General features: G+C 44.2%; 2 protein-coding genes across 10 annotated transcripts in view; one reads left to right on the forward strand and one right to left on the reverse strand.

The window, feature by feature from the left end:
* Nucleotides 1-1,675: 1,675 nt before the first annotated feature.
* Nucleotides 1,676-40,876, forward strand: LOC116942338 (complement factor H-like). 9 transcript variants are annotated; one of them, XM_032954109.2, is made up of 15 exons: nucleotides 1,676-1,855; nucleotides 13,143-13,222; nucleotides 14,287-14,469; nucleotides 15,037-15,127; nucleotides 15,757-15,839; nucleotides 16,449-16,625; nucleotides 19,095-19,274; nucleotides 22,330-22,506; nucleotides 26,730-26,909; nucleotides 27,590-27,631; nucleotides 28,806-28,979; nucleotides 31,319-31,345; nucleotides 32,656-32,746; nucleotides 33,979-34,072; nucleotides 35,296-38,812. In XM_032954109.2, exons 2-14 carry the CDS (start codon nucleotides 13,144-13,146, stop codon nucleotides 34,049-34,051), a joined length of 1,557 nt encoding a protein of 518 aa, XP_032810000.2. In that variant the 5' UTR covers nucleotides 1,676-1,855; nucleotide 13,143; the 3' UTR covers nucleotides 34,052-34,072; nucleotides 35,296-38,812. The 9 variants fall into 9 exon arrangements, with proteins under 9 accessions (XP_032810000.2, XP_075923187.1, XP_075923188.1 ...); XM_076067072.1 differs by lacking the exons at nucleotides 1,676-1,855; nucleotides 35,296-38,812 and adding exons at nucleotides 2,118-2,238; nucleotides 40,537-40,876; XM_076067069.1 differs by lacking the exon at nucleotides 1,676-1,855 and adding an exon at nucleotides 2,119-2,238.
* A 7,274-nt stretch (nucleotides 40,877-48,150) lies between these two features.
* The window catches only part of LOC116942337 (parapinopsin-like), a 25,727-nt gene continuing 1,788 nt past the window's right edge, over nucleotides 48,151-72,089 (reverse strand). Inside the window, exons 2-6 of the mRNA XM_032954108.2 lie at nucleotides 58,555-58,739; nucleotides 57,423-57,566; nucleotides 51,941-52,084; nucleotides 50,270-50,359; nucleotides 48,151-48,957 (exon numbers count right to left, since the gene is read on the reverse strand). Coding sequence (XP_032809999.1) covers nucleotides 48,835-48,957; nucleotides 50,270-50,359; nucleotides 51,941-52,084; nucleotides 57,423-57,566; nucleotides 58,555-58,739 — 686 coding nt within the window. The 3' untranslated portion in view covers nucleotides 48,151-48,834. The remainder of the gene's footprint in view (nucleotides 48,958-50,269; nucleotides 50,360-51,940; nucleotides 52,085-57,422; nucleotides 57,567-58,554; nucleotides 58,740-72,089) is intronic.

Below are 72,089 nucleotides of genomic sequence, written 5' to 3' on the forward strand. Positions count from 1 at the left end.
CACCTGTCCCTTCTATCACTTGACCACAGCCCCTATTTTCGATCCTTCTCGTAGACCCTAGATCGTTCCCCTATCTGCACCCTTAACATGTCATTACCCCCTGTGGCCCCTAGTCTCTTCCTTTGCTAATTCCCTGTCATTACCCTCTGTGACCGCTAGTCCGCTGCACTGTATTTACATATCTAATCCATCGGCTTTCCTCGACCAATACAGTTTTATGATTCATAAATGATAATTGATTTTAATTCAAGAAAACCAAACTGCCGATTAGTCACATATCACGATCAGACCCAAAATATAATAATTGTGCCTCATTATTATTGAAACTGCGTTGTTTCGTATAATCTGCACAACGACAACTAGTTTATTTGTATGTTTAAGTGATTTGTTTACCTTTCCTATACTTTGCACTCCTATCGTGTTTTTTCCGTATTGTTTTTTTGTTGTTGTAACGTTTTGGCGCCTACTAGGCATCTGTCACAAGAGAGCATGATAAATAACGATTCAGATTCTTTAGATTTCAGAATGCGTAAACTGCTTTCCCGCAAAATGGGTCCTCTGGTTTTCCCTCCACATTTGGAAACATGTATTGAAATGGCTGAGATTATTTTGGTGCTATAAATGTCCAAATGATGATGGGTCACTTTGTTGAGCTATCATTTGTGGCCAGGTCGCTTCTGAAAAAAGCTAACACCTCAGTGGGCTTTGCCTGGTAGGATGGTGATGGTTTAGTGTTTTATTTATGTGTTTGGGTGATTTGTTTACCTTTCTTGCACTTTGCACTACTATCATGGTGTTGTTCTGTTTGTTGTTTTAACGTTCTTACCCCCATGCCTCCAACTGGACATGAGAAGAAAAATATCTTAACAGCTCATCGGATTCTATCTGCAGCACAGCTGTCAACCCATACGGTTTACCCCGTATTCTTGTACAGGGAAATTGAGTTTTCAGGTCCATACGATGTACAGCCGTTTCAATACGGGCAACAAAAACATTTGTCCATTTGCTTGTGTTTCTCCCTTGTGATAGGACTTTGTAGGAACTTTGAGATTTATAAGGGGCACGGGATGACCAATAATGTCTGAATTGGTCTGTAATAAGGTAGGGCACTGATAAGGGGTTGACAGGTTTGCTATTTGTTTGTGTTTCTCCCTTGTGATTGGGACTTTGTAAGATGAACGTTGAAATTTGTAAGAGGCACGGGATGACCAATAAGGTCTGAATTGGTCTGCAGTAAGGCAGGCACTGATAAGGGGTTGACAGGTTTGCTATTTGTTTTGCGTTTCTCCCTTGTGATGGCACTTTGTAGGATGAACGTTGAGATTCATAAGGGGCACGGGATGACCAATAAGGTCTGAATTGATCTGTAATAAGATAGCGCACTGGTAAAGGGTTGAAAGGTTTGCTGCAGTATAAATAAATACAGTATTATAATTCTGATGCCCGCCCCCCCCCGTCAAAGTGTCACGTGCTCCCCGAGACGCGCGCTGATTGGCTCTCTTGCTAACCCATTTATCGCCATTGGGTGGCGACCACTTCCGTTGTTGTCGTGACCTGGAGTCACCCCGCCCGACGCGCTCGCTGTTCATGCGGACTACCATTTCCGATCGCGCGCTCGCCGTCGTTAATGCGGACTATCACATCTGATCGCTGTCGCCGTTGTAAATGCTAGTGCGGACAGGCCCCACTCGCCGCGGAGTGACGTCACTTTCCGGGCTGTCGCAAGCGCGAACGACGCCGCTTGAGGGGCGTTGGCTCGCCCCTACAAAACGCGCGCGGGTCCATCCGTCGGCATCGGTCGCGATAGGGCGACGAAGCGGCCTACAAACGCGTCCACATCGGCGACAACCGTGAGGTGAGCGATGCGAGGAGGGGGTGGCGGACGCGAGATGCGAGACGCCAGGGGTTGTGGTGGGTTGAGGCCTAATGGTGCCGCAGCTAAGGTCGCAAGTTGTCAGCGTTTTAGTACCTGTTATGATGTTGTGTTGACATTACGATGTTGACACGCGTGTATTTACCAAATATTTTTTCAAGAAAGTACCAATAAAATGCTGCGATATTTGACATCCCCGGCACGTCTGCTTTGAACATCTGTCCAATTATTTTTTTTCCTTCCCAAATTTGACCCAAATTCAGTGGTTTGAATTCGTTCGCAGCAGATCATTCTAATACGATCGCATCCGAGCAGTGTGTGTACACTCGAGGAGATGGAGCGATGGAATCGCTTCGTGCCTACAGGTATTTGGTGGGTTGTTACATCCCGGGATTCAGAGGGGGTGGCTGCGGCCCGGGGGGGCATCGGGAGAGACTTTAATCCAGGAGGTCTAATGATGATTTCATCCAGCAGTTAATAGCCCATGGCTGCTGTTGCTGCTGCTGCTGGTGTACAATGTGCAGTCCGTTTGTCAATCCACTGCTAGATGAGGGCCTCCCCACCTTGTGCGGGTCGCGTGGTTTACTTCACCAAGTCTCACGTTGCTCGCAGTGTGGATTAAACGCGCGGGGGAGTGTACACAAACGACTATAGATGTTCTCTCTGCTACCCACACTGACGCGCCTTCGTGTGGATGGAGAGCAACGGCTGCAGTATTGTATAGTATCATGATTTGTACTTTTTTTTTGCTTTAACGGTGGACTAATTATCGTGTGCAGTATGATGCCATTATTGTGATAAGCGTGGTGTGTGATTTTGTAATATATGGCCCAATACGTATGTATGATGAACTTCTTTCGCACCGTACGTAGCCAACCGTGCTTATCGGAGTTGCGAAGTGCTGCCAACGCTCAATATCCGTGGTGGATGTACACAATATATGAAGTTTCAAGGGATGAAATGGGGGTCCCCTAGCCCCCCTTCGTCCGGTCACGTGCCCTGCCCGGTTCACCCGGGGTGTCGCGGCCTGCCTCGACCTGGGTGACACCCCGACCCTGCCCTCTAGTGAGGCATGTTGTGCCTTGCTCACGCTGGTGTCATAGAGAGTCACCCCATCTACAGTACCCGTCATCACCTGGTACTGTCTCAACACACTAGTGACATAATTTATGTCGCTACAGATGTCATTTGTAGAGACTAAGAAATCCACTCCGGTGTCAGTCAAACATGCATTCACTTGGCTGTAATGATTTTGTATACGTCTGCGGGGTTCTCCTTTTACAACTCATCGAGACCAACTTATGTCCCAATTTGTTTTTCTTAATTCTGGCTTTAGTTCGGCACCGTGTTTGGTTTCGGCTGCACTCGCATTTCTAGATTTGAAGCTCTCGTGACTGCAAGGATTCATACTCTTTGGTTTTATTCGGCGAAGTCGCGTAGATAATATAAAAGAAAATAAAAGAAAACAATTAAATCACGACGTTTCGGAGGCAACACAAGCTTCCATCTTCAGGTGGAATAGCGCAGAATATCTGTGTCAGGAGCACAGTTCAGAGACGACCGGGATTATATACAGGTTAAGGGGGGGGGAGGAGTCGGTAAGGGGGCGTGGGTGGGTAGGAGGGCTGGGTTAAGCAGCCTTTTGATAGGCTGCTGTGGGCAACAACCACTTCGCACTGCACGAGAGTGGGTAAAACCCACCTTTTGCAAACCTACCGGTTATTAGAGATTTGTCCACGAGGCCATCCAGATTTACAAACACAGACACAACTTCAACCGAGAGGATGGTTTCAAATTGAGCAATCACTGGAAAGATGTTATAAATCAAGTCAAACGTTAGCTGCCTTTCAATTTTTTGTACAGCCATTTCCTTTTTTCAGAGGTTGTATATCAAACTTTAGCTACCTTATAATTGAACAGTCGATTGCCGCCTCTTTCAAAATCCTCCCCCCGACCCCCCACTCAGCATAACAAAAGGTGGGTTTTACCCACTCTCGTGCAATGCGAAGTGGTTGTTGTCCGCAGCAGTCTATCAAAAGGCTGCTTAACCCAGCCCTCCCACCTACCCACGCCCCCTTACTGACTCCTCCCCCCCCTTAATTTGTATATAATCCCGGTCGTCTCTGAACTGTGCTCCTGACACAGATATTCTGCGTTGACTATGCCACTTGAAGACGGAAGCTTGTGTTGCCTCCGAAACGTCGTGATTTAATTGTTTTATTTTATTTTGTTTTATTTTATCTACGTGACTTTACCGAATAAAACCAGAGTATGCACTTGCATTGTTTGGAAACGTGACCATGTCACCACACTGATCGGTGTGGGTTGGTGAAGGAATGCACTGCCTATTTGATTGGCCTTATTAATGCCTTGTATAATTACTATTAATAAATAATTTACTATTGCTTTAAGAGTAGTTACAACAGTTAAGTACTTGGTTACTACTGACAGCAGAGTGGTAGCAAAGGAATGTTCATCAAATAATCCGAACTGAAGTTGAACTGAAACTAAAGCCAGTGACAGAGACAACCTGTCATGTTTTACAATAAACAAGTCCAGCATGCAGATGCGTCTGTATGCTCACTTATACAGGGTGATCCCACTACAATACCTTAATAGGGAGAAATGCGAGAACTCGGGTTTGTAATTTAAAGCCTTTACAGCTCTCCAAACTAGCTCATCACACTTATTGAGTCAACACTTTCCGGATACAATTGCCCAACATAGACGGTGTGATTTGTTTGCATCATTCAATGATAACTGAGAAAAAAAACTAAGAGGGTCATTGTAAACGAGTGCAGTGTCTGCTTAAATGGCTCACCTTGGTGAGACTGCATTATGATATAACCACGATTACTTCAGTTATCAAAATTACGGCAATTTAACCTATAAAAGGCATTTTTGGTCTGTCCGTCTTTGTATGGATGCAACTTGCGACAGATTTAACTCGCAAACCGTGGGGTTTACTTTTCAAAAAAGTATCCAGATACCACGCGATAAGCCCCGTGGTGAGCCAGCGCTATTCGTATTTCACATCCGTCAACTTTAAAGTAGTTAAACTAACAATTTAGTGTTATTAATTATTATATTACTACGCTGAGGGCACGCCAAAGCACGCATCTGCACGCATCTGCGCATGCGCGAAATGCTGACCGGTGGTTGCCTCCTAGTAACGCACATACGTGATCAGTGGGGAGAGAGGGAGATTTTAATTTGCGTAAAACATACACACGACGCTGAGGTAAATTCTTCACAGTGTGATGTCCTCTTCTCCCCCTCCACCTCAATGTGTGCACTTAGTACTGTAGGGTCGGTAGATAATACTGTAGAGTTTGTAGTTACTGCTATGGTAGAGCGGGTGGTGGGGGGGGCGGTGTAGCAGCCCAGCCTGCCAAGGTGCCACCTCGGCTGGCTGGGAAATTAGGCGAGGCCGGGGGCTCTGCACGGGACTAGGCCTCATCACGGCACTATGTTAAGTTAGTAGTTAACTGTTATAACTACTACCTTAACATAGTTCCCAGACGACCTGCTTGTCAGTTTTGATGTGGTTTCCTTATTCACCGAAGTTCCGGTGACACCATCGCAATCAATTCTAGATTTAAAGCTTTCGTGACTGCTAAGATCCATACTCTTTGGTTCTATTTGGTAAAGTCACGTAGGTGAAAATAAAATAACAAAAAATCACGACGTGTTGTGGCCGAAACGTCGTGATTTTTTGTTATTTTATTTTCACCTACGTGACTTTACCCAATAGAACCAAAGAGTACCATCGCAATCATTGAAGAATTGGTTCATCAAGGACTGCATACTGATGTACCCCCCCTGGTGAGACACTGCTTAACCAACACATACTTCACCTGGAATGGAACTTTCTACAAATAAACTGAGGGCACCCCAATGGGCTCCAACCTATCTCCGGTTGTAGCCAACGTGTTCATGGAAAAATTTGAAACTGACGCAATCCAGACTGCCACTCTACACCAGACCTTATGGAAGAGGTACGTGGATGACACTTTTGTCATCTGGCCACATGGCCGGCCTGCTCTAGACCAATTCCTCGACCACATCAATTCCACACACCCAGCCATCAGATTTACCATGGAGGTTGAAAAAAATGGCAAACTACCCTTTTTGAATGTCTTAATTAAAAGGAGACCTGATGGTTCAATGAGCCACTCTGTCTACAGGAAAGCTACCCATACGGATGCTTACTTAAAATCAGATTCCCACCACCATCCATCCCAGAAGAACTCCCTCATCAACACTCTATACCATAGAGCCCAATGCATTTCCGACCAGGAACACATTGCCAGTGAACTCAAGCACGTACACCAAGCTCTCAAGGCTAATGGTTACTCTGACTACACAATCCGCAAAGCCATCACTCCAGTCATGAAGAAGGATCCTCTTGAGGAGCCATTCAAAACCATCACCTTACCCTACATTGCGGGGGTCACAAAAAAGATCTCCAAAATCCTGAATAAACACAAGATCCAATTACGATTCAACACGGTACATAAAATCCGTGATCTGGTTCCGTCTGTAAAAGATGTCGTTTTAGACATACAGTACCCGGGCGTTTACAAACTAAGTTGCCTCTGTGGTAGCAGTTACATTGGAGAAACCAAACTACATGTCTCGGACCGCATCCGTGAACATGAAGCAGACTTGAAACACGGTAGGACGAACTCCTCAGCCATGGCAGATCACTGTTATCATTCAGTGGGCTCACATGACATTGACTTCTCCAAGACGGAGGTTCTCTGCAAGCCATCCGGCTACCATGAGAGATTCGTTCATGAGGCCATCCAGATATACAAACACAGAGACAATTTCAACCGAGAAGATGGATTCTGGCTTGGTAACCACTGGAAAGATGTTATAAACCATTTCGGTTCTTAATTGATTGTATTTTATGGTGACCTTCAGACCGCAGTCCATTTGCTGGCACTGCCTCTTAATACCATTCACACGACGGTCAATGGTATGGTTTATAGCATGTATAATAATAAATAATATAACATTGTAATGTTTAACATAATTCATAAGGCAATATATAGTATCGTAATTGTATAGTGAATATACAGCAGTGTGATATATAGGGTTGATAGAATGAGACATAGTGTACTACTGTTACAAGCCTAATATTTTATAGTCTAAAGTATAGTGTAGTGTATAGTAACGCATTGTATAATTCAAAGGTGGAATTTTGGCTATGGATATGATATTATACCATGTAGTTTAGATTGGAAGTTATATATTGTATTGTATAGTAGTCCAGTTTATAGCATAGTTATAACGCAACACAGGACAGAGCAGCGCACCTTGGCTGTTCCCTTATTTCCTTTTCTGTGTGCTCGGTCACCACCCTCCTTCGATCCGGTGGCGGTGCTGGGTAACATGCTAATTCATATGTTAATTCCGCCCACACAGCTTAAAAAGACGCGGTCCTTGCTTGGCAGTGTTCACTCAAGCGCTGTCTTCTGGACAGTCCTGTTTATTCACCTGAAGAAGGCTACTTGTGTTGTGGCCGAAACGTCGTGAGACTCTTATGTTATTATTTTTATTATTTTATTTCCTTTCTACGTGACTTTACCGAAAGAACCAAGAAGAGGAGCCTAGATACTATTATAGAGTCGGTAGATACAACTATAGAGTCGGTAGAAACTACTGTAGAGTCGGTAAATGTCACTGTAAAGGCAGTAGATGCTACTGTAAAGGCAGTAGATGCTACTGTAAAGGCGGTAGATGTCACTGTAAAGGCGGTAGATGTCACTGTAGAGTCGGTAGATGTCACTGTAAAGGCGGTAGATGCCACTGTAAAGGGGGTAGATGCTACTGTAAAGGCGGTAGATGCTACTGTAAAGGCGGTAGATGCTACTGTAAAGGCGGTAGATGCCACTGTAAAGGCGGTAGATGTCACTGTAAAGGCGGTAGATGCCACTGTAAAGGCGGTAAATGTCACTGTAAAGGCGGTAGATGGCACTGTAAAGGCGGTAGATGCTACTGTAAAGGCGGTAGATGTCACTGTAAAGGCGGTAGATGCTACTGTAAAGGCGGTAGATGCCACTGTAAAGGCGGTAGATGTCACTGTAAAGGCGGTAGATGTCACTGTAAAGGCGGTAGATGTCACTGTAAAGGCGGTAGATGTCACTGTAAAGGCGGTAGATGTCACTGTAAAGGCGGTAGATGCCACTGTAAAGGCGGTAGATGTCACTGTAAAGGCGGTAGATGTCACTGTAAAGGCGGTAGATGCCACTGTAAAGGCGGTAGATGCCACTGTAAAGGCGGTAGATGCCACTGTAAAGGCGGTAGATGTCACTGTAAAGGCGGTAGATGTCACTGTAAAGGCGGTAGATGTCACTGTAAAGGCGGTAGATGCTACTGTAAAGGCGGTAGATGCTACTGTAAAGTCGGTAGATGTCACTGTAAAGTCGGTAGATGCCACTGTAAAGGCGGTAGATGCCACTGTAAAGGCGGTAGATGCCACTGTAAAGGCGGTAGATGCCACCGTAAAGGCGGTAGATGTCACCGTAAAGGCGGTAGATGTCACTGTAAAGGCGGTAGATGTCACTGTAAAGGCGGTCGATGTCACTGTAAAGGCGGTCGATGTCACTGTAAAGGCGGTAGATGTCACTGTAAAGGCGGTAGATGCCACTGTAAAGGCGGTAGATGTCACTGTAAAGGCGGTAGATGTCACTGTAAAGGCGGTAGATGTCACTGTAAAGGCGGTAGATGCCACTGTAAAGGCGGTAGATGCCACTGTAAAGGCGGTAGATGTCACTGTAAAGGCGGTAGATGTCACTGTAAAGGCGGTAGATGTCACTGTAAAGGCGGTAGATGTCACTGTAAAGGCGGTAGATGTCACTGTAAAGGCGGTAGATGTCACTGTAAAGGTGGTAGATGCTACTGTAAAGGCGGTAGATGTCACTGTAAAGGCGGTAGATGTCACTGTAAAGGCGGTAGATGTCACTGTAAAGGCGGTAGATGTCACTGTAAAGGCGGTAGATGTCACTGTAAAGGCGGTAGATGTCACTGTAAAGGCGGTAGATGTCACTGTAAAGGCGGTAGATGTCACTGTAAAGGCGGTAGATGTCACTGTAAAGGCGGTAGATGTCACTGTAAAGGCGGTAGATGCTACTGTAAAGGCGGTAGATGCTACTGTAAAGGCGGTAGATGTCACTGTAAAGGCGGTAGATGTCACTGTAAAGGCGGTAGATGTCACTGTAAAGGCGGTAGATGCCACTGTAAAGGTGGTAGATGCTACTGTAAAGGCGGTAGATGTCACTGTAAAGGCGGTAGATGTCACTGTAAAGGCGGTAGATGTCACTGTAAAGGCGGTAGATGTCACTGTAAAGGCGGTAGATGTCACTGTAAAGGCGGTAGATGTCACTGTAAAGGCGGTAAATGTCACTGTAAAGGCGGTAGATGCTACTGTAAAGGCGGTAGATGCAACTGTAAAGTCGGTAGATGTCACTGTAAAGTCGGTAGATGCCACTGTAAAGGCGGTAGATGCCACTAAAGGCGGTAGATGCCACCGTAAAGGCGGTAGATGTCACCGTAAAGGCGGTAGATGTCACCGTAAAGGCGGTAGATGGCACTGTAAAGGCGGTAGATGCTACTGTAAAGGCGGTAGATGTCACTGTAAAGGCGGTAGATGCTACTGTAAAGGCGGTAGATGCCACTGTAAAGGCGGTAGAAGTCACTGTAAAGGCGGTAGATGTCACTGTAAAGGCGGTAGATGTCACTGTAAAGGCGGTAGATGTCACTGTAAAGGCGGTAGATGCCACTGTAAAGGCGGTAGATGTCACTGTAAAGGCGGTAGATGCCACTGTAAAGGCGGTAGATGTCACTGTAAAGGCGGTAGATGTCACTGTAAAGGCGGTAGATGCCACTGTAAAGGCGGTAGATGTCACTGTAAAGGCGGTAGATGTCACTGTAAAGGCGGTAGATGCCACTGTAAAGGCGGTAGATGCCACTGTAAAGGCGGTAGATGCCACTGTAAAGGCGGTAGATGCTACTGTAAAGTCGGTAGATGTCACTGTAAAGGCGGTAGATGTCACTGTAAAGGCGGTAGATGTCACTGTAAAGGCGGTAGATGTCACTGTAAAGGCGGTAGATGTCACTGTAAAGGCGGTAGATGTCACTGTAAAGGCGGTAGATGTCACTGTAAAGGCGGTAGATGCCACTGTAAAGGCGGTAGATGTCACTGTAAAGGCGGTAGATGTCACTGTAAAGGCGGTAGATGCCACTGTAAAGGCGGTAGATGCCACTGTAAAGGCGGTAGATGCCACTGTAAAGGCGGTAGATGCCACTGTAAAGTCGGTAGATGTCACTGTAAAGGCGGTAGATGTCACTGTAAAGGCGGTAGATGTCACTGTAAAGGCGGTAGATGTCACTGTAAAGGCGGTAGATGTCACTGTAAAGGCGGTAGATGCCACTGTAAAGGTGGTAGATGTCACTGTAAAGGCGGTAGATGTCACTGTAAAGGCGGTAGATGCCACTGTAAAGGCGGTAGATGCCACTGTAAAGGCGGTAGATGCCACTGTAAAGGCGGTAGATGCTACTGTAAAGTCGGTAGATGTCACTGTAAAGGCGGTAGATGCCACTGTAAAGGCGGTAGATGCCACTGTAAAGGCGGTAGATGCCACTGTAAAGGCGGTAGATGCCACTGTAAAGGCGGTAGATGCCACTGTAAAGGCGGTAGATGCCACTGTAAAGGCGGTAGTTGTCACTAAAGGCGGTAGATGCCACTGTAAAGGCGGTAGATGCCACTGTAACGGCGGTAGATGCCACTGTAAAGGCGGTAGATGTCACTGTAAAGGCGGTAGATGCCACTGTAAAGGCGGTAGATGTCACTGTAAAGGCGGTAGATGCCACTGTAAAGGCGGTAGATGCCACTGTAAAGGCGGTAGATGCCACTGTAAAGGCGGTAGATGCTACTGTAAAGTTTTTCGTTACTGCTACTGTAGAGCAGGCGGTAGTGGGGGGCGGTATAGCAGCCTCGCCCCAGCCTGCCAATGTGCCACTGCTCGCAGTATGTAGTTTCTTTGTCAGCTGATATATATTTGTTATGTACAAATATCGCCCTCAGAGTTTAGTATTTCAAATTACTGTTTGCTTTGCTTGTGGAGTTTTTGGTGACTGAGCTGAGATACAACAGGATGCTGTTCTCATGAGGTGGTCTGGATTGAAACATCAACTCTCAAGTAGGCGTTAGCTGGGTGCAGAGCTGTGGACATGAGTCACCTGAGCAAGCCGTCCGCTTTCATAATGAGAGGCGTCCATTTCCACTAATCCGCTATGCACTCATGCACATGAATTTGCATTGCTTGGTGAGTCTATCGACCCCATGTTTGCCTGGTTTAACACAGCTTGAGTACATGCTTGGCTGCTTGCCCATGAAAAGCCTATCATAGCTTGGCATCATTGTGTGGATTTTAGTACGGTTTCCTGCCTCTGACTCACTGCCGATGGCATGTGGATGGAAATCTCTGGACAATAGTGCGATGTAATAATAGGGTTTTCCCTTCTTTTCTGGCAACAAAACTGAAACCTTTTACAAGGATTCATGTGTGCATTTACCAAAATACTTGTGGTCAAAATGCAAAAAACATACTATGATAACATATGCATTGTGCTTGAAACTGATTGGTCCACACCAGATGGCTTTCTTTTGAGCCCTTGACCCAATTGGTGCTAGACCAGAGGATGCCAAAAGGCGTTCAGCTCAAAGACAATGCACTATGAAAGTAATGAGAGCTCGGGGTAAGTATCTACATCATTAGACCTCCTTTGCCAGTACCAAAATATAATAATAGGGTATGTCCGTGTGTGTGTGTGTGTGCGAGTCGATGTGTGTGCGTGCGTGGGGTGTGTGTGTAGACAACTAATATTTACAAATTTAGTTTGTCAATTTGAAAATAATAATGTGTCTTAAGTCCATGTGTGCGTATGAGTCGACGTGCATGTGTTTAAGTCGATGTGTGTGTGAGTCGATGTACATGTGTGTGTATGTGTACGTGGACGTCCATGTGTGTGTGTGTGCAAGTCGATGTGTCTGTGTGTGTACGTCGATGTGTGTGTCCGAGTCGCTGTATGTGTGTACGTCCATATGTGTGTGTAACTCCATGTGTGTGTATATCTATAGTTGATATATATGTGTGTGAGTTTCTGTGTGTGTGTGCAAGTCGATGTGTGTGTGGGTCGATGTATGTGTGTAAGTCTGTGTATATGGGTCCATGTGTGCGTGTAAGTTGATGTGTGTGCGTACGTCAATGTGTGTGAGTCCATGTGTGTGTAACTCCATGTGTGTCTATCTAAAGTCGATGTCTGTGTGTGGGTCCATATGTGTGTGTGTGTAAGTCGATGTGTGTGCGTGGGTCCATGTTTGTGTGTAAGTCCATGTGTGTGTGAGTCGCTGTATGTGTGTACGTCGATTTGTGTGTGTAACTCCATGTGTGTATATCTAAAGTCCATTTCTGTGTGTGTGAGGCCATATCTGTGTGTCTGGTTTTTTCGCCCGGGCAACGCCGGGTACTTTAGTTATATATAAAAGCAAACTAAGCACATCTCATATTCTTGGTTCTTTCGGCAAAGTCACATAGAAGGGAAACAATAAAATAACAAAAATATTAAACAAGAAAATACTATTGTTTCCCTTCTAGGTGACTTTGCCAAAAGAACCAAGAATATGTATTCCTGCAGTCACGAAAGCTTCAAATCAAAATTTAAGCACATCTCCTTTTTCTAAATCTGCACATGTACATAGCAAATATATTCTGGTCCATGACCTTGTTGCAAATGGTGGGCAACCTGCAAGACCACATGCGGTCCATGAAGTTCCTCATTGTGGCCTAGTATATTTAGGCTTATGTGCGTACACTAGCACGATTTTCAAGTTTGTGGCCCATGTGGCTGTTCATGTAGCCCACAAGCTAGTCTAGGTTGCTCATTGCTGCATTATTGGCTTACCAGATCAATAATATTGCGCATCATTTAAGAAAGCAAATTGGACCAGTTTTGACATTTTGGATCTCATCACAGGTTTCAACCTGAGACTCCAGAAGGTTGAAACCAGCTGACTGAATTTTGCCTATGAGAAGTTTTACTGTACTTGTTAACCAGCGGAACAAGAGAGAACACAGAGATGCAAATAAAAAAAATCTGTATTCAGTGGTCTTGTGTTTAAGGACAAAATGGGCAGGTGTATAATTTGTTTACATTTTGTATTTAAACTAACGAGAGACCTTTCTAATTTTATTTTTAGAATGACTCTTCATCTTCAAAAGATGCTTTTCCCCATGCTATTTTGCGTTCTTCTTGGAGCTCTTCATGTCACTGCACAAGGTAAGAGGTTTTGTTACCGTTTTAGTCATTCAATTGTATTTTGTGCATATATAAAATAGGACAGCATGAAACATCTTGGCCAATTGATGTACGAACAAAGTTGAGTTCTCTATTTGTTTCCTGCACTAGGGTGTGGCCTGATTGGTAATAACTAAAATTGTTGCAATTTTTACAATTTATAATAATTTACAGCCCCTTTTTTTAATCCACGGTGAGATGGTCATGCCATGTTGGTCATGGAAATTATTTGACCATACTTCGCTATTACCGTCGGTGTGGGTTGGTGAAGGGGATTGCCCGGGACTAGTAAAGATATCACTCGCCATTGATAGTAGCTGTGGCCAGGAATCCTATTCAGGTCATCACTACGTTTGTTGTACAGTGCTCCGTCCCAATGAGCCCCCGCTCAACTAAAAAAACCCCAATAATGTTTCAACACTGAAGAGCGTTCCTTGAGAAGTTCGATTTTATGTGAATACGGTGCCGATAATTGCTACGTGTTTAGTGTGGAAAACAAGACTATATTTTAATGAGAGTGAATTTCAGGTAATAAACTGGTTTCGACATTCATCTGAGAGTCTCCTGAAGGAATGTGTAGACTTTGGGTCAGTTATGTATTTATTATGGGTGGTGGCTTTGTGTAAGTTCAGTGTAAGTGTGCATATATGTATGATCCTGGTGAGTACATTCAGATCTATTTGTAGTAATCTGGTTAGATAGTGGTGTGGCAGAGTGCTTGGTTAAGAATTTAATTCATGATCATCTCATTTGTGAGTTTACTGCCCATCCATCACTTCAGTTTTGATCAAATAAATACCACATTGGTGCTATGCAGAGACCACCTGCAATGTGAACATGACTCATTATGAATTTGTCTCATGGCACTACACTAAGTGTCTCATGCTGATAATATAATCACGTTTCAGAATGTGCGCCCTTGTAAGTTGCACTGATTCCCAGCTATGAAACTGCTGAGTGGTCAAAGTATTGCCAGTTGCTGTTTTAAATTAATTGATTAATTGTGATGTAGATGCATACATTTAATAGTGTGTTTGTTTCATCAGCTGGATGTGGACCACCACCAAGAGTAAACAATGGACGACCCGATTCGACGAATACATTTTTTCCTGTGAATGATATGGTGCGGTACCAGTGCAATTCTGGTTACGCTGCAACAAAAAACTCTTCATTACGTCTGCAGTGCGTGGCCAATGGGACTTGGGGAGAGCTAAACTACTGGTGCGAGCGTAAGTATTGTTCATTTTACCTTGACATCGCGGGCTACTCCTTGCTGGTCTACTTTACCACACCAGGAGGATTTCAGTGCAACCATGGATGAATTAATAAGGCCCAGCATCGACGAGCATAAGCTACGTGGAGCTTAATCCCCAAAACAGAATGGTTAGACGTTTTGGATGAGCTACAGATTAATACTGATTATACAAAAGCAGCAGGAGTCATGGGAGTGGCATGGAACAGTGGCATGGATTGGTTGTATATGCTGATGAGCACGTATGAAAGCATAGCATGTTAGTGCTTATTTGTTGCATACTGAATAATTCCTTTTTGGAATGTTGATTAAAAGGATGCATTACCAAATTGGAAGTAAAGCCGGACTTAAAACTAGTAAATATTTTGTTCCAAAAACGGTATAATTTGTTTATTTTATAGCTTGTGAAGTTTGCATTACCCCATAATCATTTTGGTATAAATGGTATGCTTTGAACTTCACAACACAACCACATCGATGTATGGGGATTGCTATGAAGCATGTGTATTTTTCTTGCTTAATGCGAGTTCTTTTATAATTGCAGGTAAGACATGTTCTCCAAAACCTATTGACCAAGGCTCTTACACTGGCGGAATCTCTTTTGGAGATACGATTACGTATACGTGTGATACTGGGTAAGTATTATACTTTTTGCATCACATTTGCTTTGCCTTGGTTATCTTATTGACTATCCCATTTTTATGTTTTTTTAATTTAAAACAATTGTTCTAAAAAGTAGCCCGTTAAACTGGTACCTTAGATTCTGGGTTCGAATCCAGGCAGCCGGCTGTGATTAAACTGGCTACTCTACGTGTAGTGAGTTAGTTGTTAGTCACAGACTGATCACCAATAGCTTTACGGAAAACCATAACTAAATATGCTTCCATACTTAATTTGGGTAGAATTCGGCTCCCAGAATAAAAAAATATAAAATTTTACTGTAGTGACTAGTCTCACTCTCAGTAGCAGAGCGAATGGAAAAGTACACCATCGCCCCCAACTGTGTCGACCAGGGGACAATTGAAGGGATTTTACCTTTTCTAATATGCATTTCCATGAACCTTTTTCTAACATGGAGGGTTACATTTCTCTGTGAGAGATCTGAATGGATACTTCATTCCATTACATGATACATACTAATAGAGGAATTGTGATAAGTTTGGGAAAATGTCAAAAGAAAATAGTTCTGAGGCATAAAAATTTGTGAACAGGATGCATATCATTTGAGGCCTGGAGCATGGTTTCCTGTTTTGTTGTTCTGCAGGTATGCGCTCACAGGAAAAACATACCAACTAACATGCATGGCTGATGGGACTTGGAATCCAGTGGATCCACCAGATTGCCAGTGTATGTGACACCATTTACAGCTGTTTATTGTTCACCCGTGCATTTGTACTTAAGATGGCTGTTATTACAGTTTAATCCAAAGTGTAATTTTACTTGGTTGTAAAAAAAACACTTTAAGGAGAAGTCTTGTATAATGTCTGAGGCAAGTAGCAATTATTTTAAAGTGTTTTGGTGAATATAGCATCTTAAAAGATAAAAAACGAGCAGCATCTTCCTTTAAGCTGGGCATAGCATTCTGCCATCCTTATTTATCAACAGATGAATTGCACCCATTTTGTATGTATTCCCTTTACGTCTTACACCATATAAGCAAGAACTTAGAAATCAAGTAATGTAGGCCTCCAATTTGTATTCAAGTAATATCTTCCACCTGCCACAAGGATTGGAAATTAAGTCCATGCTGTAATTTACTTTCGGTCACGTTAACTTCGGCGTTAATGCTTTTTATGTAACCTTTGAGTTTAATAAATTAACCCATGACCTTTAAAAAAGCATGCTTATTTATTCTGCTCTGATACAAAAATCCTTGCGTTTTTCATTGAAAATTGAATAAGCAATTGTTTGTTTTTGTCTGCAATGTTCACATCAATGTATTGTTTTTGTTTACAGCTGTCTCGTGTCCTGAGATAGATCTTACTGAGAAATTGGTGTTTCAGCTATCACTCCAATATCAATACGGATCAAGGGTTACTTATAGTTGTGAGGCTGGCTTCTCGCTTATAGGAGACTCATTTCGGGACTGCTTGGAGAGTGGCAAATGGTCTGGATCCAACCCCATCTGTAAAGGTATGGGACCACACGGCCGCCTTGCCTCATTTACTGGCTAGAAAGCATCTACAGTTACATGGATTAGAATATAGTTTCAGTTTAGTTTCAGTTTATTTATTTTGGTATAGCCCTGTGAGCCATTCGGCTCTTGTATCAGGTGCAACCACAACAAACAAAAACACGAACAAGAAAAACATCTTAAAGTGACTATGTGACTGCGCAAACAGAAAATCCATGAAAAAACACAGCAAAGTATTCCTGAAAAAGCACCGTACACCAACGCTATACAGTGAGGGGAAAAAAGTATTTGATCCCCTGCTGATTTTGTACGTTTGCCCACTGACAAAGAAATCAGTCTTTAATTTTAATGGTAGGTTTATTTGAACAGAGACAGAATAACACAAAAAAACAGAAAAACGCATGTCATAAATGTTATAAATTGATTTGCATTTTAATGAGAGAAATAAGTATTTCAACCCCTCTCAATCAGAGAGATTTTTGGCTCCCAGGTGTCTTTTATACAGGTAACGAGCTGAGATTAGGAGCACACTCTTAAAGGGAGTGCTCCTAATCTCAGCTTGTTACCTGTATAAAAGGCACCTGTCCACAGAAGCAATCAATCAGATTCCAAACTCTCCACCATGGCCAAGACCAAAGAGCTGTCCAAGGATGTCGGGGACAAGATTGTAGACCTACACAAGGCTGGAATGGGCTACAAGACCATTGCCAAGCAGCTTGGTGAGAAGGTGACAACAGTTGGTGCGATTATTCGCAAATGGAAGAAACTCGAAAGAACTGTCAACCTCCCTCGGCCTGGGGCTCCATGCAAGATCTCACCTCGTGGAGTTGCAATGATCATGAGAACGGTGAGGAATCAGCCCAGAACTACACAGGAAGATCTTGTCAATGATCTCAAGGCAGCTGGGACCATAGTCACCAAGAAAACAATTGGTAACACACTTCGCCTTGAAGGACTGAAATCCTGCAGCGCCCGCAAGGTCCCCCTGCTCAAGAAAGCACATATCCATGCCCGTTTGAAGTTTGCCAATGAACAACTGAATGATTCAGAGGACAACTGGGTGAAAGTGTTGTGGTCACATGAGACCAAAATGGAGCTCTTTGGCATCAACTCAACTCGCCGTGTTTGGAGGAGGAGGAATGCTGCCTATGACCCCAAGAACACCATCCCCACTGTCAAACATGGAGGTGGAAACATGCTTTGGGGGTGTTTTTCTGTTAAGGGGACAGGACAGCTTCACCGCATCAAAGGGACGATGGACGGGGCCATGTACCGTCAGATCTTGGGTGAGAACCTCCTTCCCTCGGCCAGGGCATTGAAAATGGGTCGTGGATGGGTATTCCAGCATGTCAATGACCCAAAACACACGGCCAAGGCAACAGGAGTGGCTCAAGAAGAAGCACATTAAGGTCCTGGAGTGGCCTAGCCAGTCTCCAGACCTAATCCCATAGAAAATGTGGATGGAGCTGAAGGTTCGAGTTGCCAAACGTCAGCCTCGAAACCTTAATGACTTGGAGAAGATCTGCAAAGAGGAGTGGGACAAAATCCCTCCTGAGATGTGTGCAAACCTGGTGGCCAACTACAAGAAACGTCTGACCTCTGTGATTGCCAACAAGGGTTTTGCCGACCAGTACTAAGTCATGTTTTGCAGAGGGGTCAAATACTTATGTCCCTCATTAAAATGCAAATCAATTTATAACATTTTTGACATGCGTTTTTCTGGATTTTGTTGTTGTTATTCTGTCTCTCACTGTTCAAATAAACCTACCATTAAAATTATAGACTGATCATTTCTTTGTCAGTGGGCAAACGTACAAAATCAGCAGGGGATCAAATACTTTTTTCCCTCACTGTATAGGCTGGTAAATAACCAGCAAGAGTTTAGTTTTTAATGCATTTGAAATGTAACAATGTTTTCGTTAGCCTGCGTCACGTTGAAGTCGATCTGAATTCCAGTTTTCTTGCGTCAACATACAAAATCATGGTGGTGGAAAGCTGCATATGAGACTCCTTTTCCTGTACTCTGCTTTAGCAAAGTTTCTCTTCCCGACCAATGGAAGTCCCTCTGGCTTTGGAGACTCGTGCCTCACTGAGCTTTTCCTTGCACCCATCGGGTTAGTTCGATAAATAGCTTCTGTGGTGCCTTTTCTACATGTATTCATGGGAGTGGTGGCAGAGTATATGGTACACAGCACATCAATCCTTACCACCGAAGTTTGAGTCTATCCATGAAGTGCTACTATATTAAACTATCTTGTCTCCCCTAGGTCAACATGGCTAAAAATGAGTGATGTAGTAAATACTAAGCATCTATGGTCGTGACCACGTCACTCTCCTCGAGTGCCATACTGCCAATAATAGGTGCATACTAAGAGCCATTGTCCCAGATGTCTGGCGAAAAGGATAGTGTATTTCGTGTGCTCATGTATTTGTATTATTTGTGTGTGTGTGCGCATGCTTTCTTTAAGATGTTAAGTGCAAGACACCTCAATGGGACATCAGCCACGGCCAAGCGATGGGTGAACGTAAAGGAGTTTACAAGTACAACGATATTGTGAGATACGAATGTTCAGCAAGATATCGGGCTGAACCAAGTGAAATCCACTGCACCGAGAGCAACGAGTGGTCTGCCACGGTCAACTGTGTCTGTAAGTACTTGTGCTCCTTTTGAGTAGAACAGTTACTTTTATTCCTTTGTCTCCACAATACAACAGTTGTCATGTTACGTGTGTTATTGTACAGGTGTGTTGTGATTGGTTGATGACTTTTCTGAAATAGAGCTTTGTTAATAAACAATTTTAGAGTGCGCATATATTTCCTGAACAGGACGCATTGTTGGATTGTGAGTTGCCAGGACAGGGCTCAAAGTCCCTCCACATGCCAACCTGAACAGTTTGGCATGTGAGGTTTGCATTCTGCGCATGTGTGCAGTGGGAGAGTCCCAGATAGTTGGTGCATGTACAGGGAAGTGCTGCTCAGCCAGGACAGTCCTGGTTATGGGTACAATAGACAGATAATTATTATTAGTCATGTTGTTTTACTAAAGTCAATCAAGTGAGAAGTGTGGAGAGGTATGGCAGGAAACCTTGAAAGAGCTCAGTGTCACAAAAGCAATTTTATACTGTATCCTTGATGTCAAAATGCAAAATTTGAATGAAGCCATATGGCCACACCTAATGCCAAGGAGAGCACGTGACCAGTTGTTTTAGAGCTGCTATAGTTTGTTTGTTGAGGTGTACTTCTGATGTCTCGAGGTAAGGATGGCGTTGCAGTAATTTAAGCGAGTGTGTACAATCCTAAAATCAGAGTTTTGCTGTGGCAAAAATTGGGCAAATGTGCCATAGGCCCCTAAAGTGGTGGTGGCAATGTCTTTATTTAGTTGATGACGTGGTTGTCGAGTGATAATTGAGAGTTAAAGGTGATGCTGTTGCTAGAAAAATAACTATAGATTTATTAGAGTTTAATAGGAGGTGGCTTGACCAAAACCAGTGTTGTAAGGTTGAGCTACAATTTGCAAGGTTGAGTGGGCCTCAGAATATTAGAGTTGGAGTATCATTGAGTGTCATTGGCATAGGTATCGTGGTTTGTGTCATGACTATCAATGAGGCGACCAACTGGGGAGATGAAAATTGAAAAAATAAAGGATCCAGGACCGATCCCAGAGGAGGGGACATCTGCAGTGGATATGATGATGGGTTGAGGACTTGCGAACCTTGGTATAGGACCTTCTGTCAGAGATACTATGTGACCCACTGTATAGTCGTGCCCCGAAATCAGATTCTAAGCATTCCAATTAAATATTGTAGGCCAACTATCGACTCTGGTTCCATCATTGCTCTAAAGGCTATGATGTCAGTGATCTGGACAAAAGCAGTCTCGGTAGAGTGGGCTGGGTGGTAGACAGAAGGGGACAGAAATTGGGGGATGAAGTAATGTAATTCTGAAAAGGGTGAGGCACTGCAGGAGTTTGGAGATGGTTGATCATTTGGTAATAGAGCATTAGTTTGCAGTGTCCTCGGTCAGAGCTCGGTTACTTTAGGAGAGGTGGCAATTTGGCCAGTGTAAGTAATAGACTGACTAGTCGGCGGCGTTAGCAACATGAAATTACATATATTCTATAGTTTATCATAATATCATGCTGGTCAGTGTAGGTTGGTGAAGATGCCCAATATGGGAACACAACACCACTCATGCAAGGTGTAATCATATTCTAGTGCATTCCATTGTTAATGACTGGCATAGCTACAAATATTACTCTGCTTACAGTGCATTATAAGCACAATTACAACATGTATTTGAAATAAATGTTATTGTTCAGTGAGCTGAATATATTTTTAAAATTAGATTGGAGAAACAACAACAAAGATAAATACTGAAAGTACTCACCATCTCAGGTTTGCTGAGATTGTGATTACTTTGACCACGCAATCTTTGGAGAGACACAACTGGAAAACAAAACAGTTTGCCATGTCTAGGGCATAGCAAACATGGCTCAAAATAATGAAATAGAGACGAGCAAAAACAGAATGGAGTGCTTTTTGAAACAAACTAAGATTATAATGAAAAGCGGCATACCAGTTTGCCTTAAGAAGAACATGTTCAATCCGTACATATTTTCTGCCTTGACAAATTCACCATAACGGACTGACAAAGAACGTGGACCAATAGCTGAACATATACAGGATCATGGATAGATGTATGTTAGGAACTACTGAGAGACAGGAAGAGGAAGACATGGATCAGAGATCAAACGTTTAAATCACAATGTTAACTGTTAAAGTTGGCTTGAGCTTGTTCTTCTTTGGTACTCTGTCTTAATGGCAGGTCCTTTGTTGCATCTTCTCCATTCTCTGTTCTGTCTTTATTTCTACAAATGACCCTTCAGGTCCAAAATCACAATCCTTGGCCTCCCTCTGGTTCTTTCCCCTTCCCATTATTCATTCTTAATGTCGGTTTTCATTAAACTCTCCTACCAGTGTCCAGTCGAGATCTTGTTCCTCATGGCTTGTGTTATCACTCTTTTATTGGTGCCAGTCAGAATTTATTTTCCGGTCATCTTCTTTATCAAGCTTTCTTTCTGCATCTTTTTCCATATCCACATCGCAAACGCTTCCAACCGCGTTACTTCATCGTTTCTCATCCACATTTCTGGTCCATAGAAAAAGCTACACTCCACTATTATCTTGTCCAGGACACTTCTATAAAAGGCGTGATTGCCATTTGAGACTGGTGACAATAGTAACTGAAGGATGGAACATGACTGAGAGGCTCATGATTCTAGAGATGGAGTGACGAGATCGGCTCATGCACAGAAGGAAGATCGATTATGAAATGGCAGGACCATGAGGCTAAGCAACGGCAAAGCCTTCATTCAGCAGTGGCAATATGATGAAACAGAGATCGCTGCATTCAGTGTTGTGTGTTATTAGCTGGCAGCAACACTGGGGTGAGTTAAATGTGATTGCCATAAGTAGTGCATTTAAAATTTACATCACTGTGTGTGATGGTTTCAATCTGCATGGGAAAAAAATACCTTCCCCTCCGTGTATTAGAGCGCTGGCTTTAATGGGTCAATCGTAGGAAAACTTTTTTTTTCGTACAGAGCTGAAGTTGACATTGAGCACTTAAAATCTCAACAGGAGTAAGAGCCCAGCAGTGTAGGAAAGGCCAGAAATAAAGTATGAACCGTTTTCTCTGCTGCAGTGACTGTCTGCCGCAGCCCTCCTCTGATTGGCAATGGTGACGTGGTGCAACCGAAGTCGGAGTATGCCATGGGTGACTCGGCGTCCTACAAATGTCGCAAAGGCTATCGGTTAGAGGGCAATGAAACGGCTGTTTGTAGGGAAAACGATCAGTGGACACAGCCTCCAACGTGTGCATGTAAGTAAATGAACTCTTATTAGGGATGAGTTTCGGGTTAAGAAATTTAGAATAAAAATGTTTAAAGGACATTTTCATGTAATTTATTTTTGAACCGGTGCATTATACATAACAACCGTGCCATATGAGAAACCTGCGCTAACCTGATACCACGTGATACCACGTGATACCACGTGATACCACGTGATACCACGTGATACCACGTGATACCACGTGATACCACGTGATACCACGTGATACCACGTGATACCACGTGATACCACGTGATACCACGTGATACCACGTGATACCACGTGATACCACGTGATACCACGTGATACCACGTGATACCACGTGATACCACGTGATACCACGTGATACCACGTGATACCACGTGATACCACGTGATACCACGTGATACCACGTGATACCACGTGATACCACGTGATACCACGTGGCATCTGATCCAAAATATTGTAACTGGGCCAGATTCAATTAAATCGGAAATCCATCACTATCACCGATGAACTGCATGTCTATTCATCAGGTAATTCATCTAATTGCAAAGAATTGAAAGTTTTTGCGCAAGTTTTGTTCCTCCATTAAACTTGCAGTGATCTTGAATTTGGAGCTTTTGTGACTGCAGGAATTATTCTTTGTTTTTTTTCGGTAAAGTCACGTATAAATAATAAAATAACATAATAGTCTACGACGTTTCGATTGCAACACAAGCAATCATCATCAGGTACAGAAGAGCTAAATTTACGAGAGAGAGGAGACACATAACCGCAGATATATATACAGACACAGATACAACAGGGGATACAGAGAGAGAGAAACGTGGGAGCACACTAAATCAAACAGGTTTTAGCAAGATTTGGAAACCATATAACGCAACACAGACGGTCGGTCAAAACACAATTAACGCAAGGTCAGGTTGATTACGTTATTTCAAAGATTGCTAAATTGTAAGATAAGGGTGAAATTTAAAATCTAAAAAATATACAGACCGCATACACATATATAGACATCCAAGCAGAACGAGTTAGCACGCAGACACGTGGAGAGAGACAGGCAGACAGTGAAGCATCATCTCTGTGTCAAGGTTTTAAATAGAGAGGGCGGGGCTGAGATGTTTGTAAAGGGGCAACAAACATCACACTTAACTTACAATTTAGCAATCTTTGAAATAACTTAATCAACCTGACCTTGCGTTAATTGTGTTTTGACCGACCGTCTGTGTTGCGTTATATGGTTTACAAATCTTGCTAAAACCTGTTTGATTTAGTGTGCTCCCACGTTTCTCTCTCTCTGTATCCCCTGTTGTATCTGTGTCTGTATATATATCTGCGGTTATGTGTCTCCTCTCTCTCGTAAATTTAGCTCTTCTGTACCTGATGATGATTGCTTGTGTTGCAATCGAAACGTCGTACACTATGTTATTTTATTATTTCTACGTGACTTTACCGAAAAAAACAAATAATAATTGCAGTGATCTTGCTAAACTGACAGTGTGTGAGCTGAAAATGATAGCTCCTTATTTTAACAAACCCAGAGTGGATTCTGGGATAATGAGTTGAATCGCATCAAAGTCCAATGTGAACCGATATACACGTAAACCATTAATATTCGCGAGTTTCATCATTGCTTTTGCACATTAGCCACAAATTATCTGCAAATTTGCCAAGTTCAGAAATTACACCACATTATGCAGTTGCACAGCAGCAAGCATCGCCCCCTACTGGCAGGGCTCTACTTCCAATTTGTATCGGGCAAGTGATGAGTCAGCTTGTGTCCTACGGGGCAGCTGGCACTGGATGGGGGGTGGTGGAATGTTAGGGGGGGGGCTCATTTCAAATGGTATTGAGATGCAATGTAGGACACTAAACAAATCATCATGACAAGAAGTTTCCGTATTGTTGTGACACATGGCAGCGGTGTGAATGGTCGGAGCGCGGAAGTCGCCCACGGGACACCACTCTCAGTCTGTCCTTGTCTGCTGCACAGTTTACACGCGACTGCTTTCCTTAGATTTGTTTTTAAATTGTGTTTGTTACCAGTAACGAAAAGGAGAGTTTAAATAAAACCGTATAATAGTAATTTATCCATTGATATTTGCACTTAAAAAAAATTCTGTTCATACTTATTAAAGTTAAGTTAAATCTAGATTTGATATAGATTTGAAACGTTTGTGACTGCAGGAATCCATACTCTCTGGTTCTTTCGGTAAAGTCACATTGGTATAAAATTCAATAAAAATAAATCACGACGTTTCGGGCGCAACACAAGCGTCCGTCATCGGCGCTAGGGGGAGAGAGAACGCGAAGCCGGGGAGGAGGGGGGGGGGGGAAGTTGGTGGGGCTGGAAGTGGGAGGCTGGGGAAGCTGGGGCTGCGGATATGATGGCAACAACCATAAACACCATAAGTTAAATAATAATCCTAGAGTGTTTTCATTAATATATACACATCGTTTATATATTTACATTTGAACTATATCTGTTTATGCCCCTAACCCTATTTTCCTCAAAAGCTTTCAGTATTAATATTCGTGAATTTAATATTCATGCCATTCTCCGGAAACGTCTCCCACGAAATATTAAGGGTTTACTGTACCAAGATCACACAGCGCTCGTACGAGTTTATATATTGAAACATTGGCTTCTGTTTGAGAAGAAATCTTGATGCTCACCAAAACATGACCATACATGTCACCTAAGATCGCAACAACATAGCTTAGACCTGTGATATTCCTCAAGGAGGATATTATTATTTGTAATGCTCCAAACCCTTTTGCATTATTACTACACTGAGGGGAAAAAAGTATTTGATCCCCTGCTGATTTTGTACGTTTGCCCACTGACAAAGAAATGATCAGTCTATAATTTAATGGTAGGTTTATTTGAACAGTGAGAGACAGGATAACAACAACAAAAATCCAGAAAAACGCATGTCAAAAATGTTATAAATTGATTTGCATTTTAATGAGGGAAATAAGTATTTGACCCCCTCTCAATCAGATTTCTGGCTCCCAGGTGTCTTTTATACAGGTAACGAGCTGAGATTAGGAGCACACTCTTAAAGGGAGTGCTCCTAATCTCAGCTTGTTACTTGTATAAAAGGCACCTGTCCACAGAAGCAATCAATCAATCAGATTCCAAACTCTCCACCATGGCCAAGACCAAAGAGCTCTCCAAGGATGTCGGGGACAAGATTATAGACCTACACAAGGCTGGAATTGTCTACAAGACCATTGCCAAGCAGCTTGGTGAGAAGGTGACAACAGTTGGTGCGATTATTCGCAAATGGAAGAAACTCAAAAGAACTGTTAATCTCCCTCGGCCTGGGGCTCCATGCAAGATCTCACCTCGTGGAGTTGCAATGAGCATGAACATCTGAATGATTCAGAGGACAACTGGGTGAAAGTGTTGTGGTCAGATGAGACCAAAATGGAGCTCTTTGGCATCAACTCAACTCGCCGTGTTTGGAGGAGGAGGAATGCTGCCTATGACCCCAAGAATACCATCCCCACCATCAAACATGGAGGTGGAAACATTATGCTTTGGGGGTGTTTTTCTGCTAACGGGACAGGACAACTTCACCGCATCAAAGGGACGATGGACGGGGCCATGTACCGTCAAATCTTGGGTGAGAACCTCCTTCCCTCAGTCAGGGTATTGAAAATGGGTCGTGGATGGGTATTCCAGCATGACAATGACCCAAAACACACGGCCAAAGTAACAAAGGAGTGGCTCAAGAAGAAGCACATTAAGGTCCTGGAGTGGCCTAGCCAGTCTCCAGACCTTAATCCCATAGAAAATCTGTGGAGGGAGGTGAAGGTTCGAGTTGCCAAACGTCGGCCTCGAAACCTTAATGATTTGGAGAAGATCTGCAAAGAGGAGTGGGACAAAATCCCTCCTGAGATGTGTGGAAACCTGGTGGCCAACTACAAGAAACGTCTGACCTCTGTGATTGCCAACAAGGGTGTTGCCACCAAGTACTAAGTCATGTTTTGCAGAGGGGTCAAATACTTATTTCCCTCATTAAAATGCAAATCAATTTATAACATTTTTGACATGCGTTTTTCTGGATTTTGTTGTTGTTATTCTGTCTCTCACTGTTCAAATAGACCTACCATTAAAATTATAGACTGATCATTTCTTCGTCAGTGGGCAAACGTACAAAATCAGCAGGGGATCAAATACTTTTTTCCCTCACTGTATTTATATTTTCATGTGCCATGCAGCGGTCACATGTGGCCCTCCAGCCACAGTCATCAATGGCAAAATAAAGGAACAAGCAAAGACTCCGTATGCATATGGAGACAGAGTGTCATACATCTGCGATGACACTTACCATCTGGTGGGAAATGGTGAAATTACTTGCCAAAACAATGGGCAGTGGTCACCTTCACCTAGCTGTGCGTGTAAGTATTCGTGGTGTCCAGGAACATATGTATGGTTGGCTGTAGCACATTTTACCTGATCCATAAAACCTACGTGCTCCATTGCTCTCTCAATCACATTGCGCTGCAGTAGCTTTGATCAAAGCAAGCGTGGGCTCTACCTTGCGGTGTGTCCCGTCCTCCGCTTTGCTCAAATGCTAAAGAATCCAGTTGTGTTATTGCGTGAGAAAGTTGCATTTCGTGATGAGCATTGTTAATTGCTTATCCCGAATTGCTGAAGTAATTTTTACATCGAGTTGAGCTGCACAGGCTGCAACAATGCGTTCCTTCTCAAGTTTCGTGAAGCACTCTTAACAAAATACAAGAATCGAGTTGCTCTGTGTACATATCAATAGGTGTATAGAATCTTTGAGGTTTTTTAAAAGCGTTTTTTCAACGTGAACCCACTGCATGTGCACAGTATTAACAGGTGCTTGGTGAATTGAGTCGGACATAATGATAAAATGTGGAGTGGACACCTACGGGCTCTGCCCATGGATCGTGATGATGACGATGAATGAATGACGCTGATGTATGAAACACAATTTTCGCCGTTTACATGTTTTGGGGGAGATTCTGTGTGTTCATGTGGATTTTTTCTATTTGGAATGTGTTGTAAAAAATATCCAGCAGTAATTCTCAAATGTTTTCGTTTTACACAGTAAGAACAACATCTCTTCCGCGCACGGAAGATCCGCTTCAGTGTAAGAAACTTCACATTTTCTAGGTTTCACGGATTCTGGATTCATATTAGTGTTGCCTTGATATAGTTTTGCACGATATGATGTCAGATGTCATGACATGACAATTATCGCGATATCTGTTTCCCATAATTTTGTAATTGTGTTTCACACTATTGTATTGTTTTTTAATCTTTCTGTACTTCCAGTATGAATAAAAATTACTTAAGTTCTTCAACTGCAGATCTCTCAACTTGAGGCTTTCAGAAGTCATAATCATTGCGACTTTAATATCTGCAGTATACAGTTCATAAGAATTTTGAACTAGGACCCATATATTTAAAGAGGGTCTTTGCCTAAACAATGTGGGTTCACCAGCATATATTCAAGCAAGCCTGCCTCTGCTGATGAGACTGACAAAGCGCACCCAGAGTTATTATATTGAATCGATGCATTATTCACTCGCCGAAGGCTGTCAGCCCGATGGGTTGTGTAAGTTTTATCTTATACTTTAAAGAAACAGATATATGAAGGAGATTTATTATATAGATTTATGTGTATTGCCTGCTTATCTATAATGCAGACACTGTCAGTTACAAGTAAACTAATTAAACCATTACATTAAATGTGAATTATTACTTATAATCACCATTCTCTCACTCATGGTTATTTCATACATTTTGTTGGGAAATATAATACGTAATACATATCAATTTAGCAACAATAATCATATACAGTAACAATATTTAGCAAAACGTATGGTACATTTATCGTAAAGCATATATTGTATATTACCTCGTATTTCCTTATCCGCAGCAGCCCTAATGTACACCACCAGTAAATAATTTTTCTGTGCTTATTTTAGCAATGGGACATCCACGAAAGCCACATCTAATCTGAAATTGAGCCTCGCTTCCAAATTCCATTGCTGAAGTCTACATATTTTATTGCATCGGTATACTATATTACAGTCCACTTAATAAAAAGTTTTGAAATAGTGCCTTCTATTTTAGAATAACTCTCTGTGCTTATACTAAGATTTGCAGTACCACAATGGGGCTTTACTTGTGACAGCAGGTTAAAATAACACATTTCAAGGATGGATTATCTGAAGTAAACCAGTTCAGGTTAGGCTTCGCACAAACACTTCCAGATCATTGCATTATCACTTTATATTTACACGTTTTTATGTTTTCAGGTTCGTGTGACAAACCCCCTGCGATTGAACACGGAGAAGGAAATGACAAATACAAGTCTGTATATGCTTGTGGATATACATTATCGTACAAGTGCAAGACATGTTACTTCCCAGTTCACTCTGAAATTACTTGCCAACAGAACGGGCAGTGGTCACATTCGCCTGGCTGTGTGTGTAAGTATATGCGGTGGCCCGGAACATGATGTATGGGTGGCTTGGTATATCACATTTCAGCCTTGTCCAAAAGCTTGCCCGGATGCATCTCTCCACTCTCTTGCTGATATTGTGCTCCAGCAGCTGTGATAAAAGCGAGCGTGGGCTATTCCTTGCGGGTGCCATGATATCTGTTTTTAACTCTCACCTTGTTAACAACCATGACAACTGCCTAAGTCTCAGATTATGGCAAGCATTTTAGGCCTTCAGCAGTAGATTGGTCATGGCTTATTTTGATATACTGCATAAAGTATTATGTTGTATTTGAATTGCATGCATACAAATATTGCAGTGCTTTTGAAATGTATATTTGATGTAAGCTAAATGTTCAACTCACCAGTGTCCCAACATTACGCTTGTATTTGGTGGGAGGTGCTGTCAAGAGGTGTGCTCATATGTAGATTTGAAGTTTTTGCGATTGCAGGGATCCATACTTTTGGTTCATTCGGTAAGGTCACGTAGGTATAAAATAAATTAAATCACGAGGTTTCGATTGCAACGCAAGCAATCATCAGGTGGGAAAACCGCAGCAATTTTTTTTTTGCTGAAGTGGGTGAGAGAGGTAAGAAAGGGGGAGGATATATAAACATAGACATAACTTCAACTGAGAAGATGGATACAAATTGAGCAATCATTGGAAGGATGTTATTAGCCAGGTAAAATCCCAACTGCTTTTGTTGTGGTTGTCTATCATATCTGCCGGGTACTACTACACCACGCAGCGCTCGCCCTACCCCACACCCCCACACCCTCCCTCTCCCCCCTTGATCCTCCCCCTTACCTATATAACCTCTTACCACGGCAACTCTCTCTCCCACTTCAGCAAAAACATTTCTTGCTGTGGTTTTCCCACCCGATGATGATTGCTTGTGTTGCAATCGAAACGTTGTGATTTAATTTATTTTATTTTATACCTACGTGACTTTACTGAAAGAACCAAAGAGTATGTGCTCTGCCACCAACAGACACTGGCTACTGGCAGCACAAATGGGGCTTCTAATTCGGCCTACAGATTTGGATAATTCTATGAAAGTTGCAAATATGGATTCAGATTCATCCCATTATATTATTCGCACGGTGGCGAGATGTTATCTTCCTCGCTTGGTTTGCAGGAGGTCATCTGTTTGATCCCGACCCTGACGCTTTTATATTTGGAGTTTGCATGTCCATGACGCATGTATATTTGGAGTTTGCATGTTCTCTCTGTGATTTTGTGGATTTTTCTCCGGGTCCTCCGGTTTTTCCCTCCACATTTAGAAACTTGCCTTTAGAATGTTTGGCCGCTATAAATTTTCACATGATGAGGAACTTAGCTGAGCCACGATTTGTGGCCAGGTTGGTTTTGAAAAATATTTCTCTATCTCATTGGACTTTAACCTGTTAAAAAAACTTGCTAAAACTATTTCATGACCCTCTGACGTATATATCCACATGGTGCGCACACCTCAAATCCACCACAACCTTTTGGAATTAATCTTTGAGACTCCCAACCTGCATTTCTTCATGGTTGTCAGTAGTTGACTGATACAGCAAGTAGGGTTTTTGACCTCTGGATAATTGCACACTCTCAAACCCTGCTTGAAAGGCTTGTTACTCAACAAGGCTTTCCAGAGTAAATAGTATTCTTGTTATGTGGGTGTGTTGCCTTACACGTGGCAGCATAACACCACCCTATGGGAGAAACCCAGGTTTATTCCCTATCAATAATATTCAGGTTGATCTGGGTGATGGAACTGATATCCACCGTCCATATGACTTCCACCTGTACCCTCAAAATTAGCTTGGGAAAAGTCTCACTATGCATCGGCGAAAGAAGTGAACATTGCCACATTCACTGTGTTGAGTAAGCTTCCAAAGGAAGTCTTATGGCTGGATGGATGAGTAGGCTGACTGCTGCCCAAAGTGCATTGACATTCATGTAGGTATGTTAGGATATGGTTATATGATATAGAATGTGTCTGGAGAAATATCGCTGTTTTTGTATGAGAGGACAACAACGTTGGGATAACCCAAGAGTATGAATGGGAAATGGTCTTTTATTTACTACAAATAGGCCCTGACTGGAGTTTCCTCTGTATACCTTTGCCATCAAGTAACAGAACCCTGTATTTTCCCTGAGCATTTTTTTTTCAATCTTTTAAAACGGTTATAAAATGTGCATGAGTCATCCATGTTCCTTGAACACGCTCTCGTGGGTGTCAGACAGTCTTGATTTATGAAAATATATATGCAGAAAGTATAAATGTTTGAGTTGTATATAATGCGAATAACTGTCCATTTTTGTGCTGTTTTCTTTACAGTTAATGCTACTTGCGTTATTGTCCCTGGTAAGTAATTTAATAATTAACACCACAAAACAAACATCAGTGCAAGCAAACAAGAGCTGATGAAAAAAAATGTCATATACTAATACCTGCAAATGTTTTTCAACAAAAACATTTGAGTCGCAAGGAGAGAATGTGATGCAAAGATTTTTGCACGGAAAAGCATTTTGTAAAGATGTTCATGGACACCATTGTATGTACAGACACTGGTACAGAGGGAACCATTGGTTTTGCTATAGTTCTATGGATTTGCAAGTCATTTTTGCATACATTTTTCTTATACAGGTATCCCTCGATTTATAAAAGGGATGTTTAAAAAAAACGCGCGTAAAGCGAAATTTCGTTCATAGGATTCGACTTTTCCCCTTCAATTTAATACAGAAAGTTAGGGATGTGTTTTAGACAGTCATTCCAACTCTACTCCTAACCTAAACATACGCCTGTATCACTATACACAATCCAAAAATAATAAATACAATCAATATTACAACGATGAAATAATAATTCATTCAAAACTAAAATGATACATTTTCATGGAACTCTGCAAACTATGTCCGCATGTCGGCATGCCTGTAAAAGTGATGTGGAGGCGTCGCTGTTGCACTGCGGCGAGACCATGACCCTGTTGCGGATGGATGACGCAGCCTCCTGGGTGTTTCTTTTTTGATGATCTCATTTGCGCGTTCCATGTGAATTTTTTTTTCATATTTGGTTACTCAAAAAGTGTCCGTAATTTGTCAATTGCGTTTACGCGAAAATTCGTAGGTCGATTGTTTGTAAATGGACAGAAACCTTCTCTCAATTGTAATCCTGTTCCATTTGTCAACAACCATCCCTTTTATGTTGTACTTGGTTAACGTTTTCAGTCAAAGTCCTATTCAAACCGATTAGCACTTGGATGTAGTGTAGTACACTTCCGTGCTGCCATGTCTATCGGTGCTCTCCACCTTCACCAATGTGCGCTGACCGCCCTGGTGAAGTTTGATCACTTATCCCCCTCGAACAGCACAGTGGGGACTGATAAAGAGCTGTACCGGTACCACTTAGATAAGCTTCTCCAACAGTGGCTGGGTTGGCAGTAGATATTGACCAATATAAGTTATATGTCTTTCAAATTAAATAAAAACAGGATAAATATTTAAATAACGTAGAAAAAAATCAACCAGTAAGCACACGGCCACATGAATGAGCTGTCGCTGCGTTCACATTGGTGCACACCAAGTGGTTGTCTATTTTTTGGGGGGGGGAGTTTCTTCAGAAAAAAACAAATATAGAAGCTGTTTAATATTTAAATGTTGTGGTTTGTTTTTCAGTCGTTATTATTGTAGCCCTCATTGGTGCGATGCTTGCATTTGCATTCTTCAAGAAAATTGCGTGTTTTGCACCAAGTGGAAGCAAAACCATGTAAGTACAAAATTATAACATTGTTATTTTTTTGCTGTACTTGGCTGTTGATTAAAGCTTAATCTTTTAAATATAAATTACCCCTTAAGTAAAAACAATAATCTCATTTGGTTTACATTAACCTCAATTAAAAAGGGCATGCTCTGAATTTACCCACTGCTACACAGCAAGAAAATTTGCTGTCATTTTCACAACTGTTGATGATTGCTTGTGTTGCAATCGAAACGTCGTGGTAATTTTAGTGTTTTATTATTTTATTATTTCCCTTCTACGTGGCTCTACCGAAAGAACCAAGAATATTAATTCCTGCAGTCACGACAGCTTTAAATCGAAATCTTTTTACCCTGTCACGACCACCGTTTTGCTTATCCTTATTGGTCTCGTGGCATTTCACATTGCACTGATGGTCATTATGGTTCCTTGGAGGTAGATAGGTCCCAGTTGTGAGTGGTACAGAGCCTGACATTGCCATTGACACAACAGAACTTATAGTTTATTCTGAGAAGATTTGGCCAGGTGGCACGGTATTTACAATGCTTCACATGTAACCAGAAGGTTACGAGTTTAATGCCTGGTCAGGAGTAGAATCACCTTGTTCTATACATTTTGATAAAAGAGTACCACGTGAGAAGTCATCCTTTGTTATCAAATGGAGATGCCCATTTCCCCTAAATTCGTGTTAACATTTCCACCATTGACTCATGACTGCTTGTGGAAATGAGTGCCTCCCTACACTCTTCACTTGGAGGTGCTTTGATTTTTACACGCTTTTTATTAACTCTGTTGTATCCTCAAATCTTCTAACTCAATTTTTACCCACTTCCCAATGTGGTATCGACTGCAAACTTGGTATACTTATGCCATACTGATGACAATACTATATTCTATCATAAAAACACAAAAAAAACATTTAAAAACATATTTTGTATGTGTTATGTTTCGGCTTGGCTCTAATTGTCCACGATAAACTGACGTTGGCTGTGAATGACCAACGGTCCCGTACGTTATGGCAAGCTTCGGGGCCACTTCCTGGAGTCGTATAGTTCTTACATTGCTACTACGGTACATTTCATTAAAGCATGTTTAAAAAAAAGTTTTTTTTTTAATATTACTTATTATGGAGGCGGAGAGAGAGAATGGGAACTTACAGCTGTAGCAGTGAGTTATGAAGTTTTTTTTCCTTCTCACATGGATATTTTCCTCTTAGCTTAATTGCTGTTTATTTGACTCAGAAATGACCCTAGGAAGAATGAAAACGAAATCCCTCTTAATGATACTATGTCGTTGAAGCCTAACGATGCATGAGAGGTCACATGGAGCATGCAGGTAACCGAGTGCTTTGTGTTCGCGCTGGGGTTGGAAACCCACGGCTTTCGGCCCTTGACTTCACACCATATACGTCTCACGAGCATTTGAGGTCTACCATTTAGAAACGGCCCACAAACAATATCCGTCACTAAGTGTTTGAGCCACACTTGTCGAGTGCTAGAGCAAAATGTACGCATATATCGGAACTGGCAAAACTGTAATATAATTTTAGTGTCCTTAGTCACTTGTCATTTCAAGAGCCTCCAACACACTGGTGTGCTGTACTCGTGACGAATTGGCATGTTCTGTTTACGTGACCACCATTAATAGTTGGCTGTGTCGGGTGGTGGCGGGTTTTAACGACACATTTATGTATTTACACGATCTAACCCAAAAATGCTCTTATGGTTTCTGTTACTGTTATGTATGCATGTGGCTATGCGTGTGATCTTCATGAACAGTCGCAAATTGTGAATCTGTCTGCCCAATTTCAACTGAGAATCATACTGATTGTAATGAGGAATGACTTGAAATATTTAATTTTAACATTTTCATATTGAAGGGTTAGATTAAAGGATTATTAATATAAAATTTGCAATATTAATAGTATAATTCTACAGTTTTGTAAGTGGATATGATAAAACACATGTAAAGAAAGACATTAAATGTAAGAAATTTGTCTCTTCTGACAATGCATGGCAGGATGCAGATGTTAATGTTATAATGTTGATACATGTTAAAGAAAAGCTATTAAAACCAAGCAAAGCCCAGTGATATATTTGCTTGAGAGGATGGTAACATCTGGGAAACATGAATGTGTGTTAATTATTATTGGCAATCATTCCATACATTAACGACCAAATAAGCCGAGGCTTAAGGAATGTTCGTGTGAAATTAGGCGGCTGGGTAGCCCAGCAAGACCCCACGATGGTCAATTTGCTCATTAACCACACACCAAGCACACTACCTGCTGTAAAGATAAACTTGTCTAGAACAAAATGGTGAAAAGAAGCCTGTCCCTGCACAATTACAATCACCATACTCTGCCTTGCAAAGAGGATCATAGGAATCAATTGGCTTCATCTAATGGGAATTGATATTATTGCCGTATTTTCAACAATTATTTTTCTGGGTTTTTTTGTCTTTGTGAATGAGCAATAACATTTTTTTTGTAATACATATGTTTTAATATTTAAATCGTGTACTGTTTGCACGTGTATTGCCTCTTCTCAATCCAACAGATGAATGCGTGTTCTGAAAAAAAATTCTTCTACAGATCTGGAATGAAGACCTTTTGTATAGTAAAGAAAATTAATATTAATATAAGGACTGAATAGGGTCCTTATTTTCACATTGGTCTTATTTAATGTTATTTGTTCAGCAGATGTAAGCGGAACTTGTGGATAAAAAAATCTTGCCTTCTAAATGATTTTTAGCACTGAAAGCCTTATTTAATCAGTATTGTAAAATAAAACCAACTTTATTTGGTAAAGGTAATTTAAGAATGCACTTGTCCATAAAATAATGTTATTTTTGACTGCTAAAGCTGCGTGTGATGCGCCCATTTCTTTAAAAGTAAAAAAAAATCATTTTCTAAAATGTGGTGAATTGGAGAGCATTTCCATTGTTACCAGCACCATATAGTATTTAATTGAAGCACCTTTTATAATCGCTCTAAATAACTGTTGTGTTGCTTTGAGTCTTTACAAAAAAACCCTCTGCTTTGCCCATCACGACCATCAACCTGGCATTGCGTTGTCTTGTTGGTGCAAGCTTCTCCGCCAATTATTATTACCTCGTGCCAGCTTTGTCCATTTGAAAACCCTTACCACCCTGGCATTGGAACATCCCACCCAACCGGCACATACACATGTGCCAGTTCTGAATTCAGATTCTGGGACCAGCGCGCATTTGTTTATGCAATGATGCATTCGATTAAACATCGGCAAGATTTTGGTGTCTGCTCGGCCGCTTTTTTTTTTAAGCCAAAGAAATGTTTCGGATGTTTAGTTGTTGGACCCCCCGAAGGTGATGATGATGCCGCCAATCGACTTAAACCCTTACTCCCACCTTCAGATAAAAAAAAACGCTTCTGTAAAAAGCTGAGTTATGGAGGGACAAATCCCATGTTACATTTGACCACAACAGTTACCCAACTTGAAATGTCCAGGAGCGGTTTGGATGATGACTCGCTGTAATTCGGAGTGGAGCTCGTGCCTGATTGGAACTTGGTTTAGACCAAGGGATCATTGGAAAAAGAAAGTAAATTAGGTTCAGTAAATGCCAATAAATGTGTGCAATTAAAATACATTTTGCTGGATATTGTACACCAATCCCTGAGAAATTGACCCTGATCTTGTATTTATCCTTAGCTCTTACACTCTTAATAAAACAATGTTTGTATTTCCATTCTGTAACCTTAGCTTTGTGTCTAAAACGAGTAGGAACTCACTCCTAATCCTTAAATAAACATTTGTTTTGCTTCTAACCACCACAAATCACCGTGATTTCTGAGGACGTAAGTTTCCAAAACAATGAATTCTGTCAATATTTAAGAATTACAACGTTCTTTTGAAAAGCCTAACAGCATGTGAGGGTTGTTTGAGTAACAGTTATCACCACTAGTGGTGCATGTTAATGCTGCAATGTACGACCTGCTTGCAGTCACGACTGGTATTTGTTGAAGTAAGTGATTGTGGACGTGTATAATAAGTACGCTGCTTTCCCTATGTTGCCTGTCGTATTATATTAAAAAAAAATCACGTTTCAGTGCAGTGAGTATTCCCTCTGGTTTCCCATCCTTGATGTAGATTGAGAGCAATCTCTCCCAATGTGCTTGTTGGCATGTCAATTTGCCTTGTTGCGCATGGCTGTTTGCCTCTCCATCAGTATTTTTGCACAGTCCTGGTGAGATCAACGACCGTTGCTGACTATGTCAGTGGCCAGGAACGCTTATCCAAACACAAGATTACAGCAAATACGTAATTACTTTTGAATTTACGTGTTATGAATCTAATTAGGAAGCCCCCTTTCACCGTTGAGCCAATCCAATGGTGATTTTCTTTGCCAAGCTGTGTATTGAGCATTTATTTTCTCTTGCTTTTGCCACACACGATCGAGGTAATCGTGCCTCATGTTCGCATTTTATATTTTGTTTGCCTTTCCATCTTCTGACTCCGGTTGAACACATTACGAAGGATCAGTGACGACTACATTTGGTCGATTAATTATATAAAGAAATGCTCAACATGCAGCCTACCTCAGAAAACCACATTTATAAATGACAAGCACGTTACCTACGACATTAAAACAACGTCCTTCATAAATGCTTCTGCAAGCGTGTTTTGCCGTCTTAATTTTAACGGCAAATATTGGTTTATGCAGACTTAAATTGCCAAATGTTTCAGTATACTCCCAAATGGCTTCATTTGTAAAGGTGGAAATCGTCATACCCACCTCCGTCTCCCAACCCCAAAAATCACATTTGACTGGACCCTCTGGAAAGTGCCACAGGAGTTGAATGGATTCTGCGTTACCCTTACAGGCCACTCTGCTTCTCTCCAAACATTTTCTCCCAGCTGTGCAAAAAAAAAACAATGGAATACCATTCACAAAGACTGTAAATAAAAAAAAAATTGCCTTGGGATACTTTTTTTATTACATTATTTTATCACCATTGTAGGACGTGTGATTAGACTCCGCAATGTTTCATGACTGCTATATCTGTGTGTGTTTTGTAATGTGGCTATTGCACCGGGTCTCGTGGTGTTGAACTATCGTGCTGCATGTGATGGCTGGAAATGGTAGTTTGCCTGCAGAGGAAATGTGATCTGTTTGGCACAAGCCAGACATTGGAGTGGATACAATGAAACCGCTAAATTGCTTTGTATAGAATTGGTAAAGTTGGAATCTGGTCATTGATTTCTTAAAATGTAATCTACTGAGCACTGTAGTTGTAGCACTTATATTAAAATATTTTGTATTTATCGGCAGATGAATGATTTGTATTGACATGTTGCCCGTTTTTTTTCTGTTTGGCTGCTGTTTTACTTACGAGAACGCAAGTTAGCTATAATGGTATCGGCACTGCAAAGAAAGTTAAGATTTGGACCTTGCTTAGATTCAGATTTGGGTCCTATACATATTCCCCCCTTAAGTCTGCTTGGATATATGTGCAGTAAGGTTATTCAAATTCATTTCTAAGACAACCCTGATCTTAAATCAGGTGATAATAGTGTTAATATTATGAACTTTTTAAAGGCATTTATTTTATAAAGGAAATGATGGATACTCAAATTAAAATAAATGAGTGACAACTTGCCGACAGGGGCGATATGAAGGGTATAATATACACATCTTGTTTAAATAGACATCGGAGAAAATGCCTTTGAAAATTACTAAGAGTACATCTAAATTAGAACAAAGAACTGCATGTAAACTGAGAACGGTTCCATCAATTGTGAACGCGTGGATTTGTAGTGAAGCTCGTGATGATGGGGTTTTTAGGTCAAAGCGCAGTGTTGAAGGGTGACGTTTGCGAGTGCTTTGTGTTGAATCTGTTGAGCTTTTGTGATACATACTGCAGAAGTTGGGGTTTCAATTGCTGGCGGTTGCTGGTGGGTTTTATGGCCTAAATCCCTAAAACACATTTGTTTAGTGATAATTGTTAACAGCACAATACTCTGGAGAAGACGTACCATAGGTTTTGCTGCCTGCCTTTGCACTGGGCAACATTAAAGACACCACGTGATATCTGTCGTTCGTTGCCTTGCTCTGCTTGTGTTAAGTTTGTGACGCTTACACGTGGCATTCCTGAAGTATGTGGTGTCATTTTGTGTGTAACTGTTCACTCTTGGCCAATAGCCATATCGCCCGAAATGAAGTTTTTCGGTTTATTTTGTTTTACCAGGTGAGAACTCAAGACGAGCATGTCTTATTTGCAAAAAAGAACCACCTGGATAACATTTTTTTTTTACAAAAGTTAAACAAAGTACAGTGGAGCAAATATAAATCTTGAGTAAAATCAACTTAGACCAGCAATAATTATCAATGGCTGTCTTGTTTATACCGTGTCATTGTATATCTGGATTGCAATGTTTTTCCATTTGTGCTGTGAATTGTGTAATTTGTACTTTGCATTGTACTAATTGCATCATTTGCAGTCTCATTCGTATAGTCTACACTCACTTCACCAACCCACACTGACCCGCGCTCAGATAACCTCAATGGCCTGCAAAAGGGATGCACATGTACATTCGCTTATGAAGTCAAAATGCTTTAGTTTTAGTACATTTGGTGTTCATGCCATTCTTGTAGCACAGGGCTAGCACAACGGTGCTATGCGCTACAGATTTATATAGTTTGCCAGTAGGGAACGATGTGTTGTCCGAATATAATTATTTGCGGCTGATTGTGTTATTTGGATAATGACGCTGGCACACGGCGAGGGGGGGGGTTAAGAGTCCACTGAGAAGCGGATGGAGCCTATTTGTAGGGTTAATACTCAGTAATGAAACGGTGGCTGCCGAAAGTCGAACCGCAAACCCCTGCGTGGTGAGTGTTAATTCGGCCAATCGTCCCTCTGCGGTCGTTAACATCAGTGCTCTACCACGTGCGGCTGCATCACTTGGTCGGCAGGTTAACAAATTATTTATCGGTGGAGACCCACAGTCGACACCAAGTGACGCAGTGGCAGCCTAAGGACGAAAACGCTCCCGAGAGAAAGGCCGCCGTGGTGATTGAGTGATGAAATCGACACGTGCAGAAGCGAGATGGATTGAGCGATGAACTTCGGGAGACTTTCATCCAGCAGTGAATTAATTATTAAATGGTTGTGGTTAGTGTTACTAAACCCGTTTTTTTCTCCTTTCACGGATGTCCAGGAGTTATAAGATTTAAATGGCTGCAAGGGAAGGGCTTAAGTGTCCTCTTGTTGGTGTCACCTTTGACTCGTCTCCCACTTTGTATACCCACATCGCCTCACATCTGCCGCTTTCCTCTAATGAATCACGAAAATCTACTCTTCACTTTCTGCCGCCAAACTCCTGGTCTATGCTCTAATCTTTATCTGCAATTGCTCTCACTCCCCTCCAACATATTCAAATGTTTCAATCTCCCATTTAATTCTCACGTCCGCCCTATAGTCTCCCACCTTAGCCGGTAGAAGATACCAACAATCCATCTGATTAAGGTGCCCAAAAATGGACTCATGATCGCATCTTCCCCCTTGTGGGCAACTGGGATGGCAACTTCCAGTCCAATTTCATAAAAGTCCGCAGTTTGTAGACTTGTGAACTTGTTCAAGAAACAATTATGAATAGTAATATTGGTTGCGCAAACTTACATGCAAGACCTATATTCATCGGCACACTTTTAAACATACTCTTCACATTTTCCAGCCAGAACACCCGTCTCCCTCTGCCATTGCTATACCAAGTTTCTGATTTTAAAAATAACATTCGAGCTTCATGGATCTTTTTCAGACCTGGCCACATATGATAAGCTCAACGAAGTGGCTTTCCATGTGGAAATGCATAGCAGTCAAAATAACTTAAGCGCACGTTTCTAAATTAAAAAAAAAACCTATGGAGGACTGGCGGCCACGGGAATGTTCGAGAAGGGAGCGTGGTCAGGTGACGGAAGAGGACGTTGGAGTCTGCCGGGAGAGCGAGCGTCCAGAGTCAGCGAGAATGATCGAGAAGGGGGGGCGTGGCCTCGTGTTGGTATATAAAAGGGAGATGCGCGGGAGACTCGGGGCTGTTGCAGTGGGGATCTCCGCCTGATGTCAAGTGAACGTGTCTTCAATAAAGTGCCGTCTCAAGAGCAGTGTGTCAAGTCATTAAATATTTACTAATATCTTAGTTGAGCACGTAGCTCGGACAATGAGCGGCGTGCGAAAACTCCGCCAGAACGCGTTGACATTTGCCATCTAATTTTATATTTATCAGCTGGGAGGGCCTGTTACCTGGACCCAAAGGGATGAGGTTGTTCATAACGTTACACATCACACTATCTACTGTATACAGCTCAGAGATAGTACACGTGTGATGTGTAATGTTACATATCCTCACCATGTATTATAGCAGAGTTGTATACAATGACAGTGTTGCTGTATGTTGTGATGTGTGACACCCATACGGCTTAGCCATATTCTTGTGCAGGGAAATTGAGTATAAATATTTTTTGTCTATTTGTGTTTCTCCCTTGTGATGGGACTTTGTAGGATGAACGTTGATATTAATAAGGGACACGGTGTGAATTGGTCTGTAATAAGACAAGACACTAATAATAGGGTTTTTTCCCCTTCTGGCAACAGAAAAAAGGAAAAACCCTATTACATTTTGGTACTGGCAAAGGAGGTCTAATGATGAAGACAAGGCACTGACAAGGGGTTGACAGGTGTGCGTACTCTGTGCTATATCTCAGCTGTATACAGAGAATGGTGAGGGTATTGTGAGAAAATAATAAGTGTCACGTCGGTGATCAATCGTACATGGTAAAATAAAATATACGTTGATGAGGTGTCAACCATTAATGTTGCGCAACAAAACCACCTGTTGCATCGACGTTGCGCATTCTCATCACACCACCTTTGCCACAACACGGGACAGCTGCAGTACACGATGACACAATGGAGACATGACGAATCAATCGCTGGAATTTTCTGGCAATCCGTGATTGTGCACACACGCACGCAGCTACTAACCTGTATATGTATATACTGTCGACGTCATTTATCTTCCTTATACTTGCACTACTATCATGTTTTTGTACTGTTGTATTAAACGTAACTTACCCCGTGCCCCTATTGGATGTCTGTGAAAACGAGCTTTATAGCTCATCGGATTTCTCCTGCAGTATTAATATTCTAATTGTACGTCAGTCCAATGATGGCAAATTAACATATGTCATAATTATAATAAATCGCGTTACCGGCATCTGCTTTGATCCACATTGCTCACCCGAAGCTATTGGGCTGTTTAGAATGTACCACTCACGAGGGAGGGGGAACCAACAGTTTTGAATGGACTTTAACTTTAAAACATTAAAAAAACAAAGCACGACAGCATTATAAAATCACTGCAACTATTTACAATTAATTATTAACAAATTCCAAATAAAATCAATGGAATAGGGTAAAGTTTTATTTGTAAAATTGTGAAATAATGGGATACAATCACCCCTGTAGTCGATAAATGGTTTATCCGTGGGTTTTGGCGATGACATTTCTATTAAATTGTAATTACATTTTTAAAATATGTTTTAAATAAAAAAAAAACACTTTGTGTGTGTGTTAACATCCACAATTGGAGATGCTATTTTGGGCGGGAAAGAAGGAGCGTTACCGTGACATACACGCACGAAACTACTAACTTTTATATAGATGTAATGACCCAAAAACAACCCCCAAGCAATATGCAGCCTAACGGGCAATTTTAAAATAAAGGTCTCCGATAGTCCGATTGGAAGAAAGTAATGCAACTTTACTTAATTACTTTCTCCACGGCGACTGGTCGGGAAGGCAGTCTTTTAAAGGGATTGGATGAATAATGGGTTGAACGAGAAAAGAGGGAAAACAGAAAGGATCCGTTAGATGGAACGGACAGGGATTGGCTCGATGTGTAACTCGGATAAGAAGGTTCGAGAAAGGGAGCCGAGAGATATATAAGGGAAGAGCACGAGGAGTGAGGACGCTCGGAGGAAAATACAAGCAGGAAGACAAGAACGAAGCCTCGGGTCCGTTATTGTGGAAGTCTTTAAATAAAAGCGGCCCTTATTACTTTGTTGTTGGAGTCGTTGCATATAAATAGCGCCTTTATCCAAGGCGCTTTACAGGGGTTATTATGAGTGGTACCAATTAGAGTAGCTGAAGGTGATTTGGTGAATAGGGATGGAGGTGTTATCGGGTACGGGAATTACTGGGAGGGGGGGGGGGTACCTAGGGATGGAAGAAGGATGGGGCCAGGACACCAGCCAGGGAGATGGTGTGGAAGCACTTCCGAACTACAGAGTGTATGGTCCACTCCGGTGGCTGCACATTAATTGTTTAAAAATAAAGAAACGCATTAAATGCAGGTGTCGACGGGCGCACAACAATGGGCGTGGAGACTTTTCGCAGGTGGGTTTATTTTAATGCGAGACTCCAGCTCGGACCTCAACACTCTTTTTTTTTCAGCCCGTTTCTCACTGCCTCCACGGGTTTGGCACCTTCACTGCTCTGAACCTGCGGCTGATTTCTAGCCAAAATCAGGGGTGAGAGGGCAGGAGGGGCAAGGCATATGGGTTAACCTGCTTGGGTAAGCATTGAGCTCTCATCGGCCCTATTGTCTGGAGATGCAGTTTATAGCATCCTGATGACTTTTAATAAGGGGGGGGGGGATTTTTTTCTAACTCACACCATGTGACAGGTGCTACTCGCTTCATGTGGAAGGGGACGTTTGTTCCAGTGCAAGGGGGGAAAGTCGGGAAGAGGAGCGGAAACGAGATTGTGCACAAGGAGAGGGGGTAACGGTTAGGAGGAGAGATCGTCAGTTTGTTCCCCTAAAAAGGCCCAATATTAAAATATGCTCAAAATGTCCCCCTCAATATATTGCTATTAAAAAATAATTGCTATGCTATGTAAATAAAAACAACAATTTGCTAAACCTTGGCCACAATATCTGGACTTGTCTTCATATAAATAAATGCATAGATTTCTGTTTACATGATTGTGGTTATGGTTGCACTTTATTAATCCCTAATCTCTGCCATTGCATACAATGAAACAAGAAATGGTAAAAAAAAAGTAAAAACAGAGCAATGTAATACAATATACACTATTAGACAATATTGTAAAAAAAAAAGTCCATCCCACGAGTTAGTGAATTTTTTTAAATATTTTAGGCAGGAAATGAGTTTGCAAATTTAGATTTTTTTTCTGAGTTGGGACCCCCAGACACCCTGGAAGATTTGGATCCCCCCCAATGTTGACTCCATGGCTACGGCCTTGTCCCCTAATCTCCCCCGTCTTCTTTTTCGAGAGACCACACAAGAGCGAGCCCTGTCGCGTTCCCCTTTCTGTGTGCCACGGCCCAAGGGTTCCCCGAGCAAGGCCCTCTCCTTCCCCGAAATGAAGGGCGGTACCGACGATGGCTGTGGCGATAACGACCAACTCACAACCGCAGCTTGCGTTTATTATAATACTTGTATATTTTAAACAACTGTAGTATACGGTATGTATAAAATTAGTTTACTCGTAAAATACAATTTTTATTTTTTTTATGTTTATGAGTATCAATGTGACGATGGCCGCTTTGAGTGGCGGATTTTGTGCCCGAAAGGCGCCGCGTGTGTGAGCAAAAATAGAATTGGCTTGACTTGATGCCGTCAGAGGATGCCACAAGTTCCTGTTTTAGGCGTGCAGAGCCTGCTCACGCGTTTGCGTCTCATACTTGCCGGTCCTTCAGGCGTGTCTGACTTCTGAGTCGTATAAGCAACGTGGTCATGTTCCGTAAACATAAAGGGTGAGTTGTGACTAGAGACCAAGGTCACTTGCCAGAGATTTCGGTGATGACTCTGTGGTATGTTTTCGTCAATCGTTGCGAAATGATACTTGGTTTCGGGTTGTGGCTTGGGATGTCGCACGCCCTGGCCTGTAACAAGTGACACAAGACATTTCTCCAGACCGCGTCATCACGAAGTTGCAATCATGGCCCTTCTCCCTAATATGGTCATCGTTATCGTCGGCCAGTGCATCTTGACAGGTGTCTTGGCACAAAGTGCACCACTCATTCGAATATATCAATAAATTTTGGTGGCCAAGATTGCTTAGAGCTGCTTACGTGGCTCAGAATGTTTGAGCTGACACACTGAACACAGTTCACATCCGGGCAGCCACCTGCGATTAAACTGGGTTCTTCCTTGTTGGCGGTGTCAGCGTGTACATTTTCAGCTTTATTTTTAAGTATGGCTCTAAATTCTTGATTTGAAGCTTTCGTGACTGCAGGAATCCATACTCTTTGGTTCTTTCGGTAAAGTCGCGTAGGTAGAAATGAAATAAAACAAATAAAATCACAAAAGTACCAAAGAGGATGGCTCTACATTCTAAAACATCGCCTCCCCTCTTGGATCAGCCACGACTGTGGGGGGAAAAAAAAAACAGCCGGGTCAAAAATCACCGCCCGATCACGGACCCCACAAAGCACGTGGCTTCACCGTGCCACGTAAGGTATGGGTCACGGTGCAGCGCATCAGCACCTCTCATGAGTGCTGCAATCAGCTGCTTCTGAAATGGGGAATGAGGGAAAGCCCTATATGTGGCTGTGAAGACATCCACAAACCAAGGGACATTGAGAGATACGATAATGCCATCTGAGGTTATTCACGAGAGGGAACATTCTTGATTCACTCAATGTCATTGGAAGCCATAGAGTGGTTGACAACCACTTATATCATTGCTTTTCAGCAAGGGCTCTATTGTATGTGGTCAGGCTTTGATTTTGCTACATGCACAGCACATACTTTTGCAGGAGGGTTGGCGAGTGGGCTGAGTGTATCCAACCTGTGACGTACGAGATGTCATGCCGACCCGGTTTTATCACGAGTGGGCGCCTTGAAATTGAATCTCAGCGGCAATGGTTCTGTGCCATGATGCCTGCATGGCATTGGACCCCTTAAGCCAGCTGGCCCCCTCATGGGTTTCGTTGGTTGACAATTGTTCGATGCCTGGTGCAAATATTAAACACATTCCTGCGGAGGGAGCTGGTAGGAACGTTGGGTTGCTCGGTCAATAGCCAGGGTCAACGGCGGCGTGGTGTATTCCGCAAATATGCCCGACTGTGAGGACGGGCACAAGCCGGCGTGAGTAGGTTAAACGTTGAGTTTTATAAGGGCACCACGGGGTGACCAGGCCTTCCCCACCCAGCCCCTCCCCTCCCACCCCCCACCCAGCCCCACCCCTCCCCACCCAGCCCCTCCCCACCCTCCCACCCAGTCCCTCCCCACCCTCCCCACCCAGCCCCACCCCTCCCACCCCCCACCCAGCCCCACCCTCCCCACCCAGCCCCTCCCCACCCAGCCCCTCCCCACCCAGCCCCACCCGTCCCACGTGGACAGACATCCACAGACATACACAATTAATCCCCTGCCTCCTGTGAATGAATCCCGGTTGGGCTTCCAGTCCACTACGTTTCCTACCAGTATTATGGGTGCCTCTATGCCCTTCTCCATTCGCTGAGTGTTGTTTACCCCATTTGAAGTAAAAAACAAAATTCGAAGCTATCTTCTGCTGACGCGATCATTCAGGCGTTGCTCATCTCTTATTTCAGCCCTGTGACAGTGGTGAAAATTGCACATTTCTATGGCGGGGGTGAGTATATCCATAGGACAACCATTGTTGATGTCCCCAAAAAGTTGTAAGGTATTTATGGTATCGACCCCGGAATGATGATGGGTTGAGTCAGCCCCCTAACAGGATTTGAACTCATTACCTTCTGGTGGCAAGTCACCAACTCCTACTGCTGAGCCACCTCATGTTTGTTTATTAGGTTGATGATGATTTGCCCCTCTTGCGATTCAATGCGGTGGCGAAATGTTAACTACCTCGCCTTATATACAGGAGGTCGTGGGTTCGATCCCGATCCTGATGCCTGTATATTTTGAGTTTGCATGTTCTCTCTCCCCGTGGTTGCTTGGATTTTTCTCCGGGTCCTCCGAGATTTCCCTCCGCATTTAGAAAGAGGATCTGTCCGCTATAAATTACCACGTGATGATACGTCACTTCGTTGCGCGATCATTGGTGGCTAGGTCGCTTCTGAAAAAGAGCGATATACCTCAGTCGGCCTTACCTGGAATTAACAACAAAAAAATATGTTAGTTTAGTTGAGAGTGACAGTCAATTTAACACGTAGGCTTTCGCGACCAATATCATCCATAATACAGGTTTTTTGGGTTAGATGTCGTAAATATATAAATGTGTCGTTAAACCCGCTACTACCCGACACAGCCAACATATATATTTACGTGATCTAGCCCAAAAAAAAATTGAGTGACAGTCAATCCTTGGCATGCCTCTGGAGCCCTCCCATGGGCTCGTGCATTGCTCATTTACCTCCTGATTCGTTGCCCTCCTCCCGTCACCCCGTTGAGCTATGATTTGTGGCCAGGTTGCTTCTGAAAAATATCTATATAGCTCAGTGGGCCTTACCTGGTAACAAAAAAATGTTAATAGTTTCAACGACTTGTTAAGCTTTAGCGTCACGGTTTCATTAAAAAAATCAAATATACTTTTAACATCGGGGTGCACTATAGCACCTCTAGTGGCTGCAGGGGTCACTTTAACTAATTCCATACAATGTATACGAAACAAAACGATAGGATGCGGCCAGGCGGTTCAGAGCGCTGAGCTGGCATCACCGAGACTCTGGTTCCGAATCCAGGCAATCCCACAATCGATGGTCTCAGCCCACACACCAATGACTGCACGACCCCCACCCCCCATCACTTAAAGCATGTGACCGCATTTAAATTTGGCAAAATTCCAGCCTCGCTTGACCGTCACGCAGCAAACACGAACTGCTCTTGAGTGGCAACGTAAGCAGAGGTCACTGGCAGAGATTTTAGTTGGATAACTTGGTCTCACGACACCGATAGTACAATTGTTGGGAAATACAAAAACGTTCTGCTACACTGTAGCGCCTCTAGTGGCTGTAGGGTCACATGAACTACACGAACTATGAACGGAACAATTATTTTACCAGGTAAGGTCTTTTGAGCTATGTAGCTATTTTTCAGGAGCGATCTGGCCACAAAGAGCAGCCAAATACACTAAATGCATGTTGATTCAAAATGTGGAGGGAAAAACGGGAAGACCCAGATAAAAATCCACGCGACCACGGGGAGAACATGCAAGCTCCAAATATACAGGCGTCAGGGTTGGGATCAAACCCACGAGCTCCTCTATGTATACCGGCCGAGGTAGTTAACATCTCGTCACCGTGGACACCAATTCCATATATAGCTCCACTTGGTGCGTGCATCGTGCGCGATAATTTCATGTCACCCTTGAATCGCCGCATCATTCCTCGCGTTTTCGTACCACGTGGCGACAGGACAGGCGATATCAATGAGGTAGTTTAATTTGTAAAACATCGCGTGTCTTCTGTGAACCATACCTTATCAACTCATCATCATCATCAATGCCAAATACAATTGCTGTGACAGTTTAGCACAAAGATACACTTAAGTTATTTATATTGTTGAACCAATGAAAATACACCGACCGATATTTATTTACTGTGAAGTCAAGGCAATGAACTATCCACCACACTTGTATCATATAGCGCTTAAAACGTATTAAATATATAAACACTATTCAGGATATAAGCGCACATCACAGCTATAACATGCTGACATATACAGTAGCCCCTCGTTATTCAGGAACTTGCTATCCGCGAATCGCATCTGGAACTCTACACGACTGCCTCAAGAGAGAGAAACAAAGTGATGAGAGAGAATGTGATGACAAAGTGATGAGAGAAACCAATGAGAGAGAGAGAGAAAGTCTCAGACCTCAATATCATTATCCGCGAAATTTGCTATTCACGAGCATCCCCGGAACGGACCCGTCGCGGATAACGAGGGAATGACTATATACAAGCTGACGGCACACACACTGGGTGGCAGAACAAGGCGAGGCGTTAACAACGCACACGGAGCGAGCGAGATACGAGGGTCACAGCTGGCCAGAGCGAACACACGAGCGGAGTCAGCGGAGGCAGGTCAGGCGTCGTGGCTGAGTGCGGTCAGAGTTGGGACACCGCGTCGTTCTCCCTCCTCCCGTGCGCGGCCCTCTCCGGCTCCGTGCCCACTTGAGGCTTTGGCGGCTTCCGTGCGCCGCACAGCATGCGGTGGATGTGATCGCGAAACTGCGCGCGGCACGGGACCGGGGAGTAGGGTGGTGGCGGGGGATGCAGAAGTTGCGTGCCACGCACGGATTAGCGGTGTCTTTCCTCTGTCGCTCTCTTTATCTGGTGGTGGTGGTGGCTAAGCACGCCTGTAATCCGGCAACTTGTTGTCCTTCCCCCGAACCTCCGATTAGCCACGGCTAGCTACGCACGGTGCGAAATAAGTTATACATACGTACGGTTAGAGGCGAGGGGTCGTGGATCGAACAAATGTTGTGAAACTCCGTTCCCGCGCGCGTTGGGTAAGTGCTATACCCTGGCTCACCAGAAGAAGGCAGTGCTGTACAGCAAAGATGTGGACTGCACCTGTTCCGTCTGTATGGGATCGAGCGTTTCCCCATCGCACACATGGGTTTTCTCCGGGAGCTGGCTCTAGTATCCTCCCACATGTTAAGATGAATTAATTGACTGATAACACCTCAATATATAGAGAACTGCTGGACATGGACAATTGTTGGTGCCAGCTCACCTCGTGACTGCCTTCCTGCTTGCCCATGGTCCATCATCGGCCTCTCTCTTTGAGAGTGAGTGAATATTGTGCGGCGTGTTACGTACGTACAGTGAACTTCTTTCGCACCGTACGTTGCCAACCGTGCTAATCGGAGGAAGGACAACAAGATAATAAAAAGAGGGCTACGTACGGTGTGAAAAGAAGTTCAACATACATCTCCCACAGGAAGATCGTCCGCAGGTGTTTAATGCCGATCATCGTTTCTAAGCTGGCGATGCTCAGCTCTACCATTGCTCGGTTGACCGTAAGCAGCCCTCATCACCATTTTATGAAACTGCCTCAATGCAGTCTCATTCTGGATTAGCTCTGACGATCTCAAAATCTACGTAAAACAGGAGTCCTCATTGGCAAAAAAAAAACATTTATTCCAAAAATCTGGGCCTCAGAATCAGAATATTTATTTATAGTGGAGGAATCCGATGAGCTATAAAGCTCTTTTTCACAGATGCCCTCATCCTTAGCCTGGAATTTTCTCCTCACATATCAAAGCTCTCCAACGAGACCTCTTGCCAACTCTGAGGCACAATATCGCCAGGACATATCATGGGAAGAAGAGCATCTCACAATTCCAGAAGATGGCACAGCTTCGTGTGAACGCATCGCCTGGAGTGGTGCGTTATTACCACTAAACTGACAAAAACCGTGGAAGACTCACGGCTTTCCCACGACGACGTTCCTGGGAAGACCAGGACAGGTGTGGCAGCCGCACCCTCTCACCTTGTCGCAACGGGCGAGAGTGAACGCTCGCTGTGCAGCGGTCACCTGGCGGTTGAGGAGGATGTAGATGATGGGATTGTAGGCTGTGCTCGACTTGGCTGCGTAGAGAGGGATGGACGCGGCCAGAGGGCTGAGCTGTACGAGAGAAGGAACCGGCGGGTCCGATTACCGAGCGCTTTGCAATGTATGTACGTTGAACTTCTTTCGCACCTGACGTAGCCAACCGTGCTAATCGGAGGTGCGGTGGAAGGACAACAAACTGAACACAAAAATCAGTATTAAAGAAACTAGTTTTCAATCCGGATGATTTTAAAGTGCATAGCTCCAGTGGCTTCCCTAGTATCGGATGGAAGAGCGTTCCAGACGGCCGCAGAAGTCCATCCGAAAGTGTGCGATGCAGTGACCGTCCTTGTTCGATGAAAAAAAGCCGCTGCGAGGATGACCGGAGTTTGCGCGATGATTTATGCTGCTTGATGAGATCAGCAAGGTATTGTGGTTCATTTGTGGCAGGCACTTTGTGTGTAATGAGTGCGACTTATAATGTAACTCAGCGAGCACTGGACGGACGCGGTGGGATCTGGCAGTACCCATCACGACGCGTGCTCTGCAGCTGACGTCGTATATTTGACACCTGGACAATTTGGACAGTTACGCAGGCACACGTAGTGCCTACACGTTTTTGACTAAAGTCAGGAGATCATTAATGCCCGTTGCAAAGCAGATGGTGCTTATTAATGATTAATAATCCAGGGCTGGCTCTTTTTATTGTGTACCTGTACAAGTACTACAGTACTTGGTGTAGTGTGCACACATGAGTAAATGGGGAGACAAAGGCGGCCGGGCGGGTTGCTGGCCACTCACCCCCCCCCCCCCCCCCCCCTCGTGTGCCGTGCCGGTCTTCATTAGGTGCTACTCGCTAACAGCACTTGCTCCAAAAGTGTGCCCAGCCTCTCAGGGGGATCTTTGTGCTTGTGTTTGGTTTATTTTTGCGGCCTACGTGCCCGGTGCGTGTACAACGTATGCGTGTAGCCATAGGTCTGTGCCAGCGTTCACTAAAAAATAAATTCACAGACTGACTCAACGAAAATGCTGAAGATTGTCGTCGACCAGACTGAGACCAAAATGCCGACTTAATAAACACTGAGGCTCTCTAGGGGGCCGAATATTCTTTGGGTTGGACTCCCAACCATAAAAATGACATGGGCATTTCCTAGGGCACATTGTTAAACAATCAAAACATTCCCAGTGCAGCCTTTAACTGTTGGGTCAAGTGTTGTTAGAGAGCACTTTTGAAGGCTGGCACGGTACACGAGGGGGTGGGTGGCCAGCACCAACAACAACACCCGCCATTCGCCACGAAGTGACTTTGACGTCACCACGGCGCTTGTGCCAGGCTATGTGCACGTTGAGGCCACGTGTAGTGTCGAACGCACCCATCCAGAGCCCACATTTGGCTGCTGTGGTGACTACAAGCGCCGTGAGGGGAATGGCTGATTTTGGAATTGACCTTCCCTCCATGGCATTGCTAACGTCCATCACAGCGTCACCATCCGGCACCACCCAGGAGGTAGGCGGTCGTTTTTGCCGCACGTGGCCAGCACCACGCCCCACAACACGCACACGCACAGATACGAACACTGGGGGTGCATGTGACCCAATCAATGTGGGGGGGGGAGGGGGGGGGTTACGACTTTGCCCGGCCACGTCGAGACTCGCCTGGATGCCGGGCTGGAAGATGACCACGAGCGCACAGGCGGCGTACGGCAGCCAGCAGAAGAGGAACGCCACGATCATGAGCAGCACCATGACCCCGACGCGCTGCTCGGCTCGCTGCGTTCCGCTGTACTTGACCCGCGACGCCTGCCGTGGGTGGCAGGGGTGGCGGTAGCCAGCTCAATTAGAACATCCTGAACAGCGAACGCTTCCCCTAAATGTGTTTCCTACTATTATAATCATTTACGACGGTAATCGTTTCAGCGCTTTGCCAGTCCAACGCTGGATGAAGGCTTCCCCTCTGTGCCGTGACGGTCACGTGAGTGTGTTTCGGCCCAGAACCGGTTCAGATGTCACTCGCCACTGATGTTAGCCGTGGATGGGAATCAAACTCACGATGCCACGATGCAGCATCCAACCGGAACCGGCCATGCACGGAAAGGTATTGTCAAGCAAGCCCCGAGACCAGTGAGACGTGCGAAGGCCTTCATCCAGCAGTGGATTGACAAAAGGGGCTGTGAATTAGTATCATTATTATTATTATCACTCCGACTGTATCATCATCACTTGTTGTACCGCAGCGTAAAGTCAAGCGGTGGTTGTCCTCTGCGTGCGCGGCTGCGGGAAGTGAGCCGTGGGCATGCGAGCAGCGCGCTGGACGGGCAGCACGCCGCTTGGCTGCCCGGCTGCCAGGGTGGGCGAGTGTCCCTCTGTGCTCAGTGGTGTCGCCCGACCCGACGTTTCGCTGGTAATTACATCCAGATATGGGGGATCTTTGTCAGTGGTGTGGCCGTGAGAGCCGCCGCAGGGGCAACCCACCGCACTCGCGGCAGTTTTATGCTCTTTTTTTGTCTTTTTTTAAAGATTCCAGATTGCGCCATCAGCATCACCGTATTTGTTTGTTGTATATACAGAGTTTGACTGATTACTTCAATCTAAATTGTCTTATGGTCGTTATTGTTTGACTTGCATCCCACTGGGATTTTTTGTACACAGCGTTGATGTACGGTGCTTTTTCTGGAAGACTTTGCTGATTTTCCCTGGATTTTTCTGTTTGCGCGTCGTCACTTTAAGATGTTTTCTTGTTCATGTTTTTGTTTGTTGCGGTTGCACCCGAGTCAAGAGCCGCATGGCTCATAGGGCTATACCTAATAAATGAACTGAACTTATAACGTGATAATAATCCATTGAGATATCTCGCAGAGTAGAGCAACCCTTCACGTTCGACAACAGCCCACGGAAGCGAATATCATTGCCCTCTGAGATTCCTGATTTCATAATTTCAACGCACCACACTGTACAGCATTTGCTCGCTTTCGAAGACAGAAAGTGACTGAGAGGCACGAGGAACCACCGACAAGCGCGGAAAGGCAGCCAGGCAGTGAGTTGGCACCAAATTACTCCCCCCCCCCCCCACCAAGCTCTGCGATCCTCTATATATACAGGTGTTATCGGCCAATTCATGAGTGTTTTACATGTGGGAGGAAACCTGAGCACCTGGAGAAAAACCACACATCCGAGGGGGCAACACTATCACCGTACAAATGGAACTGGTGGGAGTCCACATTTGCGGTACCGCCTTCACGTGGCAAGCCAGGGGTATGGTGCCTCTGTGCACACAGGAAGGAAGTTTCACAAGATTTGTGCGAGCCGACAACCCTCACTGCCTCCACAGAGCTGGGCCACGGGCCACGTGCACAGCCATCACCACCCTTCAGGTGTCGGCAGTGTCAGCTCAGCGCTCTGACCTCTGAACCGTCCAATTCAGCCACCTCCTCGTACTTTCCGGATAGCTCGGGAAGTACCAGCACTCTGCGCTGGCGACCGCTGAAATCCTAGGTTTGAATCCATCAAAGATAGCAACTACTTCTGAGATCACTTCTCGTCGTCGGAGGGCTGTTCTCTCGGTATGGATCTCGCAAGAGTATTTTGGCCCTTCACCACAATGCCGATTGCACATTTGGGATAGAACTGTAAAGAAACGAGAAAACTAGAAAAAAACGCAATAAAAATATTTTAAAAATCAAACGCAGTTGGTGGAAAAACCGTCGAAATTCACCGCGAACAAAAATGTGTACACGGATGTGTACTGTTCCGTATTCACAAACCGGGAAATGTGCCCAATTCGTGCTCAATGTGCAAGAGGGCATGTTTGTTACAGTACATTGTACATTGCAGTGCAATTTTATCGAAGCGTGGTGGCCCAGTGTATGTCACGCTCGTGTCAGAGCAACAACTTCAAGACGTAAAAGGAGGTCCCTCTTTCTTGTCTTGGGTTTGATGCTTTCAGCAGGGTCACAAATGGCCACGTGTAATTGGGAAAAGCAATCCTATCAGGCAGGCGGTAAGGGCTGACTGAATACAAAGCCAAGACGGACGCCTCTGCACGGTTGCACAAAAAGGACTGTGCACGTGTTTTTGTGTGCCGTGCCGACCTTCATAGGTGCTCGTGAACAGCACTTTCCACCACAGTCTGTTCAGGCTCTGAGGAGCGGGGGATCTTCGTGTTTGTCTGTGTGTGTGCAATGATAATTATCGACTGATCATCATTGCCCACCTTCCATTTTCATCATCCTTGCCGTCATAATCATCATCAAAATAATCAATTGCTTGTCATTGTTAAATAATTCGTTGAAATCGTGTATGAATACCCTGCCATCAGCATCATCGTTGTCATCGTTTCGTTATTTTTATGAACATCATCCTCATTAATCCATTGTCACCACATCGTTGTTATCATGGTCATCAACAATTGCTCATCCATTAATACATGTCGATGTAGACATCGACATCATTGTTTTCATCATAGCCAGTTAAAAGTCCCGCACTTGCATAATATTCCTGACGCGCGATAACAAAACATTTATTTTCTCAAAGTTTCTGCTTTTTTGTTGTACAATCTCCCAATTAGCTACACGGGGGGTCGTTGTCTTTATAATTGGAGTTTTAGAAACGTGCGAATTAGATAATTTGGCTGCGATGAATTTCCACGTGATAAGCCACTTCGTTCAGCTTGCCTTTGTGGCCAGGTCGCTCCTGAAAAATATCAAAATAGCTTAGTGGGCTTCAGCTGGTAAGATAAAAATAGATTAATTTTAGTTTATTTATAGATTCATTTGTTTTTTTTTGTGATTTCCTTGCCTTTCCTAGACTTTGCACTCCGATAGTTTTTTGTGTGTTGTTTGTTGTTGCGAACTTTCTAATTCGCCCCTACTGGACATCTGAATTTCTCCAGGATAAATAAATAAAGGTTCTGAATATTTGTGCGTGTGTCTGTGTGAATGTGTGTAAGCGTGACTATACATGTACGTATAGGTATGTCAGAGAGTGTGCATGTGTGTGTGATTATGTCTGTATGTACAGTGAGGGAAAAAAGTATTTGATCTCCTGCTGATTTTGTACGATTGCCCACGGACAAAGAAATGATCAGTCTATAATTTTAATGGTAGGTTTATTTGAACAGTGAGAGACAGAATAACAACAAAAAAATCCAGAAAAACGCATGTCAAAAATGTTATAAATTAATTTGCATTTTAATGAGGGAAATAAGTATTTGACCCCTCTGCAAAACATGACTTAGTACTTGGTGGCAAAACCCTTGTTGGCAATCACAGATGTCAGACGTTTCTTGTAGTTGGCCACCAGGTTTGCACACATCTCAGGAGGGATTTTGTCCCACTCCTCTTTGCAGATCTTCTCCAAGTCATTGAGGTTTCGAGGCTGACGTTTGGCAACTCGAACCTTCAGCTCCCTCCACAGATTTTCTTTGGGATTAAGGTCTGGAGACTGGCTAGGCCACTCCAGGACCTTAATGTGCTTCTTCTTGAGCCACTCCTTTGTTGCCTTGGCCGTGTGTTTTGGGTCATTGTCATACTGGAATACCCATCCACGACCCATTTTCAATGCCCTGGCTGAGGTAAGGAGGTTCTCACCCAAGATTTGACGGTAAATGGCCCCGTCCATCGTCCCTTTGATGCGGTGAAGTTGTCCTATCCCCTTAGCAGAAAAACACCCCCCAAAGCATGATGTTTCCACCTCCATGTTTGACGGTGGGGATGGTGTTCTTGGGGTCATAGGCAGCATTCCTCCTCCTCCAAACGGCGAGTTGAGTTGATGCCAAAGAGCTCCATTTTGGTCTCATCTGACCACAACACTTTCACCCAGTTGTCCTCTGAATCATTCAGATGTTCATTGGCACAATTCAGACGGGCATGTACATGTGCTTTCTTGAGCAGGGGGACCTTGTGGGCGCTGCAGGATTTCAGTCCTTCACGGCGCAGTGTTACCAATTGTTTTCTTGGTGACTATGGTTCCAGCTGCCTTGAGATCATTGACAAGATCCTCCCATGTAGTTCTGGGCTGATTCCTCACCGTTCTCATGATCATTGCAACTCCACGAGGTGAGATCTTGCATGGAGCCCCAGGTCGAGGGAGATTGACAGTTCTTTTGTGTTTCTTCCATTTGCGAATAATCGCACCAACTGTTGTCACCTTCTCACCAAGCTGCTTGGCAATGGTCTCGTAGCCCATTCCAGCCTTGTGTAGGTCTAAACTCTTTGGTTCTATTCGGTAAAGTCACGTAGGTAAAAAATAAAACAACAAAAATCACGTGACTTTACCGAATGGAACCAAAGAGTATGGATCCTTGCAGTCACGAAAGCTTCAAATTGTGGAGGTCTACAATCTTGTCCCTGACATCCTTTGAGAGCTCTTTGGTCTTGGCCATGGTGGAGAGTTTGGAATCTGATTGATTGATTGCTTCTGTGGACAGGTGCCTTTTATACAGGTAACAAGCTGAGATTAGGAGCACTCCCTTTAAGAGTGTGCTCCTAATTTCAGCTCGTTACCTGTATAAAAAACACCTGGGAGCCAGAAATCGTTCTGATTGAGATGGGATCAAATACTTATTTCCCTCATAAAAATGCAAATCAATTCATAACATTTTTGACATGCGTTTTTCTGGATTTTGTTGTTGTTATTCTGTCTCTCACTGTTCAAATGAACCTACCATTAAAATTATAGACTGATCACTTCTTTGTCCGTGGGCAAACGTACAAAATCAGCAGGGGATCAAATACTTTTTTCCCTCACTGTATGTGTGATTATGTCTGTATGTATGTTTGAGTATTGTATAGGGGAGTGGTAGTGCAAGGAACCCGACGACCCAAGTTCGATTCCCGTTCACGGTCAACACCAGTGACGATTATCTGAAATGCTCTTGGGCCTCCCGTGAGTCGACTCAGCCTCAAATGAGGTTAAGGCTGTATAGGGGATTTTGACTTAATACTTTCGTGACTGCAATAATTCAAATTCTTTGGTTCTTTCGATCGCACCACAAGCGGCCGTCATCACGTGTAGCGATCGAAACGTCGTGATATTTTTTATTCACTTTAGTTTTATTTATTTTTTCTATCTTCGTGACTTTACTGAAAGGACCAAAGAATACGCACGGGGGATCTCAGTGCGGGGAACTCTCCGCACCCACCCTGTGGAGGCTGAGCAGGAGGCTCCCGTAGCAGAAGACGATGAAGAGGAGCGGCAGCACGAAGCAGAAGAGCAGGAAGGAGAGGATGTAGGACCGGCCTAGCGGAGAGCGCTCCGGCCAGTCCGGGGCGCACGACGTGCCCAGCTGCCACACACACACACAGCGCTGACCACTACACTACCGCTTCTCTCACACACAGCGCTGACCACTACACTACAGCTTCTGTCACACACAGCGCTGACTACTACACTACCGCGTCTCTCTCTCACACACAGCGCGCTGACTACTACACTACCGCTTCTCTCTCACACACACAGCACTGACTACTACACTACCGCTTCTCTCACACACAGCGCTGACCACTACACTACCGCTTCTCTCACACACAGCGCTGACCACTACACTACCGCTCCTCTCTCACACACAGCGCTGACCACTACACTACAGCTTCTCTCACACACAGCGCTGACTACTACACTACCGCGTCTCTCTCTCACACACAGCGCGCTGACCACTACACTACCGCTCCTCTCTCACACACAGCGCTGACCACTACACTACCGCTTCTCTCTCACATACACAGCGCTGACTACTACGCTACCGCTTCTCTCTCACACACACCACACACACACACCACACACACCACACTCGCTTCACTGACGAATAAACAGAATTCCCATCACTGACACCGCCAACGAATTGGATTGACACTTGAAGCTGTGCGGTGGTGGAGGCTGGGGGGTGGGGGAAGGGGGGGTGGAGGCTGGGGGGTGGGGGCAGGGGGGGTGGAGGCTGGGGGGTGGGGGCAGGGGGGGTGGAGGCTGGGGGGTGGAGGCTGGGGGGTGGGGGCAGGGGGGGTGAAGGCTTGGGGGGTGGAGGCTGTGGGGGGTGGGGGCAGGGGGGGTGGAGGCTGGGGGGTGGGGGCAGGGGGGGTGGAGGCTGGGGGGTGGAGGCTGGGGGGTGGAGGCTGTGGGGGGTGGGGGCAGGGGGGGTGGAGGCTGGGGGGTGGGGGCAGGGGGGGTGGAGGCTGGGGGGGTGGGGGCAGGGGGGGTGGAGCCTGGGGGGTGGGGGCAGGGGGGGTGTGGAGGCTTGGGGGGTAGTGTCACACAGGGGCGGGGGGGGGGTCTCTCACCCCCTCCGGGCCATAGCGGCCCCAGCCCAGCAGTGGCGGCGTGGACCAGGCGAGGGCCCAGAGCCAGGCGGCCCCCAGGGCCAGCAGCGCGTGACTCCCCCTGAAGCGCAAGGAGCTGATCGGACAGCACACCATGACGAAGCGTTCCGCCGCCAGCACGCAGATCGAGTTGAGACCTGCGAGGCCTGGGGGAGGGGGTTGGGGGTTGGGGGGACAAACACGGGGGGGAGGGATTGGGGGGCGGGGCACGCACTAAATTCACCGTCTCTCAATCTTGATCTGAAGCTTTCGTGACTGCAGGAATCCATTATCTTTGGTTCTTTCGTTCAAGTCACGTAGGTAGAAAAATAACCCTCTCTCGTTGGGGGTCGGCTGGGGTCAATAGACAAAAGCGAAGCGCGGAACGACCAGCGGACGGCGCAATCATCGCCAGATTCACTAACACAAAGGAGCAGGAGGCAGCAGCAGCAGCTGCATCATCATCCCGGCAGCGAATACTCCACTTACTCCGCTCCTACTCCACACGCAATTACCTGGTCCCCCTTTAACCACGTCGATGTTAAATTGTAGTTAATGCCCCAGCGTGAACAATCAGCCATGCAGCAGCAGCAGGAGAAGGATCTGTTACTCGGCGTTCCGTTTGTAGGATTAACTTTTAAGAATTTGCATTTGCCGTGGAGGGCCGTCTGCTTAAATGCGGTTGTATGACAACCTCATCTCAATCCAGCCTGGTGGGAGCCCCCTGTAGCGGCTCGCTCAAGGGCGCTGTTGCTTGGTGGTGGGTTTCACCAATGAAGTAACACCTGGGGTCTTATCTCTATGTCAAGGTGTTGCTGCGTTAGACACTTTTCAGTGCGCAGAAGCACTCGGCTACAAACCGCCTGGGTTTGATTCCCGGCCATGGCCAATATCGGCGGTGTGTTAAGTCTGGACCGGTACCGGGCCCCCTGTAGGCCTTAAATGGGTAACCTTGTGCAATGTTTTATAAGTCAGAGTTGTTTTTCCTTAAGAGGCGCTGCGCTGAGGTGTGTTCATTGTTTTCCCAGCAGTGTCCTAAATAAAGCTGCGTGTTGTATGTTTGTTTTTCAACCTCGCTGTGGAGAATATTAATGGGTAAATAAAGAACGCCTCCTTCCCATATTTGTCTCTCCAGATAAAAAAAGTTAAATCACACGGGATAATGTCAAGAAGTGCACGCTCCGACCACCTGTTTGTCAGCAAGTGCACGCTGTGTCAGCAAGTGCACGCAAGCGCGTGCACTTGCTGACATTTTACCGGTGCTTGATCGTTCGACAAGTCGGACTTGTACGCGTGTGTGTGTGTGGTGTGTGTGTGGTGTGTGTGTGGTGCATGTGTGTGTCGTGCGTGTGTGTGTGGTGCGTGTGTGTGGTGCATGTGTGTATGGTGCGTGTGTGTGTGGTTCGTGTGTGTGTGTGTGTGGTGCGTGTGTGTGGTGCATGTGTGTGTGGTGCATGTGTGTGTGTGGTGCGTGTGTGTGTGTTGTGCATGTGTGTGTGTGGTGTGTGTGGTGCATGTGTGTGTGTGGTGTGTGTGGTGCGTGTGTGTGGTGCTTGTGTGTGTGTGGTGCATGTGTGTGTGTGGTGCGTGCGCGTGTGTGGTGCATGTGTGTGTGTGGTGCGTGCGTGTGTGTGGTGCATGTGTGTGGTGCATGTGTGTGTGTGGTGTGTGTGTGGTGCTTGTGTGTGTGGTGTGTGTGTGTGGTGCATGTGTGTGGTGTGTGTGTGTGGTGCATGTGTGTGTGTGGTGTGTGTGTGGTGCTTGTGTGTGGTGTGTGTGTAGTGTGTGGTGTGTGTGGTACATGTGTGTGTGTGGTGCGTGTGTGTGTGTGGTGCATGTGTGTGTGTGTGGGTTGTAGTAGACAGGACGTGGGAGACGTGTTCCCAAGAAGGCCGTGAAAACAAACGTCGACTCGCCCGCTCGCTCGCTCGGAGGCCGCATGTGGGAGGAGAGCCTCTCTCATTTCTGGGAAGAGAATTCCTGCTTTTTAATCACACACACACCACACATACACGCACCTTACACACATGCACCACACACACATGCACCACACACACACAAGCACCACACACACACATGCACCACACACACATGCACCACACACACACATGCACCACACACACACAAGCACCACACACGCACCACACACACACATGCACCACACACACACGCACCACACACACGCACCACACACACACACACCACACACACACGCACCACACACACATGCACCACACACGCGTACAAGTCCGACACTGCCAACTCGGACTCGTCGAACGATCAAGCGCGGGTATAATGTCAACAAGTGCACGCGCTTGCGTGCACTTGTTGACACAGCGTGCGCTTTCTGACAAACAGGTGGTCGGAGCGTGCACTGCTTGACATTATCCCTAAATCACATTGTTACACACAACCCATCAACCACACGGCCTTCTGAGAGTGCATCTAATCGGCAGCATTGATTGGTTCAATAGCAGCAAAAGTTTGATTCTGCTGATGAGACACTGAATGTCGAAGCCGGTCCAGAATGTGTATGTGTGTTGAACCAATGCTACTGATGAGCTGCATTCCCTGAAGGCCACGTGGCTGATGGATTGTGTATATAATTAGTTTTTATTCCAAAAATATCTATTTATGTGGTGAGAGAAATATGGAAAGCAGCAGTTATTTACATATTTTAAATACACACGTCCTACATATGTTACACGTCCTACATATGTTACACGTCCTACATATGTTTGGAGTGGTGGAGCAGTGGTTAGCGCACCGCACTATGAACCCAAATGACGGATGTCAATTTTCCCAGACGGGCTTTGGGACCAACCCGCATGACTAGCGTGGTGAAGTATGGTCAAACAAACCTCCACGACTTGCACAGAATGGGGAGGCTCTCATCCAGCAGTGGATTGACAAAGTGGGTGTACATTTTTATTTTATTCTGCCAATATACATATTTACATATATAAATTACACAGCCCATTATGCTGTCTTTGTCATAGAAAATTAACCGAATCAGACGGTTGGCTGTTTGGTATCAACAGAACTAGAATTTGATGTGATTAGCCCCTCAGAGAGCTGCTAATTGCTCTCTGCCTAACCACCCCAGACCACACACGCGCATTCCGAGTAAGGCTGTACCATGCGTTGGGCCATAAACAGACACTGCATGGTCTCTCACCCTAAACGAACTCCTGGTTCAAGGGATTAACATTGCTAACATTGCTTACGATCGGCTTAAAATTGCTAACATTGCCTACGATCGGCTTAAAATTGCTACGATCAAGATTGATCAGATTGTTAACAAATTTGTTTTAATGTTTTCCTGCACATGGATTTCATGTGCAGGGAAGCAGTAAAAAACTCATAAAACAACAGTGGCTCTAAGTAATGGATACAAAATATTAGTCCATCACACTCAACAAATGTCTAAATATGAACATTATAATAAAATTGGAACGAAGTATAAACGTAATAGTATTAAATGGTCGATATGGATAGCAAGCTGAGTAATGGCCTTGCATTGGCTCACATGCCCTTGTGACTCTGGCTTTTATAGTTAAAAGTAGAGATGGGCTATTTTAAATGTTGTCCTTCCCCGCACCTAAGATTAGCACGGCTGGCTACGTACGTTGCGAACGAAGTTCAGCATACGTACAAATGATTATCTGTTCGTTTATTCAACTACTGTACTCAGACAACTTGAAGAGATTCGGAGAAAAAAAAAGATTCTCACCTCTTCTACCCACACGTGCCGCTGTACTGGAGGTTGGATTAACAGCCCCCGGGGTCACGCATCATTGGCCGTGTCACGCTGGGCGTGGCTTCTAAGGGGTTTCCTGCCTTCGGTGGCGGGATGGGCCGGGGTAGATGCTTTTGGTGGCATCCGTTTTTAAATTCCCCGAGTAATTGGACCACGGTGAAAGTTATCGATTGCAAGTTCCATCGACTTATTCGATTAATCGTACCGTCTCTATTCGTTAATACAAAGCTGTAACGATGCACCCCATAGCGACCAAAATGATTTGTTCCAATTCGGGTTCGCAAGCTAATTCAGGAATCGGTTTTGTTTTTTTTCTCTCGTCTTTGTCGTTTCACTTGTTCCCTTTTGTTTGTGCTTCTCTCTCCTTCACATCACCCTTAATGTAACATTTACACGTAATTTTTATCGCTCATATACACTGCGATTATTTCACACGTGCTCAGTTGCCAGCGCGAATAGCCGGATGAATCGATTCTGGTTAAGTGATCGATCCAAGCCTTTATCATCATTAACATCTGACCTGAACCTTGCTCGATCGGATCAACTGACGGATTCTGATCGATTCCACGAAACCGTGGATCAGAATGGCTTTGTTCGTAATTTGGTGTTCAACACAATCTGGGCCACGTGACCATATAAAGATAAAACCCAAACCAAACACCCCCGTTTCACAGCGTACTATCCCACACGTCTAACACCTTTTACCTATATAAGAGCCGCTGCCTAATTCGTTGAAAAGGTCGCTCATAAGTTAGAGTTAATTTATTAGTTGCTGACGATGCTTTACATGTTTCTATTGTAGTCAGTGCCCAGGCAATGGTGACTATGCACGTGACCTGTAATCCAGCACTGGAAGCGAGGGTTGGGTTGGTGGATCAAATAAATGTTGCGAAAATTCATTGCAGTGGGCGTAGAGGAAGCGACATACCCTTGCTTGCCAGGAGACGGCAGTAGGGCCAGTGGACTAATCGCCATCTGTTTACATCTGTACGGTGATCGAGTGTTGCTCCCTCGCATGCGTGGGGTTTTCCCCGGTTGCTCCGGTTTCCTCCAACATGCATAAACACTCGTGATTAGTTGGCTGAAAATATCTTAAAATAGAAACTCAATGTAGCAGGACCCTCCTGAAAAATACTCGTACGACTCAGTGTGACTTCCTGGATAAATACGTAAAATTATAATAATTATTATAATATGCAATCGAGGCTTGTTTTACAGATAAAAACAAATGTATATGGTTATGGTTGTATAAGAATGTGTAGAATTAACATTAATCTCCGAACCGAATTTACTCGAATGAGATAAGTAATCTGCATTCGATGGAAATTTTGGATGCGAGTTTCAACTAAAAATCAAGATTACAGCACCATAGAGAGGGCAAATCTAACCGTAAGACGATGGATCTCTGGGAAATGGACTGAAAGGCCAATTTCTACTCGTCAGTCGGAAATCAAAGAAAGCGAGGTGAGCACGCCACACAAATCGTGTCCCATTATCCCCCAAAGTGCGCAGTTCAATGATCACACAGCGTACTCATTTCTTTGGGGCGGCATAAAAACCCCTGTGGATTATTTCAAATGTTAATTTAAGGTTAGAGCACAATGCGGCCTCCGGTATAATGAGCCTGGAAACGTCCGTTCGTGAGCTGTATTGCAATGAGTCCGACACTGCATTCACGCACAATTTGAATGCGTGATAAGGTCGCAGTTATTACACGCAAAGTGCTTGCCACAAATGAGCCACAATATCTTGCTGATCTCGTCAAGAAGCCCAAACCATCATCACGCGAACTCCGACCATCCACACAGCGGGTTTAGGCTAGCCATTGAACAAATACGGCCACCGCATCGCGCGCATGCGTTTCTGCGGCCGTCTGGAACGCTCTTTCCTTCCGACATTAGGAAGCCGCAGGCACTATGCAGTTTTAAATCCAGATTGAAATACTAATTTCTTCAGCGCTGCTTTAGTTTAGTTTCTTGTCCTTCTACCGCACCTCCGATTAGCACGGTTGGCTACGTGCGGTGCGAAAGAAGTTCAACTCGAGTATCCGTCCTGTCGGTGGTGTGTGGGTGGAGGAACTGCACCTCGACAAGGTGCGAGACTTTTCACATTGTCGAGCCTTTAAATAACCGCCGCTCGTGGCCTCACGACCACGAGAATGAGCTCCTGAGCGCAATGAAGCCAGCCGCTCCAGAGCCCCTTACACAATGCACCCTGGACGCAGACAAAATACCAGGTTGACGATGCTAAAGTTCACGATGCATCTCGTGATGCTGCCTCGGCGTAGTGGTCAGCGCCAGGATGGCAAACTCTGACTGAAGCTTGTTCAAGGAGATTTTAGTTTTCTTCCAAACAAGATGTAATGCAATGAATTGTATCGTTCAACCCGTGCACAATATCAAGCCATTGTCGTATTGTATGTGAGCGTAAGGCGAGTCGCGGAATAATGAGCATCGGTTATGTTGACTTATTTGTTATAAAAAAAATATCTTGCGATTAAAACCTCCCGGATTGCTATCAATAGCCACCGGGAGACCGATCCAAATTCCGGTAGAGACTGCCCGGCCAATCTGGGACAGTTAGCGACCCAAGTCGCTCCGATTCAAGCTCCTTGCGAGGCAGTTGAAACTATCGGCAAGTTTCCTCCATCACCCACAACAATAATCATAACAATAATTTTTCGTATAGAAATAGGTTTTAACCTTTTAACTGGCACAAAAAACTGACACCTTTATTCAAGGCATCATGTTTGCAATAACCACAACACAAGCAGTCAAAATGCAAACAAAAGAGACAACTCTGATAATAATATGCACTGTCCTTGAATAATTTTTCGACTTAAAGCTTTCGTAACTGCAGGGATTCATCTTATTGGTTCTTTCGGTAAAGTCACGTAGAATGGAAATAAAATAATAAAAATAAAACATAAAATAAAATAATTATTTTATTATGTTTTAGTTGTATACTTTTATTTTCATTCTACGTGACTTTACCGAAAGAACAAATAAAAATAATAAAATAAATATTCCTTTATTTTATTTTATGTTTTATTTGTATTATTTTATTTCCATTCTACGTGACTTTACCGAAAGAACAAATAAAACATAATAAAATAATTAGATTTTTTATTTTATTTTATGTTTTATTTGTATTATTTAATTTCCATTCTACGTGACTTTACCGAAAGAACCAAGAAGACATACCCAATAATGTAGAATCATTTCAACTTGTGCTGTGCCGCACAGCTACGTCACCAGCCGCAGTGCTGGTGACGTGCGCCACCACCGCCCAGCGGTGTAAATGGCCAGTGAACATGAAACGTTGGGCCAACGTTGGGCCAGCGGTCCGAACCACCACGCTAACGTTTACCGAACGTTGGCGTGTGGTTTGACACGCCACAGTTCGTCGATCAACAGGTCGCATTTGGCGGGCACTCTCACCTCTCCCAAAGTGGTCTGGCCATGATGGAAGAGTAGGCCAAATGGCCTCGAGAGGGAGCTCCAGTGGAGGTCCTTCAGCCAGGGCTGCACCTTTAGCGTGACATCTCGCCGTCAACACAGATTAATTTTTATTTTGCTCATTCTAATTACATCCACCTGTTGGGACCTCACACGTATTATGTGACAACACGTGCAACTGTAATTATTTTTGTATCTCATCCACACTATACCGCATGATATATATGTATACCCACACACGGGGGAGAGGGAGGCAACATTATTAGATGAAAGGAAAGGATTATCAAGTCTTTGGCGAACTGACCTCTGAGATTAATATTTTCCATTTGGAATCGCACGACGCAACACACAGAGGATTCACGCTGACAATAATCATCATCAGGTCATGCCGAGTTTGCTCCATCGCCAGAGTGTGTCGTGCCCGAGTGATATTCACAGGGACCGACACAAATGAGATTATTCCCTTCAGACCAGAATTCTGAATTTTTACCAGAAATTTTTTTTATTTTGATTAAAAAATCACTTAAATTAATGTTTTGTTGATGAATATGGGTAGAGGCGCAGCCCTGCATTTGCCTGCTCACGCCACTGCTGGCGGAAGGGTCAGCCACGAGAGCTTCTCTCGAGGGGTATTTGGCCTACTCTTCCATACAGACCAGATGTCTTGGAAGATGTGGACATAGGCACGCGTTATCCCACCACACTCAACGCATTGTGGCACACCCAACTCATAGTGCTGGGTGGACAGAGGCAATGGCTTTAAGAAGCTTGCACCATCGTTTCATCTGTCACGCTGGGGAGATTGACTCTAACCCAGACATAGGCAAAGTACGGCCCCCGGGCCGATTACGGCCTGTTGGGCTTTTTAATCCGGCCCGCCGAATTTGTCCAAATATTATTATTATTAAATAAAAATTTACCTTTCTCCTGTAATGCCCCCATTTCCCCATTAGATGGCGCACTTTGACCGGGAGTTACAATATGTTTTTGTATTGTTCATGTTCGTGCAATTTGTTAAATTGCCTTGTAAATAAATGCTTTGCTACCTGTTAAAGGCCAAATCCTTTCATGTAATGATCTTTACACGTCATTTATATTAAGTTCACACAAACACTCCATCCATCTGTTCCTGGCCCGGCCCCTCTGTCAAATTTTAGAACCCATTGTGGCCCGCGAGTCTAAAAATTTCCCCAAGCCTGCTCTAACCGGTGACCTCTGGATTACAAGTCTTGTGTGTTAACCATTACACCACCGCATCACATATATGTAGTATATTGCAGTACAGTATAAGATATGACAGCGATATATACTGCGTCTACATCAGCCGCACGGAAGAATAAGAAGACTGTAGTGCTGTATATATGCCTCCGCATATATACATATTGTTGTGAGTGGTAACACGGCTAATATCAGAGACGAGGGCTCTCTGAACCAGTTGCCCCCCTTCACGAACTTACCCTGACCAGTGCAGGATTGGTCGCGCGGCCGAGCGGTAGCGCGCTCGCCGCTTCTTGCAGAGGTTCACCGTTCTAATCCGGCGGCCGCCCTGGTTATTACTGCGGGTGAAAAAACCCAAAATGATGCTGCGACTTGGCGTCTGCTTCGCAGTGGACGTGAATAATCACAATGACGTCATTCCCAAGAGTGGGCCGTCGTGTGCCGGCGTCAGGGGATAACATTTCAACAAAAAAAATGTACCGGCAAATGACTCAATTAGGATTTTTATACATTGCAGCAATCATTGCCCCCTACTGGCAGACTAATGCCCAGGGTCACTCTTGCAAATGCTGGTCTCTTTAGTTCTCACCTGGTTAAAGAAAAAATGAACTTGAAACTTGAATCCCCATGACCAAAACGACATAGGGAGGCTTTTATCCAGCGGTGGATTGAGAAAGGGCTACGCGCGTACACTCTGTGCACACGCAGCTTATGGTATGAGTACTGGAGTCGCGCACTCTAATTCCGGCGTAATTTCTTTGGATAATATTTATAAACGGAAAAAATTTAAATCTGCGTATTGACCAAGAACAAAAAGATCCTGGTGCAATGTTGTGCCCTAAAATGTACACATTAACGTCAAATAAAGAACTGTTTTCTGCTGACATAAACTCGAGATTCGTTAATTTATTAATGTTTCTCTCGTTTAGATTACTCTGAAAAGCTGTATTTGAAAACAAATAGGTTTGGAGAAGCTTGCCATCTGGCATAACGTTTTGAAATATACGATTGTTAAAATAATAAAAGTACAGCGAGGGAAAAAAGTATTTGATCCCCTGCTGATTTTGTACGTTTGCCCACTGACAAAGAAATGATCAATCTATAATTTTAATGGTAGGTTTATTTGAACAGTGAGAGACAGAATAACAACAAAAATCCAGAAATACGCATGTCAAAAATGTTATACATTGATTTGCGTTTTAATGAGAGAAATAAGCATTTGACCCCCTCTCAATCAGAAAGATTTCTGGCTCCCAGGTGTCTATTATACAGGTAACGAGCTGAGATTAGGAGCACACTCTTAAATGGAGTGTTTCTAATCTCAGCTTGTTACCTGTATAAAAGACACCTGTCCACAGAAGCAATCAATCAATCAGATTCCAAACTCTCCACCATGGCCAAGACCAAAGAGCTCTCCAAGGATGTCAGGGACAAGATTGTAGACCTACACAAGTCTGGAATGGGCTACAAGACCATTGCCAAGCAGCTTGGTGAGAAGGTGACAACAGTTAGTGCGATTACTCGCAAATGGAAGAAACACAAAAGAACTGTCAATCTCCCTCGGCCTGGGGCTCCATGCAAGATCTTACCTCGTGGAGTTGCAATGATCATGAGAACGGTGAGGAATCAGCCCAAAACTACACGGGAGGATCTTGTCAATGATCTCAAGGTAGCTGGGACCATAGTCACCAAGAAAACAATTGCTAATACACTATGCAGCGCCCGCAAGGTCCCCCTGCTCAAGAAAGCACATATAGATGCCCGTCTGAAGTTTGCCAATGAACATCTGAATGATTCAGAGGACAACTGGGTGAAAGTGTTGTGGTCAGATGAGACCAAAATGGAGCTCTTTGGCATCAACTCAACTCGCCTGTTTGGAGGAGGAGGAATGCTGCCTATGACCCCAAGAACACCATCCCCACCGTCAAACATGGAGGTGTAAACATTATGCTTTGGGGGTGTTTTTCTGCTAAGGGGACAGGACAACTTCACCGTATCACAGGGACGATGGACGGGGCCATGTACCGTCAAATCTTGGGGAACCTCCTTCCCTCAGCCAGGGCATTGAAAATGGGTCGTGGATGGGTATTCCAGCATGACAATGACCCAAAACACACAGCCAAGGCAACAAAGGAGTGGCTCAAGAAAAAGCACATTAAGGTCCTGGAGTGGCCTAACCAGTCTCCAGACCTTAATCCCATAGCAAATCTGTGGAGGGAGCTGAAGGTTCGAGTTGCCAAACGTCAGCCTCGAAACCTTAATGACTTGGAGAAGATCTGCAAAGAGGAGTGGGACAAAATCCCTCCTGAGATGTGCAAACCTGGTGGCCAACTACAAGAAACGTCTGACCTCTGTGATTGCCAACACGGGTTTTGCCACTAAGTACTAAGTCATGTTTTGCAGAGGGGTCAAATACTTATTTCCCTCATTAAAATGCAAATCAATTTATAACATTTTTGACGTGCGTTTTTCTGGATTTTGTTGTTGTTATTCTGTCTCTCACTGTTCAAATAAACTTACCATTAAAATTATAGACTGATTTCTTTGGCAGTGGGCAAACGTACAAAATCAGCAGGGGATCAAATACTTTTTTTCCCTCACTGTATGTTGCAACTCTCCCCTCTGCAGCCTCCCAAAGCCCTCCTCTGCATGCTTCAAATTAATTTTAAAAAAGCCCACACTAGGCTGCTCACCCGCACCACTCTTCCCCGATACAGTTCTCACGATCCCGCTCTTGGCTGCCAGTCACATTCTGAGCGGGCCGCAAGATTGCCCTCAATGTCTCTTCACTATTTTCCATGGCTTGTCGCCGCTCCTGCCTACCTCTCTCCCCTCACATCTCGCTCTCCGCTCCAGCGATCCAAAGACAAATCCTCTGCTCAATTGGAGGCCGCTCCTTCTCTCCCTCTTCCCCCCCCCCACCCAGTCATCCAGGCTGCCGACTCCATGCCCCTATGCAAGTATTTTGTCAAGATGTTTATCTTCTGCCTATGACTGCTGCCTCTAATAAAAATTCGTATAATAATAGATCAATGGTTTCTTGCAATGACCATGTCCCACTTTCTAAACACCGTCTTGAGATACGGCTGCACTTACATATAAATCCACATGGTATTACAGAATATCTGGCAGGTAAAGTAGCTGAAACTTTTCTCTCCTAACTCACCCACGGCACGCACACATGTGCGATTAATCTACAATGGGAATACATCTCGCACTTGGCAGCACGCATATTCCTTCTGTTATCATAGACTGTCATTAGTTTCAAAGTTTTGTTTGAATTCATGCAGACCTGGACAAACCGAGTGCTGGATACATGGCACCAAATGAGAACAATTTTCCCAGGAGATGGATTTCAGTGCCAGTGTTGTTCAGGTAAGATTCTGGATGCAATTTTAAGTGTGATAAAAACGTTGTGGGTTTGTTTTATTACCAAAAGAACCAAGAAGAAGTCTACATTATAGACTGTCAGTACGCTCATTCAGTTTAATAACCATTGCTACAGTCTACATTATAGACTGCCAATACACTCACCGAGGTTAAAAACCAGGCTACAGTTTACATTACAGACTGCCGGTACGCTCACTCAGGTTAAGAACCAGGCTACAGTCTACATTGTAGACTGCCAGTACACTCACTCAGGTTAAGAACCAGGCTACAGTCTACATTATAGACTGCCGGTACGCTCACACAGGTTAAGAACCAGGCTACAGTTTACATTATAGACTGCCAATACACTCACCCAGCCAAGTAACAATTGCTACAGTCTACATTATAGACTGCCAGTACACTCACCAAACTTAAAAATCAGGCGACAGTCTACATTGTAGGCTGCCAGTACACTCACTCCGATTAAGAACCAGGTTTCAGTCTACATGAGTGTTTTTTGGTTTGTTATTATTTGTATTTAATTTGTATTCCCTTTATTATTTTTATATCTACGTGACTTTACCGAAAGAACCAAAGAATATTACTTCCGAGAACAAATCCAATAATCGGAAAGCGTTAAAAAAATACATGCGTGTGCATTATTATACATGGTGCTTCAAATAAATGTTAACACTTACATGGGACTATCGTTTTTAATGGGAAAGAACGGATAATACACTGTAACATGATAAAAAAAAGTATGTTTCACAAAGTAAAAAAGTCTCCACTTGTTCGCCATCATTGTCAACACATGCCTGGAATCTTCTCCAGAGCCCTGAGGCACATTTTTTGTGGCATTATTGCAAATTATCTGAAGTGTTAACATTTTTTTAAAGCACTCTGCAGTGTGTATATATTAATAGTTTCTCGCAGTTTTTTCCGCTGTATTAAACATGAACGTTAACGCGACAAGATCATGTCCATCCACTGCTAGATGAAGGCTTTCGGACCCCTTATTTGACCATAATTCACCATCATTTGCCATGATTCACCGACCATAACACACGTGGTCGCCCATCCAAGCTGTATCCAGGATCAAACCCGCTCAGCGTGATTGAGTCGTATTGCACACTCACTTGAATATTGTAGACCAATAATGTAGAATCTACATCCCCATGCCAGTCCCACAACTGGATGAGGGGCTACCCCGCACCGAATCGGATGGTTGAAGAGGGGGGGGCGAGCCAGGAACCAGTTCAGATATCACTCGCCCACTTATGGGTCGCCGTGACCGGCAATAGAATCCAGCTGTCCGAAACTCGTAAATTGCAGGCGCGCTAATCACTTCGCCACCACTCACTCGAAATACAATTAATTAGTAACGCGCTTTCACCATCGACTTTCATCGCTCACAATTCTATGCATTTCACGACAATGATCCTCCGTGTAGCCTTAACAGATTTTTTGGGGGGAAAGCGCTGTGGGCGAGTAGCGCACCTCTGGAGCCCGGCATGACACACGAGGGGGTGAGTGGTCAGCGTCACGCCCCGGCCACCTTTGTCTCCCTAGTTGGCGAATGTTCACGCACCGCACCAGGTACTCATTTGAGACCGAGTCGACTTAGGGGAGGCCCAGGACCGGTTCAAATATTCTCCGCTGTTATTATTGGTCGTGAGCGGGAATCGAACTCGGGACGCCGGGTTTGGAGCACC

This window comes from Petromyzon marinus, chromosome 14 (assembly GCF_048934315.1).
Source record: "Petromyzon marinus isolate PM22_M1 ecotype Great Lakes invasive population chromosome 14, UKy_Petmar_22M1.pri1.0, whole genome shotgun sequence".
In the NCBI taxonomy this organism is placed as follows: Eukaryota; Metazoa; Chordata; class Hyperoartia; order Petromyzontiformes; family Petromyzontidae; genus Petromyzon; species Petromyzon marinus.

What these genes read in the sequence shown, in the direction of transcription:
- LOC116942338 (XM_076067072.1), top strand. Translation starts at nt 2,216, where the DNA reads ATGGAATCGCTTCGTGCCTACAG. An exon ending in ACGTATACGTGTGATACTGG is followed by an intron (nt 15,128 to 15,756) that starts GTAAGTATTATA and finishes GTTGTTCTGCAG; the next exon opens with GTATGCGCTCACAGGAAAAA. An exon ending in TGCCACGGTCAACTGTGTCT is followed by an intron (nt 19,275 to 22,329) that starts GTAAGTACTTGT and finishes TCTCTGCTGCAG; the next exon opens with TGACTGTCTGCCGCAGCCCT.